The sequence below is a fragment of the Numenius arquata genome, chromosome 10 (genome assembly GCF_964106895.1).
Source record: "Numenius arquata chromosome 10, bNumArq3.hap1.1, whole genome shotgun sequence".
Lineage (NCBI taxonomy): Eukaryota > Metazoa > Chordata > Aves > Charadriiformes > Scolopacidae > Numenius > Numenius arquata.
The window spans coordinates 19,710,591-19,768,062 of record NC_133585.1 but is presented as its reverse complement, the minus strand read 5'-3'; the positions used below and the strand labels follow the sequence as shown (position 1 = coordinate 19,768,062).

The 57,472-nt window shown below is 42.9% G+C and overlaps 4 protein-coding genes across 4 annotated transcripts; 3 read left to right on the top strand and 1 right to left on the bottom strand.

The window, feature by feature from the left end:
* Window positions 1-6,366: 6,366 nt before the first annotated feature.
* Window positions 6,367-21,642, bottom strand: CISD1 (CDGSH iron sulfur domain 1). The gene is made up of 3 exons (XM_074154599.1): window positions 21,563-21,642; window positions 15,431-15,636; window positions 6,367-9,320 (listed from the first exon to the last, which is right to left on the bottom strand). Exons 1-3 carry the CDS (start codon window positions 21,630-21,632, stop codon window positions 9,231-9,233), a joined length of 366 nt encoding a protein of 121 aa, XP_074010700.1. The 5' UTR covers window positions 21,633-21,642; the 3' UTR covers window positions 6,367-9,230.
* Window positions 21,643-23,137: 1,495 nt separating this feature from the next.
* Window positions 23,138-42,622, top strand: UBE2D1 (ubiquitin conjugating enzyme E2 D1). Its single transcript, XM_074155251.1, has 7 exons — window positions 23,138-23,274; window positions 31,533-31,596; window positions 31,696-31,727; window positions 34,519-34,596; window positions 34,859-34,964; window positions 37,939-38,032; window positions 39,911-42,622. The coding sequence occupies exons 1-7, from the start codon at window positions 23,251-23,253 to the stop codon at window positions 39,954-39,956; spliced, it is 444 nt and encodes a 147-aa protein (XP_074011352.1). The 5' UTR covers window positions 23,138-23,250; the 3' UTR covers window positions 39,957-42,622.
* A 171-nt stretch (window positions 42,623-42,793) lies between these two features.
* Window positions 42,794-51,175, top strand: TFAM (transcription factor A, mitochondrial). The gene is made up of 7 exons (XM_074155250.1): window positions 42,794-42,879; window positions 42,985-43,115; window positions 44,161-44,231; window positions 45,569-45,718; window positions 46,352-46,447; window positions 48,052-48,108; window positions 50,261-51,175. Exons 1-7 carry the CDS (start codon window positions 42,812-42,814, stop codon window positions 50,465-50,467), a joined length of 780 nt encoding a protein of 259 aa, XP_074011351.1. The 5' UTR covers window positions 42,794-42,811; the 3' UTR covers window positions 50,468-51,175.
* Window positions 51,176-51,810: 635 nt separating this feature from the next.
* DNAJC9 (DnaJ heat shock protein family (Hsp40) member C9) lies at window positions 51,811-56,992 on the top strand. Its single transcript, XM_074154920.1, has 5 exons — window positions 51,811-52,060; window positions 52,570-52,710; window positions 52,929-53,183; window positions 53,836-53,919; window positions 54,650-56,992. Exons 1-5 carry the CDS (start codon window positions 51,881-51,883, stop codon window positions 54,767-54,769), a joined length of 780 nt encoding a protein of 259 aa, XP_074011021.1. The 5' UTR covers window positions 51,811-51,880; the 3' UTR covers window positions 54,770-56,992.
* Window positions 56,993-57,472: the final 480 nt, after the last annotated feature.

Sequence of the window (57,472 nt, the reverse complement as noted above, 5' to 3'; positions counted from 1 at the left end):
TTCCCCAATGCTGGATTTTCCCAGGGGGATGCTTACGCAGGAGAGAAAAGCCACAGATTGGTCAACCCTTGCACACCCACACAAAAAAAACCCAAAATTACTGAGGAGTACAGTGAAAAAAAAAAAAAAGCACAAGTGTGTGGCAGAGAGAAGGCTCCTGGTCTCTGCAGCAGCAGCTGCTGCAGGGTTCGGATGCCAGCCTGAGCCTTGCGGAAAGGTATTTCCCCCTGCAGAGATGTGAGACACTTTGTCTGATCCAGCTCTAAACGCAGAGAGAAAAACATAGATGCCATTTCAGGCTTGCATGAGTGCTTATCTAACACCGCAATCTACCTGAGCTTGAAATCTTAATGGGAAAAAAATGGAATTAAAAGGCAAAAAATTGGAATTTACAGGCTATTAAAGTACCTAGTCCTGAACTAGTATCTTGTAGATATCCTTGGAAGTGGACCTGGAGGGGATTAAAAGAAACACGAAAGCATGAGTAATTGGAATAAGTAAACACTGACTATTTCCTTTTCCCTGGTATTTGCTTTATTCAGATTTATGCATATAGCAATCTAAGTGATGCGAGACTCTGCCTTCCGCTCACTCATTCTACCCTCACGCTTCCGCACACACAGTTCACTAATCTTACCTGGGAACTTCTAAAATAAAACAAGTGAAACTGTGAGAGAATACCAGAAATGACAAATAATGTATTTCTCCACAGGGCGTGATACTGTAAAAGTTTGCACTGAAAGCTGAACCTACCAGTGAGATTCCCAAGGAAACTTCTCATCTCCGGGCTGAGCAATTGCACTCGAAGAGAAAGCGAAAGAGGCTGCAAACAGCTTCTAAAGACGGGGCAGGTGGGTAAGGAATCCCTCCCAGCAAAATGCATTTGGCAAAATTAGGCTTAATTCTGGGTTACTACTTCTTGCTGGAAAACAATCTTCCCTCATTTGGTCTGACAAAAACGTAATAATAGTAGTAAATATCACATACTCATTTATTTCGCACAAACCGCTTTGTGCTGCAAGAGGCAGATTGCAAAGCTCCCCCGAACTGAGCGAGGTTTGCAAAAGTGTCACTTTCTGCTGAAATAAAGCCCTTTTTTCAAACACAAGGGCTAGTTAATAACTAACTGCAAGACGCTGGGGAGTTTAGTACAGGAAATAAGCTCATACTTCAGTGGGAGTGCAGGGGGACATTAGGTAAACAGATTAGTGGGGCTGGGTCTTGGCCAAAATATTGGTCTTCTAGAGGTACGCTGACAGCAAGCACCACTGGATTTTTGACTGTCCTTTTGGACGGTTCGCAGCCACTTCTTCCCCATTTTGCCAAAAATAGCGCTCCTCTGCCGCAGCAGCCGTGTGTTCTGCAGAAGGTCTGTACCGGAGAGGAGGATCCAGCTGCCCGCAGAGCCACTTCCTGCAGCAGGCGGCCGCGCTTGCGTCGCTTCTGCCAGATGAGCAGATTGCAACGGAACCGACCTGGACCGTGTGCGTGCTCCTGATAAGAAACATCGATTGGTGAAACCAATAATTTGCTGGACGAGTGAAAGAGAGCACCTGCAGTTGGTGGTTCTGTGGGCAGGAGGGCCCGTCCTGCTCCTTCGGCGTACGGCAGGCATCGTCACAGGGGTGTGGAAGTTGTAGCCGTGCTGCAGTTCTTTTTTTTCTTGCTGTTTCACAGCAGAAGGGTTGCTGTATCACGCCCTCTTAACATAGCTCAGGGCTTTTAATCCTTTGATAGATCCACAAAAGTTCATAGAATGGTTAGAGTTGGAAGGGACCTTAAAGATCATCCAGTCCCAACCTGACACCTCCCACCAGACCAGGTTGCTCAAAGCCCCATCCAGCCTGGCCTTGAACCCCTCCAGGGATGGGGCAGCCACAGCTTCTCTGGGCAACCTGGGCCAGGGTCTCGCCACCCTCACAGCAAAGAATTTCTTTCTGGTATCTAATGTAAATCTCCCCTCTTTCAGTTTAAAACTGTTACCCCTCATCACTACACTCCCTGCTAAAGAGTCCCTCCCCATCTCTCCTGTAGCCCCCTTCAGGTACTGGAAGGCCATAATAAGGTCTTCCCAGAGCCTTCTCTTCTCCAGGCTGAACAACCCCAGCTCTTTCAGCCTGTCTTCATAGCAGAGGTGCTCCAGCCCTCGGATCATCTTCATGGCCTCCTCTGGACCTGTTCCAACAGGTCCATGTCCTTATGTTGGGGGCTCCAGAGCTGGATGCAGCACTGCAGGTGGGGTGTCACCAAGGCAGAGCAGAGGGGCAGAATCCCCTCACTCGCCCCGCTGGCCCCACTTCTTTTGATGCAGCCCAGGATGTGGTTGGGTTTCTGGGCTGCCAGTGCACATTGCCGGCTCATATTGAGCTTCTCATCCACCAACACCCCCAAGTCCTTCTCCCCAAGGCAGCTCTCAATCCATTCTCTGCCCAGCCTCAACTTGTGCTGTCTTTTTTGTTCTTGTGAAGTAAAGGAAAATCTAAACTTCTCTTGTAGCCGTAAAACTCACTGGTGCTGCTATCCCACCTTCTTTCCTAGCTACTGCCTTGTCACTGAGGCATTAGGTGCCACAATGATTAATATTTTACTTGGCTCTGACTGATGCAAACTCTTCTTTGACACTACTTCTCCTCCCTGGCAACCAGGTACATCTGGGGTTTTCCAGGATGAAAACAAAGGGATGGTGTCAAAAGCCAACCTATCTAGCTCTGGAGATAATACAGTACGTTTCGAAAATGACTGTGAGGCTAATTCACGGCAGTTGTGTATTTTCTGGATCACCTTTTCTACAAACAGAACCACAGCTGTAAATTTTGGGAAGTCTTTAGTATTAAAAAGCTACAAGGACTATAAAGGTGAGAAGTGCATTTCAATAGTTTCTTCCTCACAGTCCTTGGACTTTTTTTTTTTTTATCATTAAAGAAACTAAGCAAAGAATTTGGAGAAAAGGTTCGGGTTTGGCCTGAGAGGAGGTTAAGGGGTGGGAAGCAAATGGAAGGGGCTTTCAGGGCGGAGAGGAGGGAGGCAGCGGTGGGTGGGTGCTGAAACTGGTTTTATTCAACATCTTCACGACCTGCAGAAGGGACTCTGCGTGACGTCTCCAGGTCTGCGGATGGTCCTGACCTCCTTAGGGCAGTCAAACGCCACACCAATGGCAAAGATATCCTGCAGGACCTCACAAAGCTGAATGAAAGGCACAGCATTGGCACAGGAGCTTCCATCTGGATAAACATAAAGTTTATCCACATGTAGAGGAAACTAACTCGAACTAAAGCTCCTCAATTCTGATCCCGGAACTGGCTGTCACAGGCCGGGAAAGAGATCCTGAAGTCGCTATTGACGGTTGTCTGAGATCATCGGCCCCGTGTGTGTCTGCAGCCAAAAAAAGCCAACAAAATGTTGGGCAACACCAGGAAGGGCATTGAGAAGAAGACAAAAGGCATCGTTTTGCTACTACGTGTAGCCTCAGCGTGCCACGTATTGAGGCCAGCTTCCACGCCCCATCTCTCATGGAGAATAGGAACATACCATTAATTAATCGGTGCAGAAGATGGAATTAAACCGTGACTTGTGGAGGGCCTGAATAAATGAAATGTATTTTAGCTGCCTCCAGCCCTAAAAAAAGGGCAATGATACAATACACTGGTGTATCTGTATCGGGGGGCTGCTAAGGTTTTACAAACATATGATAGCATTTTACCAGTCACATCCTAATGCTTTAGGGTAACCCCAGTACTTGATTTAAGATGATTAACATGCCAAGAGGTTTATTTAAAATGCCTCTTTGTCGTTCCGTAGAGGCTCCTTACACTGCCTCTACCTGCAGTAAAATCAAACACCTATTTATTGACTTCACCCGCTGCCAACTGGCATTTTAAAAAGTCTCTTCTACTAAACAGCGTTCTACTCCCAGGCTTTGTCTGCAAAGCAACATAATTTCAACCCTTAAAAAGCAATTTAACCCATGCAGATGTTGGAGCCAAGAATGAGACTGAAAGAGCAAGATCACACTGTCTGAAAAGAGCAATGAATTTAGTAATTGCCAAAGTGAAAGCCTGTTCTGGCTGTTGTTTTGGTATCCGAGTCTCGAGCAAGAGTCCCGGCGGTGAACAGACAGTGCGTCTTGACCATGTCTTAGCCATGTATGGTGATATTTGCCAGCTGCAGAGAAGTATTTGAGAAAAGTTACGCACTCGGTGACCTCCTCATTCATTTTGCTGCCTGTCTGTTGCCAGCTGACTTGACTGAGCAGCACAAACATTCCAGCTACTGCGCAGATCCTTGCAGCGTGCTGAATTCCGAATGCTCCGCACATTAAAGCTATCATTTCTGGCACACTCGGGAAGCTCCTCTTTTCTGCACAGGCTTCTCCCAGAGAGCAGAAGGCACTGTTTTTTGTTTTTTTTTTGTATAAGTGTGCCACGCATTCAAAAGCACCGAAAGAAAACTGCAGTCCGATGGTAAAAAGGACGCAGAGCAGAGCAGATTAAGAGCAGTGCGATGTCGTATCAGAAAGCAGGGATGGTTCAGCTTTCAGCTAGAGGAAAAAAAAAAAACCACCAGAAACAATCTCTCTGTGCTTATTTGAGACATTTGCAACTGCTCGAGAACCCCAATAAATCCTTTCTTACCGGTCCAAACCACACATGAGAAAGGCAAACTGAATTCTGCTTTGCTACAGTCACATAAACCCACTGTGGTTTTCCTGACTTCGGGGAGGGCAGCAGTAAATACTCCCATTTATTACAAACTGCACATCTAATTAAACACTTCACAAAGGTGGGCATGGAGGCTGCTGACAGGGGACCTGTGGTATGGGCGTCTGTTGCTTTCTGTCCAGTACTGGGGGATCTCACCAAGCGTTCAGGAGAAAAAACACAGTAACAGATGTCTGCTCGAGGCACACAACCCCCTCGGCTGTAAAAGGGGTATGGTTTTGGCTAATAGAACTGCTTGGGCCCAGAAGCTAACGAACAGCTGCTTTGTACATCTTATGCTTTGCTCTATTAAGAGGGATAATGAAATGCAAGGCGTCATTTTCTGTACTTTGATTTATCCCTTTTGCTACCACCTAGCAGTGTTACACCATGCTAAATCTTCTCTTCTAGCTTTCGCTCTCCTCCCATCTGCCATTTTATTTCTTTTTTCCCCTTCCTGCTCTTTTCTGCACATTTGATTGATTTATTGATTTGATTGATTTGATTGATTTACTTTTATATTATTTAGTTTTTATTCAGCTCCTCTCTGCATTAGCCTCAGCATTAGGCAGCCTGGAAATCATCCTGCCTGAGAAACTCGCTATGCACCACAGGCAGAACGGCAACAACACTGCTATAGAATAAACCAAGCAGCAGAGAGCTTCAAGCAGCAGCCCTCAGTACCCATCCTAAATTAGGGATGGCTCTAGGAAAATTATCATTCTCCTGCCGCTGCAGAGAAGCCACTCATCGATACAGGAAAACCAGGGCAGCACAAGACTGGGTGCGCAAAGCAACTGGGAGAAGGGGGATTCGACACTGCCAGGCCTAATGTGCACCAGCGACAATGGAAAAGGCATTTGGTCTTCTCAACAGGTCCACATGAGATGTTCTGCCCGTGCTGAGCACTGATAAACTCAGCCCACTGGCAACATAGCGTTGGGGCACCCCTCTCTGCCCACATGCCACAGGGAGGTCGTGCTCTTCCACCTAACCCGGCCAGGGCCACAGGGTGAAACAGAAGCCAAATTTACTACAAGACTTCCAAGCTCAGGATGGCTAGAGAGGAGGTTTCTTTGCAACACCAATGTTTAGTTTCACACCCACGTTCTTATCCTTCCTGGTATTATAAAATGTTCTTCCGTTACTGGAGTGACCGACTGTGATACAGCAGTGACTCACATTTCCACATCCTTATCCAGCTGTATTACACTCAAAAGGAAAATCCCAGTCCCACTGCTGTGCAACTGTGTAAAATAAAATTTTACAGACCCCAGTGGCACCAGAACAAGGTCCAAACTGCAACAACATGGTGAAAATTTTAATAGGGGCTGCAGTCAGCTCCGCTGCTGGCTCTTGGGGAACTGGCGATACAATTCCTAGAAAAAAAAATATACATTAATACATGCACGTATAAAAAACACTCCTTAAAACCAGCATTGCTCACATCAAGGGGTACCCATTGCACAGCATTTGTTTCCTCCTAGTGGACCGGTATGTGATTGCAGTGCTGGCCTCCGGCATTTTAAAGTACCCATTAGGTTAACAGACTTAAATTAAATGTGCAGAAAATACCTGTAACTCACAGCTGTCTTGTCTTCAAGAATGCTGGTTCTAGAAGCACTCGAATATTTGACATTCAGACTATTTTGATGAGTCACACTCAATTACTGAAGAATCAGTACTTTAATTTGTTCACCTTCCTAATGAACACTTACATGTTGAAAAATAACGTACAACAGAAATACAGTTTTACTCTGGGACAGGAATCCTTCGCAGCTTTGATATGACGGATTCGTACCACATTTTCATGTAGGAGTTTCAATGTGATGTAAAAATTGCACATTTGCAGAAGAATTCCTTTATGGTCAAAACTTGGCAAAAAAATCTAACCATGAGATTACTTGAGGAAAGCACTAAAGAACAGAGATTTCAGAAAACACTGGTACAGGCAAGCACTCCGACTGTCGGAACATGATAACCTATTATGGTACTAAGGAAAAAAATAATGAAGTGCTCTCTGTGATGCTCATCAAGGCTGCTGGCAAGCTTCTTTACTCAAATTCAGGTATCTCTTTTCGTTACCACGTTCGAACAGCTCACATAGATGAGTATCAGCAACTTTTAGGTATGGTACAGAAAACTGTACGTACATCAAAATAAAAATTTAACCACTTTGTGTCAACACTCATAAATGTGACACTTCTCCAAAACAAACTCACCAGGATGTAAATCACCAAAGACTCTGCCTCCACATCTTTGCTTCCCAGGAACAAAAACTTCTCATGGAGCTCACTTCCCTGATGCCCAAACTCCAGGAAATAGTTTTATTACTCAGGAGACTCCTTTGAAACTTCACAACTTCCATCTCTCAGAACATTAACGCAGCTCTCAGTGAACTTTTATTCCTTCAAGAGCAGCCAGGCTTTGCTGCTAACAGGAAAAGAAGTCTCAGAAGGAAAACCCAACCCAAACACAGGTTTATGATTCCAGCAGCATTGGCACACAGCACTACTCGGAGCATAACTCTCCCCAGCAAGAAACAGCACAGCCAGGAGATAACACAGACGTTACAGCCTTGAGACTAAGGTGAGCTCAAATGTGTATTTGACAAAAATACAGAAATACCCAGTATGACATTCTAATAATACAGAAATAACTTTGTTTTGGATAAAAGCAATGTATTTGACAATTTAAGGTTAAAACAACTTTCCATACGCATCAGTACTCAGCCAAGTAAAAAACATCAAGTACCCTTATAGTCAAGACAGGAGGAAAAGATGGAAACTAAATGTATTTGACTGCAACTTCTTGCAAGCAGAGGTCTCTCTCAGACAATAGCACTCCGCCTGCAAACCCTCCTTCTCTGTGCCACCTTCTCTACTTTTTGTGCCTTCTGCCAAAGTTCAGACAAGGCAGCTAAGACCTGAGCCTCTGAAAGTCTCACATCAAGAATACACAAAACATTTTCTTCAATCTTAACCAGTCGTATCAACTACACCTTTAAAAAAAAAAAAAAATTAAAAAAAAAAAAAAAGCCTCTACTGCCCCGATCACCTGGAAGAATCCTTAAGGGTCCAGGTTAAAATGTCCACTTGCTGAAAAGGTCTTTCTTCTAGCTCTGAGGTAGTCTCTCTGTCCCAAGACATTGACAGCTCAACGTTACACAGGCTGCGATTACGCTGATGGATTGGGGTTTAATACAAAACTGTCCTCAGCCACCCCACTCTTTGGGTTTTGCTTTGTAGTCATTTGCATGTTAATAAATCAAAGCTATTTAATTTAAGGAAACCAACACGATAGCCATTAATGCAACCATGTCAGATAAGTGCCATATAAAAGGGGGGCAAGACCTCTCCTTGTCTCATCCTTCCTTTCCCCCTCGTTTCCAGCTGTCGCTAAAGTCTTTCCTTGTCCATGTCAGTTCTTTTGGTAAAATTAGCTGAACCACATTAATGGTCAGCCCAGGGAGGCAGGAGTTATTTAAGACACATAGAGCCTAAGGCCACTTAGTAACAAAGGTGTGATGCCTTCCTCCACAGTGGGAAGAGTCCTCTGGAACCAGCCAGAGCAGTGATGAAGCAGACAGTAATGATGAGTGGGGTTCTAGTTTTTATTTTAGCTCCTGGAATAAACGGGCATAGCCTCCCACACACAAATGTCCCCTGGTCTGGGGAAGTCAGCTTCGCTGCTAGAGACTGCAAGTGAAACTAAGGCTTTCTAGAAGCAAAGACAACCCTGCCACCCCCTGTCCATCACTCTTTGAGCACTTGGTATCATTCCACTTGTCTATTAAGAAAGTTCTTGCAGAGACCATCTTCCTAATTCTACTCTAAATACAGGTCTGCAATTCCAGTAGTACCTTCTTGATACCGTACGGTAGTAGGGTCAAGTTTCAACACTGCTGTAAAATCAAAGGTAAAGTTGCCCTTTAGTTCCATCTTGCTATAAAAGCCTCTTATGTTGTCTGTTCAGAGTTAGTAATTTTGAATTTGTTCTTCTACAGAAGCCACACGGAACAGTAGTGTAATAGGCCAAGGGTGACACCTGCAGAAAATGCAGCACAATCAGAGGTTAAGCTGCATTTTGGCACCGTGGTTTCTTTCCTGCCACTGCCTTTTACATAGAAATCTATCCAGATCTTAGACTTTAGAACCTCTCCTGGATTTTAGAATTTACCTTTTGAACACACGTTCTACTGAATAGCCTCAGAGTAGTACACATGTATTTCAAAATAATTTAATACCTATTTTCTGATGAAGTACATTCTGTGTGTCATTTTAGCTTCATACTCCATGAGAGGGTACACACACTTTACAGGACAAAAAATTTAAACCATGACTATTTAGTAAATTATGCATTGTAGTGATTAAAACAAGACAAGCATCAGAGAAAATACACATGCTGAAGCCTGATGTATATGCTACACTGGAAAGTCTTCAGTGACATGACAAAGAATTTGTGGTTTTTCCCCCCAATTACAAGCGAGCAGAGAATTTGTCAGACATTCATTTTGTAGCTTCTACTGTCCCTTTACGCCTCCTTCCTCTTGATGATCAGAGGCCCAACGTTGTCGCCAGTTTCCTCGTTGTGCTTTGTGTGAGAGCCATCACACAGCGGGAACTGAAAAAAGAAAGAATAAACACATCTAAAATACATCCAGAGTCACAATTAAGAACCTAGGTTGAAAGTTCATTAGAACGCCTTCTCATTACATCAGCTGTGACCACAGACCACTTTTGTGCTGGTGTCTCAGGTCTCCATGAGTTTTGCCTGAACACTCGTTTTGGCCATGTGAATACAGAGTGGGCAAGAGGCTTGTTGTGAAAAAGCAGCAACTCAGCTGCACTCTATTTTGTGTTCCTGCCTCAGGCCAGCACGAGGAAAACACAGCCAGAGCTGGCCTTCAACTGTAACCTACCTGGAGTATCTTGCTCTCAACCTTGCCCCACACTCTTGTTTTCCCAGGCAACAGCCAGAGTTGAGTCAAGTTACAGAAGGTAAGCGGGGTAAGGAAGAGAAACAGAAGGAGATCCTTAGCTGATTTTTTTTTTCCCCTGGTTTTCCATAGCACACGATGAGAAAAAGAGCAGTTTCCCTAGCTCATCTCTTATTTAAGAAGACACACGTACGTATTAGTCCTGCCTCTGGACAGGTAGAGTGGCAAATGGCCTTTGCTTCGTCCTGACACAGCGAGCTTATCTCATGGACACACAAGGTCTCTTTGCGCAAGCTAGCTTCCACATGAGGATTTTGACCTGTTAATGGAAATCAACTGCACTTCCAACTGACATGGCTATTTATCAAAGGCTCTTAAAGGTAGCACTGAGGAAGTAATTTGAATAAATGTTTGTTCCATAAAAAAAACCAACCAAACCCTAGAACAGCCTGGTCAGAGCAAGACCCACAGGGACTCCTTTAGCCAGCTGTAACCGCCCAGGTCCCAGACTACTCACAATCACTCTGCTCCTGAGCAGCTCTTTTCACATGCAAGAGCCAAAGGACTTTATGTGAAGCAACAAAAGCGAGGTTAGATCCCATCACTTTTCAAGCAGAAGCTGTGCCTCCTCTGCAGAGGAAACTGGAGATGATCACAGAAATAGCACATCAGTATTTTGTATTCAGTTACTATTTTGTTTGCTTAAAAGTAATGGGAATCAAAGTCAGGCATTACTTGGCTTTTGCCTTTGCAACAGCAATATTCCCTCCCAATACAGTCACAATCAAACAGTCTTTGACGCTCCACTGATCCCAACCATCATGCCTCAGTCATAGCCCTTGAAAAAAAATTAACACCCTATCACCCATGCTTAATTAGAATAGAAGATTTCAAAGCATTGCATGAAAACAATACAATGAAGACAATATACTTGCAAAAAAAAAAAAAAATCCCAGAGCTTTAAAAATAAAGCCACATGCCCTGCAAGGTAGTGTTGGGGGAGAATGAGGTGAGGTGGTTTTTTTTTTGTTTTTCACAGCTACAAAATGTCAAAACCCACACTATAAGTGGCAGGTGACGTTTCTGAATACAGAAATCCTGAATTCAGAGAATACTCATATAAGCTGATTCATGCAGGGACTTTATCATCATGTCAGCCATTTGTGACTCAACAAGTAGCTACTGACAGGCATTTGGAAAAAATCTGAGCAAATAAGAACATATGTTCATGGGACACTGACCAGCTTCCAGCCAGCTGTTGCTGGGCCAGTTGTTTTTCCATGCAACACTACAGTCCACTGGTCTTCACAGAAGCATCAACCCAGCTTCAGTCAGACATTAATATCTCGCACGCCCCTAAGGAGACAAGCCCACAGTCCAGCTACAGCAACATTATCACTTCAAGTTTGCAAGTGACAAAAACAGTGGTATTCATAGGCTTCAGATAGAATCTTTAAGAGATACCAACTCTTGACTGCTCTGAATTCATCCTCTGGGTCAGCTGGTCTCAGAACCAGTGGTTAGGGACACTAGACTCAAGCTTCTCAAAAGAACAGAAAAGAAAACCAAAAAAAACAACACCACTTTTCCAGAGCACCCACTTGGCCACCTTGGAGGCCAGATACTGAATAGATGGATCCTGGGCCTGAGACATGTTCATCATTGATAAAGATAAAGCAGGCTAGCAGTAGCGGCCAAAGCCCAAACCCTGAAGGAATTGTGAAGTGTCATGGACAGCTCAGTTTATTTCCCTTGACAATGAAGAAGTTTAGATTCCCTACCCCTATTCCACCCTTATTTCTTCTGATGTTCTGCAGCAGTATTCCTTGACCTGCAGCCTGAGGACTGGAATACTTCTCTGGAGGTATTCTCCCAACCCAGTTCACACACTTAAAAATGCAGAGGAGTAAGAAAACAACTGTTCTAACTTTAGACTAATTTCAGTTTGGTGTTAAGACAAAACTCTTGCCTCTACACTAGTAAATTTGTACACTCGGTTTTTCCGCAAAACTTGACGAGCAGTGCTATGAAGTGCCTGCAGAGCACAACACTGAATAGGACAGGGCCATTTAAAGAACTGCCTACCACCTACTTCAACAGATAATTACATGCCAAGACAGACTTATTTGAAGATATCATGTGGTTTGCGTGTTGTTTTTTTAAACACACGCACTCCACAAAGACTTTGGCCAGCACAAACAAAAAAAAGCCTTTGAAGTATACTATTTCAGGAAAAAAAGAACCAACTGAAAATAATAATGCCTTTTTTTTTTTTTAAGAGTTACTTCAATACACCCTGGTATTTTCCAACTGTTTTGTTCTTCCCCGTAGGGAGGAACACCATGAAGTCAGCTGTAGTGCCTGCACACCATCAGTGCACACAGAAATATCCTATGGTTCATAACGCTACTGGTTCCATTAACAGCTTCATGCCTGAGATGAGGCTCGATCTGATGAGAAGCACTCACACGATCATACAAGAGGACATTTCTTCTCATCTGTATATGGAATAGAGATCCCCATAGGCCATTTATTTTTTAAACAAAACCACAGTGGACACTAATTGTTTTTAAAATAATTGTAATTCCCTGCACTGGAAGCACACACATTCTACCATTTTTCCATCATATAAACATTTTCTTACAAATTTTAACAGGATCTGAGTTTGAGAACTGTAAGAAACAGATAATGCTAGCTAACTACTTCTACAGATGACAAGCATGTGAGAATGATGAAGAAATGTCTCTGTATTTTATTACTGCTTGGCAATGACTTGACACGAGAAGAAGCACGCACACCATCTTAAAGATCATGCTACCCACCATACAAGGCCAACTGATCGGGGCAAGCAGAAGGCAGCAAAACGGGAAACTGCAGTATTTGAAGCACAACATGCTGATTAAATCACTCATTATCAACCATCAGTGGAAGAAAACAAACGCCTTCAAAATTTTCCACTGCCCTCCTTAATGCCTTTACAAGATCTTTCAGGTCAGAGTTCTAATAATGGACTCATCATAAGGTAGCCCCATCTACTTCCTTTCAGTATGCGATTACAGAGCCCTAACTCAGTAGGACAGTATGTTCCTAAACTGACAACACCCCTTCAATATATGCCAGAACGTACATAAGATTTTTATTTCACACAAAAAAGATAGTATCAGACAATAGCTAGAATACTGCCAAGAGCTGCAACGCAACCCCGAAACCATCTTCCATCTCTGTACTTTCTGCTTCCTACTGTTTTCTAAACAAACACCACAGCTCAAGTTAGAAATCCCCCCCCCCCAAAAAAAAAAAAGAAGCACCGACGGAGGTGCCTACACACTTTCAACCTACGGTAAATCCAAATTCAGGTATTAAAACAAAAGCGCTGATACTTAAGTCCCTCTTCTCCCCCTTTTTCTTTTCTGAAGCTCCTGCCCTTGTGGCAGCTTCCAACACTGGATTCTGGCTCTCAGTTGAGACTTACCACAAAGATTTAGTGGCAATGCTGCTATACACGTGCCTGATACCTCCTGCATGCTGTGCAGCCATCAGCACTGCATGGAAGTGTACACACTTCCCTGGTGTATAATCATACGATACCTAACTTAGTCCAAAGAGCACAGTAGGGCAATGGTGGAGTGGGGAATTTTGGTTTTCAGTCCAGACTCCAGGCAGAGAAAAGACAACATACCCATCTCCATAGAACTACTTCAGAATTAACTCATCATGCTGTCTAATCCGCAATAGTGCTTTTGTGTTAAACCAAATACATCTACAAATGTGTAACTTCCCGAGTTATTTGTGTCCAGTTTTGGGCCCCTTACCACAAAAGACATGGAGGTGCTGGAGCGGGTCCAGAGAAGGGCAACGGAGCTGGTGAGGGGTCTGGAGAACAAGTCTTGTGAGGAGAGGCTGAGGGAGCTGGGGGTGTTCAGCCTGGAGAAAAGGAGGCTGAGGGGAGACCTTCCCGCTCTCTCCAACTCCCTCAAAGGAGGGTGTAGCCGGGGGGGGGTGTCGGTCTCTTCTCCCGAGTCACAGGCGATGGGACAAGAGGAAATGGCCTCAAGTTGTGCCAGGGGAGGTTCAGATTGGATAGCGGGAAAAATGTTGACATGGAAAGGGTTCTGAAGACTTGGAACAGGTTGCCCAGGGAAGTGGTTGAGGCACCATCCCTGGAGGGATTTAAAAGCTGGGTTGACCTAGTGCTTAGAGACATGGTTTAGTGATGGTTTTTATCAGAGTTAGGTTGATGGTTGGACTAGATGATCTGAAAGGTCCCTTCCAACCTGGACAATTCTGTGATTTTCACCTGCAATGTAATGAAGTCAGATCTGACAACAGCAAGAACTGAAAGTTATAACACCTGGAAAACAGTAGTGTGTGGCCCCAGTAGACCAGTGTCTAAGGCTTGAGAAGTCTAGTATTCAGTTCACTGATAGAGAGCAAGCTAGATTTCAAGGCTATTGGCCTCATTTATCTGGCTTTGAAGGTCTGTATTATTTTAGTCTCCACACATTAGCACCTTGACTTTTGAAACAGCTTTTAAATACGTCAGTGGTAAATGGACAGGACTACTCATGCAATCCGCTTTCTCTCATTACAGATCCCAGAACTACAACTACAGATAAATTATACAGACCTCAGCTACATCAAGTGCCATGCATCTCTACCTTAGATTTAAATCTGATCTTGGTGTTATTTAAAGGCTAGGTACCATGCTTACCATGTAATTTTAAGCAACTGAGGCAACCCAACTTCACATGCGAGTAACACGGACCAGTGTCCAGGCTAAACTTTTAATTGCTCAAAAATAGGGGCTTAGAGTATGCCATCATGATTTCACTGGCTTTACTTTAGGACTACCCACGTAAGTATTCTGAGTTGCTAAGGCATAAATACATTAAATCCATCTGTCTAGATTCTTCAAAAGCTTTTAACCACAATGATCTCTTTCTAGAGTACCTCCATCACCACTGGAAACAATTTGTCACTGTGCTCACATGGCAAAAGGTAGCTAGCTATCTACAGTACACAGCAGTGCCATGACAATAAATTCGGGACAAAACAGCGGTACCACTGTAACACCATCTACGCAAGTCAGGCTCTTCCCAAAACAATTCTGCATGCACTCTGTCTACAAGATTTAATGATGGACCCGGACATTGCAAGTGACAATTTGACACCAGCTCTGGTACACAAAGAGACTTCTTAATCAATGTGTTATTAACACCATGCACTAGTAGCAAGGTACTTTCTGACTGACAAAGTAAGCTTCCGACTTCCTCCCGCAGAGGGTGTTTAAGGTCCTCTCAGACTGTGGTTCCTGAGCTCCTACTGCCAACAGGTCAGTAATTTTGAATAAGCATCCATATTAGCACAGCCAGCACACAAAATGGTATCTGTCATTCATGGCTCTGCTCCACACAGCTGCTCTCCTTTCAAGGATCTGCTTCTTCAGAGCTACAGAAACATTTTGTTCACTATTAGCACTGATCTGCAGGCTTCACTGTCAGTGACAGCATAATTATACATAGTTTTAAGGATTAAAATACTGTTACATCTCACTGCAGAATAGTTTAGGTGAAAAGCAGTTAGTTTCCTCTAAATAAAGCAGTTTGAAAATAGTTTTGGTGGAAGATCATAGAATGGTTAGAGTTGGAAGGGACCTTAAACATCATCGAGTTCCAACCCCCCTGCCCTGGGCAGGGACACCTCCCTCTAGACCAGGTTGCTCAAAGCCCCATCCAGCCCAGTCTTGAAAGATGCATGCACACAAACGAAACTGGAACATTTATGCTTCTCTTACCTTCTTAGACCTCCAACAACGACAGTACACAGCCTTATCTCCCAGATCTTCCATATCAAATGCATGGACTACCTTGGGGTTATCCTTCTGGATATGGGGATTCACCACTGCTTTGCAGCATTTGTCTTTAGAGAGAAATTTTTTGTAAGCTAGATACCCAACAGCAGCTGCTCCAGCAGCTAAGGAGACGGCAGCAATCCATTCAACTAGAATAGAAGAAAAAAAAAAAAAAAGAGACCGTAAGTTTTTGACCACAACCTTCTATTAAAACTACTTGTGGCAACACCTTTATGTTCTGACACACCGTTTTGTTCTGCAGTAGTAACACACTAATTTAGAAGAGTATTTTCTTCTGACACTCACCTAGTTAATCTACTCCTTTCTACTGATCAGAGTTCTTCTTCAACCCAATCCCTTCCATGCAAGGGTGACGATTAACCTGGTAGCGTTTGGGGTTTTTTTTAACCTTTTATTTGGGAACCTCTGATAACAGCATCGGTAGTATAGCGTTTCCAAGTTCAGTACCTTAAACCAGCTATAAGTGCACCCTGTAGCAGGAAAAAAACCCCACCTGTTGCCTGTTTCAGTTGCAGGGAAGTCACTGAAGAAGAACATTCAGCACCAACAACCCAAGCAGGATCTCCCCAAGGCAGCTTTTAACAGAATGCATCTCCTAACTAAAAAAAACCAAACTTACAGGTGTTTGCCAATGGGGTAATTACTGAACATACTACCACCAGTAATAAAAGCCATCTTAGATTAAATCCCTACTATGGTGTACAGGAACAAAACAAGGATCCAAAAAGATTATATTTAAGAATAATAGCACGAGTTTATTTGAACTAGATTAGGTCCTGACTCTTTGACAACTTCCATGAAAAAGTCCTCTTGCCAACACCTCTCATCCTCACTTTTCTCCCTCTAGGTACCTCCAAAAGTCTTTGCAGTGTGGCCCAATTTAATTTCCTTTTCTGCAAGGAGTTTTCCTACTTTTTTGTGGCTTTATTGTTTTCTCTCTGCCTCGTGAAAATATGCTGGCCTTCAGCCCGAAGGTTCTGGTTGCAGCAAGAGCCCCGGCCATTTCTCTCAGAGCAGTAGGTGGTTGCTCCTTCTTTGCTTTTTATCCACCCCATCTACTCACACACGTACTCATAACATGTACATACGTAACTCAGCTGACTCTACAGATTAAAAAAAAAAAAAAATCAAACAGGAATTTAAGTTTTAGCATATTTACACAACTTAAGAAAACTAGAAATTCCCAATTGGAGACTGTTCCATCTTGACCTTCCAGGTTTGCGTTGGATTTGAAAGACGCCAAGCCAGATGGCATCTTTGCAGCAATAGACATTACTACATTAAAGGCTAAGAAGAAACAAAAAGCCTTGGTTAGTTCTTGCTATTTTCCAGAGCCAAGTGACTTGATATATTACCACTGTGAGCTTTCAGTAAAAGGATCCAGAAGGTTTTCTGTCCCTGTCCCACAGCCTTTTCTAAATTCCATACCAAGGCCTTTACTCGGCTAAAACGTCACTTTAGCTCATATGCACAATGCTGATCCGTGGGGGTGGATGTAGCAATATGTGCAATCAGACAAACATCTGTATGATGTCTGCAGCCTGGTAAGATCAGGGAAGGCAGGCACTCCTCTAGAGTCTCTTACTAAAGGAGTAAGAGATGCAGAAATCCTTTCGAGTTCATTTTCTTATTAAATGAAGCAGAAGAGACCGACATACACCGAGAGAGACATCCCTTGCAATGGAGTGACAAACCCTCCCTGTAACAACAGGCTGATACCGAGATACAGAAAAGCATCTTTAACATCAAAGAATTGGGGGCATGTTTCCCTGCTCCCAAACTCCTTAACAGCCCCAGAGAGCATATTGTGAATTCAGTGGTTTATATCCATCCAGTCAGTTCTCATCTCTTCATCTGCCCATTACAAACTAGCCAGAGTAATGCATTAATTTTCACAGGGTAAAGAGGAGGTGAAATTAAAGAAGGGATTCTATGAAAATCTGTTTTAACTTAGAAAACAGCCAAAAGCAATTCGAAGAACAGCCACAGCTTAAATCAGAAACAGCAGGTTCTCCCAAGGAAAGCTACCGCAGAGAGTCTGCAGCACCCTTTACCCTTCTCGCTTGAGCACGTTTCCCCAAGCAGAGCAGGTCTGCGGCAGGGAGGAGGTACCAGCCAGCTCAGGGACAAGCTGGGTCTGACAAGTTCAAAGTGATTTCTGATGAAATGTCAAGCGTAGCTACAACAGCAGCAGGCAGAACAGAGGGACTGCCCATACTGGGACCTTCAGGAAAGCAGCAGTTGCAAGGATTGCCCAAGGTGCTGGCTGATGCATTGCCAGCGCATCAAATCTTAACTAACGTTTTTAAATAACTGATGAGGGGAGGGCAATAGAGCGTATCCATTCCCTTAAGAAAACTAAGGGGAAAGAGTGACTTTAATAAAGACCAAGGATGACTCCTGTAACTGAACCACCCTTTAAGGTGCTGCACCTTAAGGAAGCTGGTCTTCTATTGTACCTATCCAGGTCCAGGTCATCTTAACAAACCAGCAGAGGACAAGATTCTGATGACAAAAATATTTCTACCACTCGCAGCGTGAGCAGGAAGGTCTGTACTAAAATTCAGCAGCCTTGCAGCACGTTCAGAAGAGCTGTCCTGCACATCTGCAGCTAACCCACATCCTTCTGACCATCCCTCACGGCCACCTACCAGATAGCCACACACAGCACATCCAGCTCAACAAGCAGAGGTCATTAATTTAAAGTAATTGTCATCTCCTATTTCGGTGACCCTCCACTTCTTCTCCCGAGGACTGGATTCAGCTACAACACACAGAGGCAGATTGTGCACATACAAACAGCTTAACATTTTTTTTTTTTCTTATAATAGATCATAGTGCCTATTTTACTGTATTAGCTTTTTTTCATCACTTCTCTGGAACTTTATCAGTGCGAAAAGTTGTATCAACCAATGATACATGAAATCCAAACATTTAAAGCAGTTTATTCCTTAAATTTCAGCATTGCCTTAATAAACATAATGGAAATTTATGAAGCAATTTGAATTTAACAAAGGGACTCTCTCTCTTCCAATGATATCATCCTGCAAGGTTTCAGAGAGAAAAAGTTTTGTTGTCAGCCGTTGTTTTTGTTTCACAAACAGATTTGAAATAGCTAGAATGCCCCTTTCATCTTTCAAACTAAGTTAACCATAAAACTGCACCTGGAAGGAAAAACATGTTTCAGAAGTTTTTAAATACTGTAAACTCTTTTTCAAGAGGCCTCTGGGTGCCAATTCAACAGTTCGGTGCCAAAATCTTAACGTCACGCACGTATTACTTGAAGAGGCATAACAGAGTGCCACTGATGTGGAATGTCAAGGCTGTTGTTTTGGGGTTTTTTTTCTCTTTAAAATAAAAACACTAAGAGCTACTGTTGAGTGATTATTAAACAAATCTCAATTCTGGAATAATACCAAAACATGGCCTTACAAGTCACCATAGGACAAGACACTACAGGCCCCTGTAACAGAGCTGAAAAATTGTTTCAATGTTGTAAGCACTATACAATGGAAAAGGTTTGGCTAAAACTCCAGAAAAATTAACATACAAAGGAGAGAAGAGAAGGGAATAAAGTTGGAAAGGAGAAAACAGAAGGCCAAAGAATGCAATCCCCAGAGAGCAGGCGGTGCACAGAAGTAAATAAATTATCAGATGATGAGAACAGCAACAAGCCAATGGTGGGAATTTATCATCTTCTATATTCTTAGGACAAATCCTAATGGACATGGGATTTGGATCACAATGTTTCTCTTCCCTTCTCTCCCTAAACGGCTAAAAAATTGGTCTGGATGTTTCCATATCTAGGCTACAAAGACACTTTGAGGATCTATCAGAAAGCTCAGATTTTATCTGCAAGAAGAACACACATTTACCATCTGCACTGACAAGCGCATGAAAAAACTGAGATGGTCTTGGCTCCACCAGGAGTACACAGTCCTCATTAGGAAACATATCAATTTACTTTCCAGGCACTGACAACAACATGGGGGATAGCTACACCCCTACAACATTAGTCCAAGACAGTCCAAAGAGACAATTTTCAAGTCACCTCTGCTGCTTAAGAAAATGCTCATGATATTTTTAAGTCAGCTACAGAGCAATAACTAGAGACATGAAAATCCGTATTTTTTTGTCTTCAGACGTGCTTATAACTTTGAAGCATCTTTCTCCCCCTTTGGTTGCCAATGAAGAGGCTATTATTGTCCAAGAGTTGTTTATGACAGGTCCACGACGAAAGGCCACCCTTCTGCAAGCCACGCTTGGAGAAACACGTGACACGCTCAGTGAGGAGTCATCCAGGATAACTGCCTGCACAGAAAATGCCTAATAGTAAAAGCCAACCAGTCAGGCAGATGAAGTCACTTCTGCCACTTCACAGCATCCACAAGAAACGGGATTGTGACTGACAGGTTTGACTTAACTGAAACCATAAGGTAAAGAGGCCACCTGAGGGAGAAAGATTGTTGGATCTGGCCGATAAGCAGCAAAAGACAAGTCACTGCGATAAGATCTATGGTCAGTGCAGGGTCACACCTGCAAACAACCACACTGCTTAGAACAAAAAAAAAAAAAAAAAAAGCAGCACTATTTGTGCTATTCAATACCTTCCAAAGGGTAACCTTTGAGCATATATGCACACTAATGTGCACAGAAGCAATTAACTCTCCAATTACTACCAGGAATTAAATCCTGCAAAAGTAGGGGAAATTTCTAGTGTCTAGTTTTCAGAAGGGAATAAGGCATTATTATGATTTCCAAAATTCATCAGCCTGAAATGCACAGAGCTGAAGATAGAGCTGGGACCTGCCACTCACTGACCAAGTTTAATCTTGACAGAAATCACATTAATCCTATGCCACCTCCTCCTAAACAAAGCACCCTCCAGACTGCTCTGATAGGCTGTTCCCCTGTTTTCCTGCAATAGGGAGGATATTTTCTGTTTGACTAGGAGCATGCTCTTCTCCCTCCCCCACAAACTAAGTTTTCTTCTCAATTTCTAGGGTATAGCAATTGTTCTAATTCTTGCAAGCTTATAAACGACAGTAAGCTGCCCTTGGGAGTCCAACCTGGCTGCAAGCTATTATTGAGTCATCCAGAGGACTTTGGTTTGATTATTTTAATAAGCACAGCCTTCCACCACACTAACCCATTTTAGACCATAGCAATGCCTTCACCAACATCCTCTGTACCAGAAGTGTATGCAACAAATACCTATTTGGATGGAGTCCCCTGACTTAAGGGCATAAATCACGAACAGCTTTGTGACTGGAAACCACAGCCAGGCAGGTAAAGCTTTTTTTTTTTTTTTTTTAGAGGACATCAGATAATTAATCTCTCCACTCTGCCCTCCATCCATCCCATCCTGCCTGGGTGCCCAACAGCATTTAAAACACACAACGCTATTTCAGACCCGGTTCAGGCCGATCGTTACACAGCACAAGAATCACCCTTATCCCTACTCTAAGGCATCAGGATTCAAGGACAAGTTAGAAATCCCAGAAATTTACATGTTTTCGTGAAATTCACGCCCGGCGGCTTCACATACAACACAAAGGCAAAGCCTGACAACCAGGCGGCAGAGCGAAGGCCCAAAATAAACCAGCAGTATTTTAATAAAACCACACCGAAACGGGCCGTCCCCCCGCCACCGGTAGAACCCGGCGGGTGGCCGGGGCCGTCTCACAGGGCCGAAGCGCACCTGAGGGCCTAGCGCGGAGCTCGGCGCTCTCACAGAGGGTTGGGCCGGGAGAAGGAAGGAGGTCCCTGGAGCGGGGAGAGGGGGGTCCCTGGAGCGGAGAGAGGGGGGTCCCTCGCCCTCCCCAGCCGGCTACCGGGAGTGATTTTACTTACGCTCGTCTCCAACCCGCCGCCTCCAGGCCGACCCCAGGGGGTCACCCGCCTCTCCGCCGCCATTTTGTCCCTGGGGGTCCGGCGGGGCGGGACCGCGCCCCCTCCTCTACCTACCTGCCCCCCCGCCCGCCCTCCTCCCCCCCCATCCTTCCCGCGCACCGGCACGCGGGGCGCACGCGACCACCCCCGCCCCGCGCCTACCCCGCACGGAGGAGTTCTGCCCCAGCCCCATGGCTCCCGCCGCGCAGAGGGCACGCGCAGCTCCGCGCATGCGCCGTCGCCTGACCGCCCGCCCGCCCACTCCTCCACCCGCAAGATGGCGGCCGGGCCCGCCCTTCAGAGGCCCAGCAGACCTGGAGCGAGTCTAGCGCTTTAAAGGAACGGTTTATGGGGAAAGTGTAGTAATAGGACGAGGGGTAACGGTTTTAAACCGAAAGAGGGGAGATTTAGATTAGATCTCAGGAAGAAATTCTTTATTGTGAGGGTGGTGAGACCCTGGCCCAGGTTGCCCAGAGAAGCTGTGGCTGCCCCATCCCTGGAGGGGTTCAAGGCCAGGCTGGATGGGGCTTTGAGCAACCTGGTCTGGTGGGAGGTGTCCCTGCCCAGGGCAGGGGGGTTGGAACTCCATGATCTTTAAGGTCCCTTCCGAGCTAAACCATTCCATGATTCTATGGTTCTGTGACTGGATAAGTGACTCAGAACATGGTGTTGTATGAGCCCTCTCCTCTGTGTTTGTGGAGAGTGAAATAAAGGGCCTTGTGATTATTAGTGAATCTTGCTAAAGTAGTTAATAATTTGCTTGTCTGTTGTAAGCTGTTGTGTGACTGTCAAGATTCTAACGTTGCCGTGTGATTGTTAGACAATGGAGTAACTAGTCTTGCTTATCATAAGAAGAACCGGAAAAGAAAGATAAAGGGAGCTCAGACAAGAGGACTGGAGAAAACCGGCTCGAAGCAAGGCCGGCTACCAAGTCAGCAAGAAAAGGGAGCGAAACAACCCAGGGTTCATCTAGGGGACAACTGATGAGGAGGAAGATACGACCACCAGATGAAGTAAACGGCCGCCAGAGCGACTGTGGTTCCTGAAAACGGTCAATAAATGGCAGCAAAGATCGTGCAGAAACCTCCTGAACGTGTAATTAGTTCTAAGAAAGGCTGACTTACGTTAATCACGTCGCAGAAAAATTATGATTATGCAAGGCTTCTGTAAATATAAGCCTGTTGAAGTCGTGGCTGAGCGGGAGCAGCTCGAGGAAAAATCCCGGTGCGACCCCAGCGCTGCAATAACGAATACGGCTTGATGGTCACCTTGGCTATTGAGTCCAGCTTCTTAGTTTCAAGAGGAAAACTCAAAGAGTGGTATTCCCCAAGCCACAACTGCCTTCAACCTCCCAGACTCGGCTGTTGGGGTGAGAATTACGGGTCTTTACTTAAAAACAAGCTACTCTGCAGTTCCACGGGGTTTGTTTCCTCACCTCCGTGTCCTGGCGTTGCCCACACGCCTTTTGTTCTCTTGGACACAAACAGTGTGTAAACAGTCCTTTATTTTCTACCGAATCTCCAGGGGGAAGGAAAAAAAAAAAAAAGAAAACCGCTGACAAAATACAGTAAATTTTACGGTATAAAGAAAGAAAACAGGTCAGAGTGGCAGCCCCGGGCTCTGAGGGCACCGCCAGCCCGCCAGGGGGCAGACTCCCGCCCCCCGCCCCGCGGACTACACTTCCCGGCGTGCCCCGCGCGCGACAACACCCTTCTCCCCGCCCCACCCACTGCGCAGGCGCAGGCGTACACAAAGGGCCCGCCGCCGCGGCGCGCGCCGATGCCGTTAACCGCCTGCTCCTCCCGCCCCCCCCCGGCCGCGCTCCCCGCTGCCGCCAGCTCCGCGCTCCCATGGCACTGAAGCGGATACAGAAAGTGAGTTTGATCGGTGTAGGGAGGGGGAGTGGGGGGAGAAGGAAAGGGTGGTGGAAAGCCGGGAGAGGGAGCCGTTGCTTGGTGTTGTCTCCGTCTGGTGCCTGCCGCTGCCCTCCCCCGAGCCGCTGAGTCGCCTGAGGGGGCGGAGGGGCCCAGGTCGGCTGTGCCGGTGGGAGCGGGCGTGAGGCGGGGAAAGGGCGGCTCTCGGCGGTCTCCGTGTCGTTTTGGGGACCCTTCGCCTTCTTGAAGGCCCTCCCACCCCCTCAGTGCCGTTAATAAACCACCTGAGGTGTTTCCCGAGGCCGTGTGACTGAAGTACCGGGTGAAAGGCTAAGTTGCCTTCGGGGGTTATCTTTAGCAGAGGTGTAAGTAGAATATCTCTGGCCAAAATGCTGTGCTCCTGTGGCGCATGGCTCGGTTTGCTCTGTGCTAACCAAGTTGTGGGGTGTTTTTTTCCCACATTAGGAAGTGCCGATAGCCCAGTACTCCCTGTGACCTTTGAATGTATCCCAGTTGTAGAGTTTTTGGATGATATCTGTAAATGGCCAGGCTTCCAGTGAGGGATAAATGTCTAAGTTTCTGGCATTTGGCAAGATTGAACTGGTGATTGTACAGTACAGACCAAAAAAGTGTTATGGATGGTAAACATAGAAGTTGAGTTAACGTTAGCGCATTGGCCTTGTTATAGAATACGTGGTGTTTTGTTGCTGTTGACGCACCATGTTTAGTCAGCGTTTGTGCTATCTTTGATTAGTGACTGGGCTGTAATTTCTGTTCTGAATGTTCTTTTTTGCTATTGGTAAACCCTGCTTTTATAGAAATAGAACTCTATCATGAGCAGTTAATCCTGCAGCAAACAGGTTTGGGATACCTCACAAAAGATATGACCTTATTTTTACCAGTTTCTACTAGAAGTTGGTAGTTAGGTCACGTGCCACAAGTCTGATTATGCCTTTACAGGTGAGTTTTTTGTTACCACCTCACGTATCTGTTATGAATAGTGCAATTTAACATTATATCAAACAATAATAAATGACTACAGCAATTTTTCTTTAGCAGTGAGTTCTTCTACATATTATGGGAATACTTTATGTTTTCTTAGCTTTTTAATTTCCTATGTTTTATTTGAGTATCTCCTTACTCTCATGTTTCTAAGGAAAGGATTGTTCTGAATACTTTTTTTCCCTCTTGTTCGATTTCATGCTGCTAAGTTGAACAGACAAAGTGGAAAGTCTGGTAGTCTTCTAGTGTTTCTGAGATGGAGTGGTAGTTTGTAGGCTTCCAAATGAGGTCTTGCTAGAACAGGATTGTTCTCCGTATTTTACTCTTCTTGCATTCCTTGGATAACTTTTCTTTCTGCTTCAGTGACTTCCATATATACTGGAAAGCCACAGTTTTTCTTTAGTGTGGTGTTTAAAAACTTTGTGTTCGATAGTTGTGAAATTACAGGTAGACTATTTATGAAAGAATGTATTTCCTCCCGTTAGCCTTATTAGATTCTGTTTCTACTCCTTAAAAATGAAGAAATGCTTACCAGGAGGCTGACTTCAAGGTAGTAGAAGATTTCCTGATTAATAACTTCTATCTGAAACATGAAGAGATATTGGGGAAGGACCTACCAGAAGAGTTAAGGTTAGATTCAGAAGTGGTTATGTCTTGTTTCTAGTTTGCTGCAGAAATGACTAATGACTTGCTTTGTTTTGCTAACTACCCTCATCACTATCTGCTGCCTTTCCAGGGTAAGAAAGAAATACTACTAGAGGGATTTGGCCAAGAGTCTGCCACTGCAGCAGGAGAAGAGAAAAGTGGCAAGGAAAATAGGATTATTTCAAGTGGAAAGTTAAAATGAAGTGGAAAGTTTGAAAAGACAAAGCAGCTTGTATCTTGATGTCACTGTAATACACGGAGCTTTCCTGAAAGCCATGAAATGTATAATTTCGGACTGGCTATAAAGGTTAATAGCTACGTTGTATCTCAAGGGTAGGAAGGGATGAGATCTGGAGTAGAGAAAATGCTGTAAGGATTGCAGTTTCGCAAAGCGCCTAGAGCAACAATTTGGAGAACAAAGTGCTGTCAGAAAACACAATGGTGTTACTTGGGAGCTTGTCAGTCCAGAGATACTGTCTCAAGTTAAGCTTGGGTGGTTCAGAATTGTACTTTAACACACAGCTAAGGGATTTTGATGGCAAGTTTGAGTGTTTGTTGACAATAATTTTGATAATATGCGTGTTCAGGATGAGAGTGCCTACAGAGGAAGCAAAGCCAAGATATGTAGAGATGTTAGTAAGCATTTTTTGCCTCTTGAAAATTGGAGTCCCAACCGGTAAATAGTATTGCCATTGTGATCTGTGTGGCTTCATCCCATCTTTCATGAATCTGCCTCGAGGGACTCCTCAAAGGAGGACAGCCTGCAGATTTCAAGACTACACACTAATAATGGAAAGATGTATTGTGCCTGGGAGCTTTCTTTAAATACAAGTAACCGAATACCGAACGAACAAGCTAAGGGTAGAAGAGCAGCGAGGGCACGAGCCCTGTGGTGCAAGCAGAGCTGTCAGTGCACCTCCATGAGAAATTAATCTCGGAGTTCTTGGAAGGATGGGGATTTCTTACTCATCTTAAGCTAAGGAGCCTGTATTAGTTTACCTTGTCAGCGCTTTACTCTGGCATAGTGTGAAAGAGAGACAGTATATTTCTATGCTGTAAAAACTTAAGGCTGCTCTCTGCATGAGAGGTAGAATAAACGCTCCTTGGGGCCAGACTTGCTTCTCCGTGGTCTGTGACGCACAGATGAAAGAATAACCCATGGTTTTGTGGGCACTGTAAATTCCAACTGTTGCACATTATGAAAACTAAGCAAATAGTGTAGGATTTCATCGGGAAGGGGTATTCTGCAAAGAAGGCTTTATTGTTGCCACCTCTGGAAATTGAGACACACTGGCTTTGGGGCAAAGCAGAAAATAATTCAGGCTGTCAGGTTGTGTAAATTAGCATGTAGGTCAGTTCTGCCCATCTGCCCTGTGCAGAACTGTTTTTCTGAGACTCCTGTTCCAAATCCTTTGTTTACACATCTGATTGCAAGTTTGCTGTCACATATCGTTCAGGAGACTGTTTTCGTCGTAAATCCTATACTTCTGGGTGCTTCTCTAGTGTTAATGAGGGGTTGATGTTATGCTTGTTAATAGCTCAGGCTATTTAGAGATATGTACAAAACCAGTATTTACTTTTGTTACAGGTGTAAAAAATGGATTTAGAAGAGATTTTTGAAACCAGTGACAAACTAGATTCTGACACGTTTGAAGACTGATTTAAAAATAGCTGTTGGTTTTTATCTTGTTGGTGCATAGTCCTTGATTGTTCTTCTCCCACAACTCAGAAAGAATGGAAGCATACAAACCTTTAGATATATCAATAAGCTATATGTCTGTTTCATATGTGTTTAGTATATGGGTAGACTAACAGGACATAAAGACTTGAATATTTATTTTGAAAATAGCTTTTGTTACTGTAAAGTCATTCAAGTAAATAAAATTTTGTCTATATTTGTGGTTTATGTTTTGACTTTAAACTGTTGAGTCACATGATGTGTTTGGATGGTAATAAACATAGTAAGGAAACTTCCTTTTTGAATCTGTAATATAAGATGTTTTAATTTGCTTTCAAAATACCAGCTGTGATATCACAGCAATACTTTTTTTGCATTAAAACAATGTATAAAATAGAATACATACTTTATTACCAAGACTTGATTTTATATTGAGAAATGTTATGATAAATATTTGCTTTACATTTACCAAATTATGAAGAACAGAGAATCCTTTAACTAGTTAAAGTATAATCACTGGCCGTTTTCTGACAGATGGTTCCAAAGATTTCTATAATAGCAGCAGTGTATGCGTGGGGTTGGTAGGAAGTGAGTCTGTGGTCTACAGTGCATTTTGTGCAAGGAATGAAGAACAACTGGCAAATATAAAAAACTGTATTTTAAATAATGGTGTGGAAAAGAGCTCTGCTTGTCAGATTGTCTCATTTAGAGAATTAAAATAGCTTTTAGTGATGCTGCCTGCAGTTTATTTTGGTCTTCTGATAGTCTGCAGTCTTTTTTCTGATTTTTTTTTTTTTCTTAATCTGGAAAAAAGCGGAGACATTTTTAGGGCCTTTTTTTCTGTCACTACTCATGCTCATAGCCATTGAGTGGCTATACTGAGAATATTTATCTCCTTGTTATCAAAGTATCCTTCACAACTTAGTTCCAGTTTTTTAGCAGAGAAGCTTGACCCACAATGAAGCATGTAACCGTTAAACTGGCCTTCCGGTCTTCACCAACTTCGTACTTTTATGAAATACATCCTGTGTTATATTTTGACACTGAGTACTAGCCTGCATGTTCAGAAGTATTTCCAGCATTTATAGCTTACCATAGTGTGTGTTTTACATCTTTTAAACCCAACTTTTACATTTTTGCCTTGTGCTCCCCACAGAGCTATTTCTTCTACAGTGTGTGTGGTGCAATGAAAGGTGATAATTTGGAGGCTTTGCTGTGTCTATCTGGGGTAATTGTCATTTAGCATTTGTAGCATTATGCTAATATTCCTTTATTAGCTACACCTGGTCATGGATCCTGCTTGCCTTTGTGCTGTGCTGCTGTTCTGTAGTTGAAAAAGGGAGAACTAGTTTGCTGTAGCACCCATTCATTGCAACCAGTTAGAGGTATAGAATTAACGGTATTCTATTACACTCTGTAATATTTCCTATGTTTGAGAGGATTAGAAGATTTATTCCTCCCACTGTCCTCAGCTTAGCTGTTTTCTCTGTACACGTTGATCGTGGCTGTGCTGGGATAGTGTGGCTTTTGATAGATGCTTTTATGTTGTGACATTCACCAGTGTTTGAAATAACTGATACTTCTGTTCGCATTGCTTGCAGACAGAATTTTGGCTTTGTATGTTCTTTAAAAAGACATTACACTGGTATACACTAATTTGTAGTATTGACTTTCTCTTTTGAAACTGAATCTGCTTTGAGTTAGAGATCCTGTTTGTTAGCCTACATCCATCAGTCTTGCACCAGCATTTTCTGTACCAGCAACTAAAAATATCAGTGTAGGAAAGGCCTTGAAGTAACCAGACCTGCACCTTGTGGTTACATAGTGATAATCCATAAAACGTGGACAAAACTGCTGGAACTAATTAACTTAAAATCACAGGGAAATCGTTAGTGTCAACTGTGTAATGCTTTACATGCAGTTCTCTTGCACTTCTCTGTGAGGTTTCTGCACATTGTCCTTTGTAATATTTCCTGACAGCAAAGTTTTGGGCTTCTTGCGAAGAGCATCTTTGCCACTTCGTGTAGAGAATTCTTGTATTCAACACATCATTCTTTTCTGACTATGTGAAGTCATGAAGTAGTTTTTCTACATCTAATTACTCTAGAGAATCATCACAACTGTTCTTTAATGTTCTGCTCTGGACATAGGCAAGTCAGTCTCATTCACGGGTGACATTCTGACTGTCTCCTTGGACCATTTCAAAAGACGTAGGAAAGTTTGAAGCCTAAATCTTACACTTCTCCAGATAATTTTGCTTTGAATATGAAGCTTAAACAGCGTAATTAACAGTATAAAGCTGAATAGTTCTTTGGTTTTTATTACACCTTGATCTGAGCTTCTATATGAAAAGGCTCAAAACATTAACACTGTCAAATTTAATTTACAAAGTTTGATCACGTTACCATTTGCATTTTTAAACCACGTTAGCTTCAATACATTATTTCTTAAGGTTGGAAAATAGGACTTGAATTTGCTCTATCAGGATTTTGAAGTTTGGTCTGGCTCTGTTTCCTAGCTGCAGAAGCTCTCTAAATATATCATTGCTCTCAGGTAGTGAAGTTGGTTGAAGAGAGCCTTTTCTTCATTGTTATTAGGGAAATATTAATAGCAGGAGTTGATAGTTCTGGGTCTCATCGAGGTATGACTGAAAACGTGGGGGTTTTGTCATGGACAAATTTCAGTACCTTTAACCTGAACAAATTGAAAGTGTATACCTGAGGAGCCTTTCCCAGTTCCTACCCATTCTGAACTGCATGTGTACATATGAATGAAACCCAATTTGTGTGGTTTTGGGGTATGTAAAGGTCTTGAGGAAAGCATCTAATAAATGAGCGTACTGTTATAGACTTGTGACTCCAAAATTACGTGCTTGCCTAGCAGTTCGTATATGCATAAAGGGATGTTTGCATGTATTTTGGAGACTTTCTGAAGAGTTAAGCTATGTTTTTTTCCTGTCTTTGCCTTTAATTTAGTAGTCAGCCATGACTGCTCTAAAAAGTGTGATTTCTAGGCTTTGAGTTCTCCGATTTGGCTAACAGTCTTGTGTAGCTGGCTCCTTTTTAGTGGGTGTACAAGACTTAATCTCGCTTTGTGTTAGATTTTGAGTTGCACATTACAGTAGGCAGTGACTGTAACTGCACTGCTCCTAGTAATGCTTGTTACAGCCCTCAGGACTCTTGGAAATTTGAGACTTGTTGATTCCCTTCATGTACTGGCAAGGACTTGGCTTTGCATAGATTACTGGTTCTCTGTATCACTCCCTTAGTGAAATTTGAATCCTCCGATTAAAAAGGGAACTGCACTTTTAAAGGGTTTTGCTGTTGCCTTTATTAGTTAAAGTCTAACCCAGTTTTGTTTCTGGACCAGCATACAATTTCACTAACAGAATGAAGTTGAGGGCAGACAAGTAACACTACTTGGCAACCTGAGATATTTCAATATATATCAAAGAACCGTCTCTTACTTTAAATTCCAAAGATTGTGAGGAGTGACTTCTGAGCAAGTCTACTACTTGCTCTAAGATACTACTCTTATTACCTGGCTGAAGATAGGTTGCAGTGCCTGTTTTTGAATTCAGGGCCAAGAGTGGATCTATAAGAAGTGTGCCTGAATTTAGGTGCCAGCTGTATGGTGAATTGGGTCCTTCAAAGAGAGAACTGAGTTGTTTACTGGATGTTGTAAATAGATAAATATATCACAGCAGTTGAGAAGTGCAGAGTTTTAACCCTTCAAATTGTACGTAAGGTCTGATTATGCTACATATACAAATTCTACATTGGAGTTAAATTTAGTTCCATTTTAAACTTTGATTTTAGAAGTAGTTGTCTTGACTAATGATCTTTGAGTAGAAATGTTTTCACTGTTACTCCTTTTGCTAAAATCAAGGAGATATTTGCAGACCTGCTTATGTCTATTGCTTACTTAAATGTTTATGTTTTAAGTAGTTGACTGACTTATGAACAGTGGCTTAGCACGTCTTTTAAGTTTATTTCAATTGAAGTATTTACACAAAATTGTTAAATGTCACAGCACAGTTCTTCTCAGTTTAGAGTTGGAAAAAGTGCAGTATTATTAGTGCAGTATTACTTATTAGTGCAGTAAAACTTCAGACCTCAAAAGTGGTATATTAAATTAAACAAGGAAAATGAGCCAACATTAATGTCTGACTTGTTTTGCATTTGATATAGTCATGATAAATCAGATGAAAAGCTGAGCTGGTTTGGGGTAATTAATTTAAATTATTTGGGACTGTGTGGACTTCTGTAAAAGAAATAAATCAGTTGACCTGCAAAAGCTTCTCTGAATGCTTCTCTTGAAACTTCAACTTCCTTGGGGTTTTTTAGTAGTCATTTTGGGGGAAAAAAATATGCAGGGATTTAAATCATGGTGTGTTAAGTAAGGTGTAGAGCTAATATTTTTCCGTTATTTTCTAGTTTATTTAGGAACTGTCGTGTTATCTTTATATATAATCTCTAGACAGACTGCAAGCATTTTATGAGCTAGTTTAACTCAGCTATTGTACATAGGTTAGGTCAATAGAAGAAACTTTTGTGAAATCAAAAGCTATAGGAGCAGTCAGATTGGCACATAAATTTCCAAACCAGTGAGTTTACAGAGAAATCAAGAAACTCCTAGTTTTCTTAATTTTTTTTTCTATCTCTACTTCACTATATCCAGCTTATTATGTACTTGGCTGTAACTCTTAAATACTTTCAGATATTAATTTATAGCGCAATGTTGTCTTTGGCTATACGCCTACCTGGCAAAGAAACCTTTTGAGTATCAATGGGCATTTCAAGTGATTTCTTTAAAAATACCACAGGTCTAATTAATAAAATCTGTTTGTGTTCTCATTTTTGAAGTGCTGCTGCTGCTGAGTGGTGCCTATTTCCATGTAGATGTCTTTCAAATATTTGTGTGTTTCTTACAGGAACTAAGTGATCTGCAGCGAGACCCACCAGCCCACTGTTCTGCTGGACCTGTTGGAGATGACTGTAAGCTCTTTTCTAGTACATTATCACAGTTGACCTTTTTTTTTTGGTTAACAAAGAGCTCAGAAAAATCTCTAATTGCTGTACCTTTTTGACTTTCAGTGTTTCATTGGCAAGCAACAATTATGGGACCTGTAAGTACATAATTCGTGCTGCTTAAAGTAGATCATATTTCCCTTTTTGTTATGGAAGGATTCATTTGGGTTTCTGTAAACGTGGCAGTCAAATTCGGCTGTGCTGTGTACAGATTAAACATTTAGGGTGGTATTGTTGTTCTTAGATGTCTGGTATTAGTTTCTTTCTGTAAGTGTTCAAAAATCTGTCCTCTTCATGAAGTTAAGGGTGCTTAATTGGTTAGCTGCAACGTTTGCATCAGCGATGTGGGCTGCAAAGTGAAAAGCTTGCTTTTCAAAGATGATTGTTTCAATTCTGAAAAACTGATTCACCTGAAAGGAAGAGTGGGGGTAATAACAGCCTTATAGTGGGTAACTGTAAACAAGATGGATGGCGTACAGGGTGATTTTGGGGCTTTTAGGTAGAGGTTAGTCGATGGCTGTGGTGTGGTTCTGGCAAAACCAGATGGCTTTTGCAAACTATAGATCAGCAATTGTGGGTATTTTTGGTTTCTGTGTGAGAAATGCCTGCTTTCCTTGGGTTGAGGGAGATCTTTAAAGACCCTGTTTATGACTCTTGTCAAGGAAATGACATAAGAAGGGACAATAAAGCTTAAGAACGGAAAATTTTAAAGGAAACCCGAAAAGGGTTTCAGCGTAAAGAATGAAGAACAACTCGACCTGAGGGAAGGGGTGTTTATTAATGTCATGGTAAGGAGTTTGTATTCCTAATGGTTTTGGTTTGGACTTACTAATTTGGAAAGAAGAGGTTTTGGTTCAGATAATGAGCTGAACCACTGTGTGAGCTGAAATTCTGAGACAACATTTAATCCATTAAGATGCAGCATCACATTGTGGAGAGAAGTGGAACTGTCACTGCTTTGAGACTATTTCTGCATTTTCAGCACTGCTGCTCTGAAGCAGTAAAAGATCACGTACTAATTTGCCAGTGGTGCGCTGGAGTCTGTTGTCCAGCTTGTCAACGGCCCAGTGGCAACTGAAATGACTGTGGCAGGTTTTTCTGTAAGATACTAATTTTTTTGCTATTTTTCTTCAACAACCGTGTTACTTCACGTACAAAGTCATTCTGACCCTTGCCTCTCTGCGCTGTTTAAAGGTGAATGGCAAACCAGCGAAGAAGTTAACAAAAGCTCAAGTGCTGATTGCCACCAATAATGTCTCTCTCCTGACTGGCTCTGAGACCTGAGGAATGGAAATACTGGCATATAAATCCCAATTTAAAGTCCTTTTCTTTTTTTTTTCCCCCCTTCGAGCTTGCAATTCACCTTCCATATTCTGTAGTGGAAAATATTCTTTTCTTCGCTTCATTCGCTTCAAGAATCTTCACATTTCTTGAGTTAAGAATGATCATCTCTTGCCAACCTTTCTCAGCTGTATCTGCCAATAAGGAAAGAACACAATCAGCATGTTAATCCTTTGTCTTGGTAATGTAAGGAAATAGAGATGCATATCCTGTATGTTTCCTGATGGCCTAAGGGAACCATTGGTCTGAAGCTTACCTTCAGAATTCACTTCCTATGTCTGGAAGTAGGGTAACCTCTTTTCCTGCCTATGGGCATCATCAATTCATTTTACGTATCTTACTCACAAAACATCACTTCACTTTGTGACTTCACTTTGCCTTCTGTCTGACACTGAACTTGTCGCATCTTCGACTTATTTTAACTTTGACGAATCCATTTAGTATGCATGCAGGCAGCCCTTCCAAACCTAATTGGAAGGACAGCAGCAGTCTCTTCTGATGTTACCTAATGCTGACATCTTAGCAATACTATATGTAAACTGCCTTACGTTGCAACACTGTCTGCATTTTGAGTGTGTAAGATGACATGTCTTAGTAGACCATTTGTAACTCTCTCTCTCAGATTCATCTCTAAAACTGTAATTTTTGCTCACTTCCAAGATAAACTTTTTATTAAAAAAAAGTCTGCCTTTGCTTCCATAAGAAAACCCAAAAACTTGATCTTCTGCAGCTTTGCTGGGATTGAGTTCCTGCGTTGCGCTTTTAAACTTAACATGTCATGAGAGAGTTTTTCTTCGTCCTTTAATGACAAATGGCAGCACTGCTCTCTATCATTTAGCCTTGAAACTTTTCCCCTCACTTTTCTAGTTAATAAAAATGAAAGATTTCCTCAACGGATGACTGCAACAAAGTTATTTCTATTAACTGTGTGCAACCTGGACGTAAACCTGTGCACATGTTCTCTAACAAAATGCATGTTCACAGATTTGTGCAGGTCACAAAGATGTTGTGTGTTTTAAAACTCCCTGATGTCACCATGATCAACTGAATTATCTTGGAAAATCCTACTCTTTGCATCTGCAAAGAGAAACCACTTCTTAAGGTAAGTATATTTGTAGCTTAAGGATGGAGGAGGATCAGAGCACCTGTGGTGTTGCACGGAGACAGGATTTGGAAGACCTTCTCTGGGTTTTGTATTCCCCTTGGTGCAGTGGAGCTGATGGATCAGCAGTTTTTGGTAGCTCCACCAGTCTAACGCTGCTCCCTTCCTTTCGCTCCCCAAGAAGGGTAGCGCTCAGTAGCTGTCTTGCGCTGCTGCAGTAGTAGCCATGGTTGGCTCTACTGTAGCTCTGCGGGCCAGTGCGAGGGTTCAGTTCCCTCTGCCTTCCCAGTACACAGCTCATAGTGGGCTGTGGCCCACAGCATGGGCTGTGTACTAGGGGAAAAAAATGGATTTTCAGCTTTGGGAGGCTTTCTGCGTTCAGAAGAGAAGCTCCAAAATAACTGAGATATATTGATATGTTTTGTTTGTTTTGTTTTTCTCCCCAGCCTGACAGTGCATATCAAGGGGGTGTATTTTTTCTCACAGTACACTTTCCAACAGACTATCCTTTCAAACCACCAAAGGTAAGTCCTTTCTCTCAAAATGTATGCAATTTTTTGGTCAAAGCTTTCTTTCTGTGTCTTAGTTCTTTGAGGCTTAATTTTGGAAGTTAAAACGAGAAAGGCCAGCAGTAGGATACATGTTTATAGTGGATGAACAGATGAGACTGTATGATAGCTTGTGTCAGCAGATGTAGTATGAGTAGAACTGAAGGGACAATGTTAAGGGTTCCAAAAGTAATAAGCAGATTTTGGTATTATTTGGTTTTTATTTATTTTATTCCAGATTGCTTTTACAACAAAAATATACCACCCAAACATAAACAGTAATGGGAGTATTTGTCTTGATATCCTGAGATCTCAATGGTCACCAGCTCTGACTGTATCGAAAGGTAAGCTCACAGATTTGCTAATGGCTTTATGAAACTGCATACACTGCTGTGGTGCTGTGTGTATTACTGCACTAAGGGTAGCAGTGGGAACTCATTTATCCTGCGTGTTACAGAAGTGGCACATTCCATTGGAATTCGTGGTACAATCCAAGATCTTGCTCAGTTTATTTGGAGTGTCACGTGACATTAAATATTATGTGCATGGTGAAGAAATGCTCTAAAACAAATTGAGGAAGATAATAAATGTCAAATTAACCTGATACACAACTTCTGTATTATAGCTAACTGCATGCAGAACTGAGGAGAAACTGGTGAAGAGAGCTGCAAAATCAAATTAATTTGGATATAAATGGAAAATCTGATACTGATGCTTGTGGGCTTACCTGATTGCTTATTGATGGTTCTTTGGGTTCCCTGAGCATCCTTGTGTGGGTTAAGGTCTTAACTACGCTTTATTTTAAAATGAGATAAATTCTTCTGGGTTGCATTCCTCTCTAAGATGAATATTTTAAAATGTAGCTGCTTTCAAAGTAATCAGTAAAAGATTTATTAAAATGTTCTAGTTCTGTACTGAAACTTTCTCACGTTGAACCCTGTAGATTTTTGGAACATTGAGTTTACAATTAAGCAGTCCTTCTGTTGTAGGCATTTTGTGTCACTTCAAAAGCAGCTTAAAATGTGGATGCTATCACTGTTTTTTCTCACCCATCTTCAAAATGCTTAGGCACACTTTTAGTAAAGTCCTGGCGTGACTCAAAAGGTTAAACAGTATCACGTCTTGTTTGTGTGCTTGAAAGCTCTCTAAACCGTGTGTCCTTTTTTAGAACAGTGTCATTGCCTTTGGTGTACAAGCAAGGAAAATATGTTAGTTTTTGTCCAGTGGAAATTGCTCTATGCAAGCGCAATTGCTGGACCTCCTTGGAAAAGCAACTTCCACTCATGCGTAACAACCCTGTGCAGTAATCTCACAAGCGAAATAAAATCTCAGTTTAAGTTTTAAATCTAAGTTTAAAAATGAAATCTGATGTAGTTGTTGAAGACATGAGTTACTACTGTGTGTAGTCAGTATTAACTTTCCACAGAAATTGGTTGATTATTTTGTTGCTGAGAAAAAATTGAATTGTTTCTAGTTATTTACAAAGTATTTAGCAAATGAGAGTTGGTACTTATATTTAACAGTTTACATTTACAAATGAAAATCCTTTAAGTTTTTACATCTTCAGCACTCTTCTGAGTCTTTACTTCTTCAGTGTTCCTTCAGTTATAAAGATGAGCAGTGCTGGTCTTAGGTGTTCTGATTTGATGTGCTTTTAAGGTGCTTGCACATTATATATTTCATAAACTGGAAGTTGGCTTAGTGGCTCATGGAAGTTTCCCCTAAAGTTCTTGTTTTATTGAATCAAAGGATTACGACCTACCGATAACGACTCTTGATTGGTGTGACCAAGTACTCTAATCTGATTTTTTTCTAATATTACTGGTGTATTTTGCACTTAATAAAATGAAATATGTCAGTATTAAGTGGTCAAACTTGCTACAGCTGAAAATAGATGTTAGTCTGGGTTCTTTTGTAAGAAGACAAAGCAAGGAAAAAAAATTCTATTCTACAGCAGATTCTCATTGTAGCATCAAATTCCCTTTCACTACATGTTTAGAATTGTTTAACTGTGTACTCTTGTCTTCATGTTAGTTCTGAGTATAAAAATATAAATTTCCTGGAAAGTATGGACAGAAAGTGTTGGAAAAATCAAATATCCCTGGTTCGATACCAGGAAATGAATCACAGAATGCTATGGGGTTGGAAGAGACCTCTGGAGATCATCTAGTCCAACCGCCCTGCCAAAGCAGGGTCACCCAGAGCAGGTTGCACAGGAACGTGTCCAGAGGGGGGGTTTGAATATCTCCAGAGGAGGAGACTCGACAACCTCTCTGGGCAGCCTGTTCCAGTGCTCAGTCACCCTCAAAGTAAAGAAGTTTTTCCTCATGTTGAGATGGAATTTCCTGTGTTCTAGCTTGTGCCCGTTGCCCCTTGTCCTGCCACTGAGAAGAGCCTGACCCCATCCTCTTGACACCCATCCTTTAGGTATTTATAAGCATTTATGAGATCCGCTGTCAGTCTTCTCTTCTCCAGGTTAAACAGACCCAGGTCTCTCAGCCTTTCCTCATAAGAGAGGTGCTTCATTCCCTTGATGATCTTCATAGCCCTCCACTGGTCTCTCTCAGCAGTTCCCTGTCCTTCTGGAACTGGGGAGCCCAGAACTGGACCCAGTGCTCCAGATGGGGCCTCCCCAGGGCAGAGCAGAGGGGCAGCATGACCTCCCTTGACCTGTTGGCCACACTCTTTTTAATGCACCCCAAGATGCCATTGGCCTTTTTGGCCACAGGGGCACACTGCTGGCTCATGGTCAACTTGTTGGGTATGGAATTCCAACTTGTTGGAATATGGAATTATAAATGAATACCTGCATATGATACTGATGAGGTATTTTCCCAAAATGGAAGTCAGACTTCTATCAAATTGAGTGAAATATTTGTATAAGGGAAAGAATAACTCTGAGCACAGAAATGGAGAAGAATATATACAAAAAGAATATTGCGTGACAGTGTAATATTAAAAATATTATCTTAATTGTAGATGGAGGGGCTTCGTTTGATCAAATATTCATAGGGAACTATGTACTCTGTAGTTTGTTTAATGTTCAGAGGTTAAAACATGGGAGATACCATGACAAAATGTACAGGTCCATGGGCTGCAAGTTCTCTAGGCTAGTGTCAGGTGGTGTTTACTTAGAACCTAGAAAAACGGTGCTGTATAATCCTTTCTAAGCAGAAGTACTATGTGAAAGCTTAATACTAATATGCATTCTCTTTCCAATCTCCCTTCTACTACCCTTCTTCACTGTACTGGAATATATTAAAGGATTATAGAAATAAAGTAACCTAACTTGCTTAATCTACTGTCTCTTTTATTTAGTTTTATTGTCCATATGCTCCTTACTTTGTGATCCTAATCCAGATGATCCATTAGTACCGGATATTGCACAGATCTACAAGTCAGACAAGGAAAAGTGAGTATGACATACATATTTTCGTGTTATCTGCTATGCACCTTCTATCTAAAGTCTTAAAGCTACTCTTTTCATAGATTTCTACAGGATGAGAGTTTTAAATCTGGAAAAATATTGATCAGTGGAATGGCAAGCAGGAAGCTATAGGCATATACAGCTGTTGGATACTTACTTTTTTTTTTAATTAATTGCAGAAAACTTTCACACTTTTGTGTTGTGTGTTTATATTCGTTGCATGAAAAATCATTTCCCAGATATGAATTATTTGTTGTTACTGTGATATTCTGGTTGTAAAATGTTACCTTTAGTAAGATGTTAGGTGTGAGCAACAAACTGTGTTTTGACACAATTTTATAACTGTAGAATAGACTAATATTCAGCTCTGTTTAGTGCTAAGAACCACTGTCACATTTACTGCAATTTGCAGAGTCTTAAAGAGAAAAAGAACCTCTCTTAGTTTCTGGAACTGCTGTAGACTTTGCAGGAAGTTTCTGATCTTGGGTAGGTAACACGGACAGCACGGAAGTGAAGCATTACATGCTGCTGGACCAAACCTGATTTTGATTTGAGGAGTTCTAATTCTAAAAGTACTATACTGATGGAAACACCTGTGTTGGGGTCTTTTATTTATAGTGCAGAGCGACCTGGATTTAGTGATGTAGAAGTTACATAGAAGCCTGTGGTCTAGTATTTCTCCCCCTAAAGTAAGAATTACTGAAATGGCCTTCTTCTGACGGTTGGATGTCCGATACAATCAAATTGGGTAACCCACTCGTGAAGTGCTTGAACTCTGGGGCTTGTGCTCAAATTGTGTTCAAATTGAGGATATTGTGCTTCAGCTTCTGCCCTTTTGTGTCTCAGCTTTTGTCCATCCACTTACCTAATAGTGATTTTGGCCATTGTGCCTCCGGTTTTTGAAGGTGGTGAACAAGGGCTATTTCTCTTATCTCCAAAACTTGAAATTTAATCATTGCTGGTGAAAGAGAGAGAATGTGTAGTCTTGACAATAGCTTTATCTTCTTATCAGGATCACCTCTTAAATTACTTTAATCTCAGTTTGGATTTAGGAAATGAAATATGCGGCTGGTTACCCCTGAGCATTTATCTATGAGTACTTTACTATAAGTAAAAATGCAAAGACTTGTATGGTAGCTTATTCTTAAGAACAAAACCAGTTAGTACAGGAGTTTCTAGACTGATCTTAAGAAATGTATTTAAAAAACGTGTCACCATTCTCTCGGGAGGACACAAGAGAAAGGGAATCTAGTCTGAAGAGTGAAATGTAATAAATGTGAGGACCAGAGGGAAAGTTATTGACTCTCTAGGGACACTTACCTTTGGGAGTGCTAGTCAGCTTCATATCCTAGGGAAAAGACCCAAGACTTAAAATGCTTTTCAGGAAACTTTCAGCTTCTGAAATGTAGAATGGAGAGTAATTAAAAAAAAAAAATATCACTGTGCCTTTTATCCTCACCCTTTTCAGAAACCAGTTAATTATAGTGAATTTTATGCAACTAAAATGTGTGAACTTTGACAGACTGTTAATAGTGTACACATTTAGGAATAATTGACAACAAATTCCTGTTAAGGTACAAATAAGGGAATTGGTTGTGAAACGCAGATTACGTCCAGTGATACGCGTTTTAATACAAACCTCTGAGACTGGTTTTAATTTTGAGTCTAAATAGCTTTGCCGGGTAGCCTTAGGAACTAAACATGCAGTTGGTGTGTTTCTTGGCTTTTAGACTATTTTAATGTTGTTGGAATCAATACTAAGAAGTGAAAAGCTCAGCGACATCTGTATTGAGTAAATATGTGGCCGTTGTCAGTGTATCACTAACAGCTCTTCACTGTTATGCCTTCTTTCTGCACGTACAGATACAACAGATATGCAAGAGAATGGACTCAGAAATATGCAATGTAGACTTACGAAGACTTTTTCATATACCACAGTGTACTGTAAATTCTAGGGGTCTTTTCAAAATTAGAAGGAAATGGAACACCGATTTCAATGTATCATGATGCCCCTTGAATTTTTTTCTACCCATGTAAGTGTGTTTCTGGAGCAAGGGAGAACAAACTTCCAAAAATAAACTTATGACTGTGATACGAATATTTATCCTCTTTGTATGCTTTGCAGAAGACATTTATTACGGTTTTTAAGAGTTGGACATCTGTATCTCCAGACTAAGAGATCCATAATGCAGTTGTAAAGCAACCAAATTATTTTTGCTGGAAAAAGTAGCTGGTTTTATGTGATGAATACTGTATGTGTGTCCTTAAAGTATGTTGTCTGTTCCATAAGTGTGTTCAAATTTCATTTTGTTAGTTCACTTATATAATTTGTTGGGTTTTTTTTTTACTTCTATAGACTAAATATTTTATTTACCACGTAAGTCAGTTCATTTTAGACTTACTTGCTTGTGCACAGTATTGACAAGATACAACTGCTAGTAATAAAAAATAATTGGAGTATCCCACCCGTTAGGATATTCTAAAGACTGACTGCAGATATCTGAAAACCTAAAATGATCTTTGCACTGTAATTCTTTGTATGTTGATTATGGAGAAACACTTGGTTTTGATTCTGTTGCATACTTGACTTAATTTTATTGCAATGTGAACTAATTGCACTGCTATGTAGAAAGATACATAACCGTTTTGTTGCTGTTCACAAATGAGTTTTGACATGCGGGCAACGTAACACTATCACAGACCTTTTACAAATCTAAATGTAGCCTTTTCCATATAAATAAAATGCGTTTTCTACTACTTGTCTTGGCTTTTTGGTTTTTTTTGGTTTTTTTTGTTTAAACCATGCATATCCTTAAAGTGCTTGTTCTAACACTAGAGAAACAAAATATTACGTGTGCATGTGTCTTGTAGACAAAAGAGATTATCGACCCATGTGAACTGTGTTGCAATTAATTTTTATGCTAGCTTCAGCCTAATTGACTTAGCATGCTGTGCCCGTGGTTTTATATAGGATTTCAACTAGTTTAACGACCCTTTGCATCTCCGGTAATTTCTGGAGGAAACTCCACGGGTGTTTGAAGGTCAGACACTCCAGCCAAGGGAGTGTATTTGCAATAGCAGAATTGTCACAGGAAAGTTCTCGCGCTTGCCGCTAACTTTTCCCTTACCTGGCGCTTCGGTTGCTTCAGACTATGCATGTGGAAAAACCAGGAGCGCCGGAGAGGGGCAGCCTTTTCCTAAAAGGTAGAAGAATTTCCATTTCCTACTGTACGCTCTTACAGAGTATCTGAAAACAAAAATGTGTGATTAATGTTTTCCTCTGTACCTTGCACATGAACGAAAAGGGACTTGGGAAATTTGTCATCACAGAATACACTTTTAAGACTATGAAAATATTCAGGTTTTTTTCGCTGTAATGAATGCCAGACTGGAATTTGAGTTGTGGGTGGGATGTATGTGCGGTAGGAGCTTATTCCTACACATGGAATATTGTTACCTTCATTCTTGGTGACGTAAATCGGTTGTGGATGGGGAAAAATGTCACTTCTGTCCTACCGCTTTTATCTATGATGTAGCCATGACTCTTTGAAACAACAGCTTGATGGAGAGCGGCTCTATCGATCTTAAAATATCCTTGTTGATATCCTTGTTGACTTTAGATTGTAAGCTGAGTAAATGCTGGGGGGGGGGGGATTGTTATTCAGAGGAGTGCTTCGTTATACTTGAGCTAGGCCAATGGAGCAAGGAAGGCAAAGCCATTGCGTGTTCTTACTGCTGACAGGGTGGTGGGAAACCATCAGAATGTGTCCCCAGAGCTTTTATATTTTTTTTTTCCTAGATGGGTAGTAATACCAATGTACTAGAAATTATTTCAATATTTGCAATATCTTTATTACTGAGCCGTGTGAAACTGGAACTTTGACGTGCATTTCAGAATAATACTCAATTTCTCGCCGTTTACTGACTTTTCAATTTATTTTTTTTTTTATTTGGGATCGTTTAAAAACACTTGTATATTTTTTTTCCTGCCACGTGCCACCATGACTTCCCATCAGAGTGCAAGACCAACAGCATGACAAGAAAAACGAAGACCAACGACAAGAAGTAAGGCCCTTCTGCCTACGGTGTATTTATAGATTTAACTAAGGAAAAAAATATACTTTTATGAAAACGCAAAGCCTTTGATTCTCGTGATTTGCCTTTCTACTGCTGAAGTGCTACCAGGGATAAATACATCGTTACTTAAACCTTCACTCTTTGAAAGAGTTGGTGCGATTTCACCCACGGAGAACATCTCTGCTTGTACTCATTCAGTGTTAATGCTATTTTATTATGTTAATGCTATTTTGAGATGGAAAAAAGCGATAGTAGTGAAGTTATTCCATCCCGGGCTGTTTACTGTAATGGGAAAAAATGGCGTTTTCTCTGCATCCTTTTTTTTTATCCCCCCTCCAGCCCTGCTCCTAGGGGCAGTGTCACCCCTGTCACCTTGCTGCTGAGAGGTGAAAGGGGTGAGATTACTTTGTGTTGCTGTTACCGTTTAATCAACTTCTCCTTCATTAACTTCCCATCTCTGTATTGTTTTCTCCCAATAAACGTTTAATCGCTCCTGTCCCTCTTTGTCCCTCTGTTTTTAACCCGGGGGGGGGGGGTTGCTGGCACAGGCGATGCCGCGGGGTCACCTTGGTCCGGCCTTTCGCGCCAGGAGGGGCGGGGCCTCCACCCTCGCCCCACCCCTCAGTGTGGCGTCATCGCGGCGGCGGCGTTCCCAGCCTGCCCCGCGGAGGCGGCGCGCTCGGAATCATGGCGGCGGCGCTGTCGCTGCTGGGGCGGGCGGCGGCCCTCCTCGGCGGCGGGCGACGGCTCCTCAGGTGCGGGAAGGACGGGAGCGGGGCTGCGGGGCCGGGGGGGGGGGGGGGGAAGAACCTTCCGGGGTTACCTTACCGGTCGGTAACCGGCGGTGCCGTTGTGTGCAGGGCCTGCGGCGCCTCGGCGGAGAGGGTCCTCGGCAGGGGGATCAGCTCGGAGGAGCGCCCGAAGCGGCCTCTGACGGCCTATTTCCGTTTCCTGAAGGAAAACCGTTCTGCTTTTAGGCAAAAGAACCCAGGTACGCCTCCTGAAGGAAAAATCCGCTTCCTGACAGAAAATCGTTTTGCGTTATAGGCAAAAAAAAATAACCACCAAAAACCCCCAAAATCCAGGTTTGCGGTCTGAAGGGAAAGGAGAGGCTGCCCCCTTGGCTTTGCTCTGCTTTTAGAAATACAAAGTCTTAGCGCCGGAGGTTCTGTCGTAAAGCGCCCGCCGCTTTAGCTGCCGACCGCCTTTTCCCTCCGGAACGCGTGAGGTAAAAATTAAACTGAAACAACTGCTTTGGTAAACTTAAGTTGTCGTAAAGCCCATCAGCCCGCTTTCGGGAGGCCAAACCCACCCTGCTACCTGAGGTAAACTCGGTGTCGCCACACACTCGCGGCCCGGGCGCCTGTCGGCATACTCTTCTACACTTCACAGCTCGAAAAAATTAAAGATTTCCACATAACTTTAAAAACGTTTGAGGGGAAAAACTCCCCTCGGCAATACATGTTTGTGGTTTCCGGTCATTTTTAAATTGGAGTGTATTTGAAGTATACTGCTGTTGGTATAGCGAGCGGTACGGGGTTTTACTTCCATGCTTAGTAATTTAAATTAGTAATTTAAAAACCACACCTACTGGATATAGGTTGTATATGGGAGAAAAAACTAAACGTATTGAGAAGAAAATGGTTTTCTGTGACTATGTTCAATTTACTGTCGGAAACTTCATTTGTAGGCAATGCTGTCACTCCTGCTGTCAGAGAGCAGCAAAACGGAAAGCTGTGCAGATTTAGAAAATACTGTTGAAATAAATGTTAAAACGTTTAAAGAACTGCGGTCATAGTGGGCAGGGAGGTGAATTTAAGTAGGGACAACCGTTGGATACCCGATTTTGCTCCGTAGTGCAAGAGTTTAACAGTCTGAAAGGTGAAGGACGGAACTTGCCAAGCTTATTGTAGTTACGGGCCGATGTATTTGTACAGGAAAAAGGTCCTAGTGACAGCCTTCCTTGAGGAAAAATTGAAGCAGCTTGCCAAAGATACAATATCCATTTGTTATTCTCTTGCTATTCCAATGTACAGAAATGAGCAACATGGACCTGGTTAAAAAAATAGCAGGTGCTTGGAAGGAGTTACCAGCATCCCAGAAGCAGGTAAGTTTGTATCTTTGCCCCCTGTGCTTTGAACCCTGCCGGAGCCCTTGCGGTTGTTTCACTTGATTTGGTGTCCTCTGTGCTTGTTGTGTTGCGCTGTGGGTTTTTATCTTCTCGGTTGTTCTTTTTAAACAACAATTAAAAAAGCACTTGCATACAAAGGTTCAGGCGTAAAAACAGTTCTGAAGAGAATCGAGAGCTTTTAAGCGCTCGGGGGAAGATACTTTGATACTTTTACACGTGACTGACCTTTTAGTGTTTTTAATCTGTTGCCAGAGAAACAAAATGAGACAGATCTCGCTCTGTGGGGCTGGGAACCAGTATCTCAGGTTTTTCTAAATGGTAATTGTGTGTGTGCGTTACCTGTAGAATAACATCACTATTGTAAAGCTGTTCTGCTTTCACGTGCACAGGTCAATTTTATTTTATTTGTTGAGGTTAATTAACCTCAGTTAATTTTGATAAAAGGACTAACTTTATTTTCGGTTGATTAGGTAGTAACTAGAGACCTAACTTACAGGTGACTTTCTTTAAATCTCATCTAATGAGATCTAAATCTCATCTAATCTTACTTTTTCTCATAAGTAGTAAAATTTCTTTTGAAGTGGCAGTTTCAAGGGCTGATGTAAGACAATTCTATGAGTTGCTAACTAATATTTATAGCAAAGTAACGATCGTTCTTCCTGGATTGCAGTTAGCAATTAGATTCAGTTAGGAACTAATTGTGGTCTTCTAGCAACTCTAGCAATTTCTATCTTTGTTGAATAGAATTGAAGTGGCTCTTCTATCCCTTCTGGCTCTGTGCCTTAGTTTAAAATAATGCTTTGTCATTTCTATGGTTGAAATGGAGAACAGGATGGGATTTTTGCAGGTCTGCCCGGGCGCTTGCTATCCTGGCTCGGCTCTTCTTGGCCTCCTGGGACCAAGGCCGTGATTTTATGATGCTCTTGTACCCGTTATCGGCCAGTGCAGGAATGTGTCCGGTGACTGGAGCATTTGCGTGCTGCAGGGGGTCTACACACTTTAAGTAATCATTTCAACCAACCTTTTTTCTTGTATGGAAGATGGTTAGTGCTTTGAGCTGCATCTGAAGATTTGTCTGATGTTATCGGATTAGCGGAGATAATTCATGGGAAGAGCCTGGGTTTTGAACCTCAGTTCTTCTGAATCCATTCTGCTAATCAAATGGATCTGAAATTGCTACTTTACTTTAAAAATGTTATGTTCCAGGGGTAGTCTGTAATTTTTTTTTTTTGTTAGAAGTGTTAGCTTGTTGAATGGTAAAATGCTTCTGACTGAAAGCGTCTGTTTAAGATCGGTGATCGTTTGCGCTGTAGGTTTATGAGGACGCTAGGAAGACAGACTGGCAAAAATACTTGGAGCAGTTGGCCGCGTACAAAGCCCAGCTGACTCCAGCCCAGGCTGCGACTCTGAGAGAAGAAAGGAGAAAACGACTGGCAAAAAGAAGATCGTTCAGGGCAAAAAGAGTAAGTATTTTGAAGTTCAAGTGTCTTTTCTTTCAAGGAACCCGAAGTCTGTTTGTCTAGTATACAGAGCAGAGTCGAGGCATGTTTAGAAATATAAAAGCCACTCTCGGAATATAGAAAAAAAACCCAACCAAACCACAAACGCACAACAGAACCCCATGGACTGTAATAATTGCTGGTGTTAGCAGTTATTTTATTTTATTATTTTATTTACCAGTTATTTGGCTTTCCTGTGCTTTAAGCCCAGAACTAGCACGTATCTTTGTGCTCACGGGGAGCTTCTCTATGTTTTTTCCTTCCTTTTCCTAAAGCTTTCTTGAGGAGCGATGGGTATTAAAAGACTTTTGAACGAGCAGCACTTTCTTTGGTTGGGAAGACATCCAGAAATAGCTTTTCACAAAGGCCTTCACTGTCCTCTACAAAGTAGAAGCTGCTTGAAGTAGCATTTTTGTCCTTCCTTTCTTTGGATTCTGCCCCTTTTCTACCTGTGTAGCTGCTGACATGTTGAATTAGGCCTGTGCAGAGGCGCATCTGGGTCTGATTTTTGTATGAAATACAAAGACAAATGGTAGGTCTAATTTTGGAAGAGTGCATGCATAGGAGATTGATTAACTTTTCTCGTTGTTTTTAAAGGAAATGACTGTGCTCGGAAAACCCAAAAGACCTCGTAGCGGCTTTAACATTTTTGTGTCAGAAAACTTTCAAGAAAGCGAGGGTGTTTCACCTGCGGTAAGTCAGGAAAGGTTGTTCTTTAAAATAGATCAATTGTATGCGGAAAATCTGGTTTAGATTCTGTGACTTTCAAAGAAACTTCATCAGTTCGGTATCTGGATTTTGCTTCGCTTAGGTTATTTTTTTTAGGCTGTGGTGAACTTCTGGCTGTGCTGCTGGTGGGATGTCCTATGTGAAGTGCTGTGTGGGATCCAGACTTAAAATATTTGCACTGGTTTTTGCACTTCAGCGTTATAGACTTCATCTGTGCCTTCTGTTAGGAGAGAATTCTACATTTCTGTGTTTTGGTGTAGAAATACATTAGTTTTTCAAATGGTTGTGGTGGTGTATTGTACCTCCTGTGTCATGGTCGATGTTGTGGGACACGCAAGGGCTCCTCAGCAAAGTCACACATTCTGCCCTACACTACACTTTGGGGCAATTTACGTTATGCTGGTGGATTGCTGCACTTAGAATCATAGAATTGTCTAGGTTGGAAGGGACCTTTAAGACCATGTAGTCCAACCATCAACCTAACTCTGATAAAACCCATCACTAACCCATGTCTCTAAGCACTAGGTCAACCCGGCTTTTAAATACCTCTAGGGATGGGGCCTCAACCCCTTCCCTGGGCAGCCCATTCCAAGGCTTAAGAACCCTTTCCCTGTCAACATTTTTCCTACTATCCAATCTGAACCTCCCCTGGTGCAACTTGAGGCCATTTCCTCTTGTCCCATCGCCTGTTCCTTGGGAGAAGAGACCGACCCCCCCTGGCTACACCCTCCTTTCAGGGAGCTGTAGAGAACGAGAAGGTCTCCCCTCAACCTCCTTTTCTCCAGGCTGAACACCCCCAGCTCCCTCAGCCTCTCCTCACAAGACTTGTTCTCCAGACCCCTCACCAGCTCCGTTGCCCTTCTCTGGACCCGCTCCAGCCCTTCAGTGTCTTTTTTGTGGGAAGGGGCCCAAAACTGGACACAGCACTCGAGGTGGGGCCTCATCAGTGCCCAGTACAGGGGGACCATCACCTCCCAAGTCCTACTCACTTGAAGCGCTGAAGACCTCCCCCGTCTGCCTAATTAGTATGTTCCTTACCCTCTGCATTTAGTCGGAACATCAGGATGGTGGAAATAAAAAGCCGAGGAGCAAACCCTGCAGAAGGCAGGCGTCTCCAGTCCGCTGAGGGCCCTTTGACACACAGGTAGCAAAACCCCCCTGAAGCAGTACAAAGCTTCCTGAGAACATGGTTAATGCTTTAGTGGGCTCTGCTGAAGTTAGGGCTTGGTTTAAAGGAAACCAATACAGGCAGTGAGACGTGGTTGTGTTGCTGTAAAGCCCATTAGCTGCTCCGTGTGTCTGCTTTCGCAGCAGGCTGAGTAACTTAAGCCCCTTTCTGTTTATTTTATCTGTAAACGTGGCTCAGGTGATTTCCAGCAACCGGGTGAACTCTGCCATTGATTATTTAGCAACGTTAAGAGGGTGAGGGTATTAAGCCCCTGTGACTTTATGCTTTTTTTTCATGGGTTTATACTTGGCTTTTACTATCGTGGCAATCGCCTGTAACCCTCTGTGGTCAGGCTGCTGTTAAAATCATCCTAATGTTTTGCGTATTCTGTATCCTGTAGGCAAAGCTGAAGCACTTGTTTGATACCTGGCGAAAACTGTCCAGTTCTCAGAAGCAGGTACGTCGGTGGATTTTGATGGGGCTCTGATCTAATCACAAAATGACCAAATTAGTCCAAATTAATACATTCATACAAAATCTTAAACTCGGTTGTTCAAAGTATAATACCGAGGAAAATACTCCAGGAGTTATATTTGCGTCTTGAGGAAGATTTGTCATTACTTTTATTCCAGGAGTGACCATTTCTTTCACAGTGAAATGTGGGTGCGTGGGATAGGACGGAAGTCCTGTGTGCCTGGAAATGAACACGGAGGGACATCTAGGGAGGAAGGTGGAATCATTTGCAAACATTGGATTTTTTTTCTAATAACATATAATATTTTTAAATGCCAGCACAGTAATTTGCTGCTCATGGAAAGGCTCTTGACAGCTAAAAGCAACAGAAATCTATCCTGGGGATAGCTTTCTGCCAGCTTTCTTGCTGTGTTGAAATATGAGCCTACAGCAGTGTACCTGAAAATATCTACTGAAATAGAATAAACCTCCAAACTTGCAAGTGTTTTCTGCTTTTCTGTCCTTCCTCCTCAATGCTCTTCTAGATTGGTTTTGAAGGTGTACTTAGAATACACACTGGGTTCACCTTCTTCCTGCAGGGAAAAAAAAGGTTGAAGTAGTTGTGGAGAAATACCTGTTCCGCATACCTAGATATATATAGGCGTGTATATATATATAAAAAAAATATATATATTTATATATATAAAAATACCTATTCCTTACATAAGCCAGCTCTCTCAAGCTAGTACTCCAAAAGCCTTAGCTGTTAGTAATAGTATTGAATAAACTTCCTTTTCAGGAATGACTTTTGAGTCGACACAACCATAATTCAATGCTAAGGTTTTTCTATTTTTGTATGATTTTGATGTGTTTATTTTTGTTAATTTGGTGGAGGTGAAAGTGAACGCCTGGGATGCTGTTATCGTTTGAGGAACCCACAATTTATTGTCGTTTAGATAATTATTTTATCACCTGATGACCCCTCTCCACCCAGGAAGGGGAATCGGGAAAAAACAAAGAAACCCAAGGTTTGAAATATAAACAGATTTAATAGAATAAGACTAAATAATTAACATGAATAATGCTAAGGGAACAGTATTGATCCTGGTACCAAAATAAAATATAAAAGGATTATACTCGGCCAATTCTATCAGGAAGAAGCCGTGCACTCCCAGCAGGGACAGCAAATGAAGAGAGAATTTGTCAGCAAACTTTCTAATTTATATTAAATGTGAGGTTCATGGTATGAAATAATCTTGTTGGCCAGCCTGGATCAAGTGCCTGGGTCTCGCTCCTCCTCATCCCCGCACCTGGGGAGCTCGAAAACACTGAGACCTTGAAACCTGCATAGCGTGGCTGGCTATAAAGTAAATATTTTCAGAAATACACTAGAGTCTTCTGAAAGTGCATTTTCCCAGGCATTTTTCTGGGGTGCATCAAGAAGAGTGTGACCAGCAGGTGGAGGGAGGTCATCCTGCCCCTCTGCTCTGCCCTGGGGAGGCCCCATCTGGAGCACTGGGTCCAGTTCTGGGCTCCCCAGTTCCAGAAGGACAGGGAACTGCTGGAGAGGGGACAGCAGAGGGCTACAAAGATGATGAGGGGCCTGGAGCATCTCTCTTAGAAGGAAAGGCTGAGGGACTTGGGTCTGTTTAGTCTGGAGAAGAGAAGACTGAGGGGGGATCTGATCAACGCCTATAAATACTTGCAGGGTGGGTGTCAGGAGGATGGGGCCAGTCTTTTTTCAGTGGTGCCCAGGGACAGGACAAGATGGAACGGGCAGAAAGTTGAATATAAGAAGTTCCACCTAGACATGAGGAGGAACTTCTTTCCTGTGAGGGTGGCAGAGCCCTGGAAGAGGCTGCCCAGAGAGGTGGTGGAGTCTCCTTCTCTGGAGACATTCCAAACCCGCCTAGACACATTCCCGTGGGACCTGCTGTGGGTGGACCTGCTTTGGCAGGGGGTTGGCCTGGATGATCTCCAGAGGTCCCTTCCAACCCCATACCATTTTGTGATTCTGTGACAGGGGTCCTGTGTCGCTCAAAACAGGACAGATACGCACTGCACAGGTCTTCATCTGAGTGGCCTTTGTATGAAGGGGGAGGATGTGACATGACAGTTATCCTCACAAAGCCCATTCCCTAACTGTTATCTTCCAGCCATACCTGCAGCTTGCCGAAGACGATAAGGTCCGGTACGAGAATGAAATGAAGTCCTGGGAAGTGAAAATGATCGAACTGGGACGTGAAGACCTGATACGTTCCACAAAGCAAAGGCCAAAAAAGAATCCTGCTGAAACCGGAACGGCCAAAGCTTCCTCACATGAAAGCAAGGCAAAATCAAAGTTGAAAAAATCAGAAGAATAAAATGGTTAAGTATTTTGTATTGACTCCCCTTTGGTTGTCACGTCTTTATCCTGCGGTGTTAATGCTGCAGTCAGCATTAGCACTGAAACGTGGAAACCCCAAAAAGGGGCCCGCCGGAGAAGTAAATAAAGGTGATCAGGTAAGAGAGAGTTCAGCGTCTCTCAGAACCGGCGGCAGCCATCGCTGCGGGGGTGGCCTCGACTCTCCAACAAGAACCGGTTAATCAAGCTGTGAATTAGTGATACTGACATCAGCAGAGCTGTCCAATAACGGTAGATAACAGCTAGCTTTTTTAAGATATTTTTTATGAAAGTGAGAATATTCCACAATGTTACCATCTAAATTCTGTAAATAAGAGCTGAAATCCGAGTTAATGCTGCTGTGTTTTATTCCCTCCGTGGTATCAGTTGAGAGGAGAAATGTTCTACATTTCAACACGAGGCACAAGAAATGGAACACGCTAACTCTTTATTTTATGCATCTGTCTCTTTTGTATGTGTCAGTTTGTGTGTACCACTTATATTGCGTTGAATTAAAGACCATATGAGTTTTGTAAAAACATATCTTTATTGGACTTTTATTCCGTGGTTTTGTTTGGATGCACGCAAACACTTTTTGCCTTCCCGCTGTCACACCGGGGACAGCCTGGAAGGAAAACGTGTGAACTGTCAGAGCTTTGGTTTTAATGTAATAAATATAGATATTTTGAAGAGCTGCTTGATTTTTATTTTTTTTTATCTGAGGTCTATGTGTCTTAACGAAAGTCTCGGAGGTATTTTGGAGAACCTGTATTTTTAGAAAGCAGGCGAGCGGTGCATTTCATCCATCCCTGAATGGCCCACGGCTTGTTTACCCATGGGAAGAGGAAAGCCAAATAGGGAGCCCTTTGCATTTTTTTCCTTTTTTTTTTATTTTACTGATTGTAACTATATCTGAGCGCTCCTGGCTTTCCTCCTTGGCAGAAAATGTACTGAGTTCGCAGGCGGGAGGTTCTTGCTCAGCAGAAGCTTCCCTGAGGGACTGATGCGAATAAAGCCACCGAGACTTACCCGGGCGTAGGGGGGACACCAGGCGGACACAGCCCCGCTGCAGGCCTCTTGCCCACCTCCCGCCTTCTTCCCCTTCTCCTCCCCGCGGGAGCCCTCCCCTACTGCCGGGGTCGCGGGTCGCGCAGGTTTATGAAGGATAAACCCGAAAACTTCCCTCAGGTGGCTGCCCCAAAGCCCGCCGCCGCCGCCTCCGCCTCCCCCTCAGCGGCCCGCCCGTCCCGCGCGTACGCGGCGCCGCCGCCTCCCGCCCAACCAAATCTCGCGAGAGTTGGTTGGGCGGGAGGCGGCGGCGTGGCGCGCGCACGCGCGGGGCGGGCGGGCCGCTGAGGGGGGAGGCGGCGGTTGGCGGCCTCAGGGTGGCGGGATGGGGCTGCTGGAGCAGTGCGAGGCCGCCTTCGGCTCCCCCGACCTCTACCGCGTCCTGGGCGTTCGCCGGGAGGCCTCCCCCGAGGAGATCCGCCGCGGCTACCATCGCGCCTCGCTCCGCGTACACCCCGACCGCGCCGAGCCCGAGGACAAGGAGGAGGCGACGCGGCGCTTTCAGGTGAGCGCGGGAGGGGAGAGGAGGAGGAGGGGGGTGGCGGCGGTGGTGGCGGTGGCGGCGGCCGACCGTGGCTGGGCTGGACGGACGGACAGACAGACGGACGTTCTGACTGACTAGGCTGGACGGACGGGCTGGACTGATTGGCTGGGCTGGAGGGACTGACTGACTGGGCTGGCTGGCTGGGCTGGACGGACGGACAGGTTGACTGGGCTGGAGGGACTGACTGACTGGGCTGGACGGATGGACAGGTTGACTGGGCTGGACGGACGGACTGACTGACTAGGCTGGACGGACGGACGGACAGGTTGACTGGGCTGGACGGACTGACTAGGCTGGATGGATGGGCTGGACGGATGGACTGGGCTGGACGGACGGACAGACATTCTGACTGACTAGGCTGGACTGGCTGGCTGGGCTGGAGAGACTGACTGACTGGGCTGGGCTGGACAGACAGGTTGACTGGGCTGGAAGATGGACTGGCTGGGCTGACTGTCCCCGTGTCCCCGCAGATCCTGGGCAAGGCGTACGCTATCCTGAGCGATGCGGAGCAGCGCGCTGTGTACGATGAGCAGGGCACGGTGGACGAGGAGGGCGAGGCGCTGCGGGGCGAGCGGGACTGGCAGGAGTACTGGCGGCTGCTCTTCAAGAAGGTGAGAGCCGGGCCGGGGTCTGGGCAGCGGGTGCGGGGCCCTGCAGGGCTCACTTCCACGGGAGGGCAAGCCCCCCGGGACGGGGAAACCCACTGCTTCAGAGCTGTAGCTGTGTCTCCCTCACAGGCTTCGTGTAAAACACGGGGTTTTCTTATGCTGTCTCTTAAATCCTGGTGAATACATCCTGTAACTCAAGGAGTTACATCTCTCTGCTTCAGATCACCATAAAAGACATCAAAGACTTCGAAAAGAGCTACAGAGATTCAGAAGAAGAGCTAGCTGATATTAAAGCGGCATACCTGGATTTTGAGGGTGACATGGACAGAATAATGGAGTCCGTGTTGTGTGCGGACTACACAGATGAACCAAGAATCCGGAAAATCATAGAAGAAGCCATTGACTCTGGAGAAGTCCCGTCCTACAAAGGTTTTGTAAAAGAGTCCAAGCAGAAAATGATGGCAAGAAAAAGGCGGGTAGGTTATATCAATCAATCAGGGACCAAAGGGAAACATTATTTATAATAAGCTTTTAATGTCTCTTGGTAGAAATAAATGAAACTGTTTTTAAAACAAACGTTTGCCACAGAATTGCTGGGTTACAGATCTTGACTTTCACATTTAGTCACCTGTGTTCTCCATCTCCACCCCACGAAATTGCTGTTTGGAGTGGCTTTGGAGTTGCCATTTGCTGTTGCCTATTATTACTTTATTTTATTTCGTTATTATATACAATGGCTTAGTACAGTTTAGCATGTCCGTGCGATGATTTACAACGGATAATGAGTTACTGGAGTGAAGAAGTGTTCGTGGGGTGGAAATACATTGTGCTTGCCTTTTGGCAAGTATGAAACAACATTCTGGACTAAATGGAACCTGGGTTCTCCAACCTGGCTTTTTTTAGACACTTTATAGAATGTGTTACGTGCACATCACAGTAACCTTTCTCTAAGTTAAAGAAAAGGTAATAGCTGCTAGGACAAAAAAAGTATGGGTGGGGGGAACAGGGATGGACATCCTGTTCAGCGTTGTCAAACAACATGGATGCAAAAACCCAACCAAACAAAACTATACAACTTTGTCAAATAACGTGCAAAATGCTTTTTAACAAACTAGTTTGCTATTTTAGGCAGAAAAAGAAGCTAGAGAGGCAGAAAAGGCTAAAGACGAACTGGGCCTTGGTGGAGAAGATGACTTGAAAGCGCTGATTCAAGTAAGGCTTTTTGCATCTGTTGAAGATAATTACGTTACTGGCTTATAATTGTGTTTTCCCTGAGCATCTTTGTATTTTGGATCCTTGCAACTCTTCTGAGTTCCTGAGGTTAAAACCTGACATTAACATTAATTATCTATGCGCTTTAATTAGTCGGAGTATGGTATGGGCTTTATTATCTGCATCTTTTTAAAAATTAACAACATTATTCTAATACCCTTACTGCATACACAATGAAAATACTTCTAGTTTTAGGGTTTGTTAATGGTTCGTTCTTTCTGAGGGATTCCACGAGGATGTAGAAGTTGATAGGTCTTACTATTTGGGGGTTTTTATCTTGGGGATCGAGGGAAGAAACATACTGTTTACGTTACGGTTTTTGGAATGTTTTCTGTTTCCTCTTTCTTGTTGTCCAGTGGGCGGTGTTCATACCTCAAATTGTAGTAGAGTTTTGGGTCTAAACTAAAAATTGCTTTGCTTTTTCTAGTTTTATGTCATGATTATTTTTTTTATAGTCACTCTTTACCTCTGTCTGGATACGTCTGGTAGTTAGCTATAGAGCTTAGAGTATACAAGTAGGTTTTTGCTTGACAGTAAAACATCTCCTGTATCTTGTATTCCCTGCTTAATATATTCCAAGATTTTATGTAGCTTTCTAACTTCAATAGAATAATCTGTATTGGGAAGTAGTAGAAGTTCTGAGGTTGTGGTGTTGGTTTTTCTTCCCCAGAGCAGAAACAAAGATCGAAAAAAAGAAATGGATGACTTTTTGGCCCAACTGGAAGCAAAATACGGGAATAATGCTAAAAAAGGAGGAAAGAAGACCACGGCCAAGAAAGGAAAGAAATAAAGAACTTTGTAGGCTGAAATGTCAGGTATCACTTTGTCTGGGAACATGTGGATTTGGGAGAACTTCAGAGTTTTTCTGGACTGCTGTTTCGGACTGTGTGTGCATCAACTTGCTGTGACAGGGGGGTATGACACAGAACGCATCATGAACGAGAAAGACAAAGCATTCTGGTGCTACTCTTCAAAATCCTTTGGCTGCTCTTCAGTTAAGATCAAACAGATTCTTGACTAAAAGTTTTGTTACAGTAAGGAAGCGGTGTCATGTTTGGGATGCCAGGGTATTCATTAAACTTGTGTTAAAGCACCTTCCCTCCAAACAGCTAATGGGTCTCAGTACAGCCAATGGGTAAAACGACGTCATCCCACACCTTTGAGAAGCTTCAGTGCTGGCTCCTGCAGCTTCCGAGTTGGAAACCGTATCTTTTTGCTAGTCACACATTTCTTTTATATAACAAACCTTCTGCTGTTTTTGAAGGTCTTTGCACTTCAGCTCGACAACTGTTTGTCAGAGATCCCAGTGGTTTTATAAAGATACTTTGGAAAAATTGCAGATTTAATAAATGAGAAGTTTTTTTGCAGTATTCTGTGCTGTGTTGCTTCCCCCAGGTCTCTCTGCGCTTCCTAAGTAGCTGTTCAAAACAACCTGATCGTGTTGACTCCTCTGACTGATTTCAGTCAAGTAAATACTACACGCTCCAATAACAGCTGAAAATATGGCTCTATTGCTAACTGAGGCATCGGTGCTGGTGATGCTGTGTTAGATGAAACAGCCACCTAGTGTTTGGTCTTGGATTGCCCGTGGCAGATGCCTTAGGAAGAAAATGAGACTGAAGTAGATAACTGACCATGCAGAAATTCTCTAAGTGCTGAGGTGAGGTACGAAACTGAAACATCCACGGAACAGAGTCAGTTCTGTGTATTCCTGGGGTTCGTGATGTCCCCTAACGAGGGGTTCCAAAGCTTAGAAATGTATCGCGTGTCATTTCAATAGCATCACAGTCAAGTCTGCTGTAGGATGGGAGCGATCAGCTACTTCACTGTAGGTTAACAGGTCTGTTATCGCAAAAGAATTACTTCTCTAAGATGTGCAAATACTTTGAAGGCTTTTGCTTCAGCTGGCTTTAAACAACTTGACGTAGCGTGCAGGGTATGAATTTCAAGGGTAACTAGTTTTCAACTTAGTCTAGCTCAAAGGAACGAGGCTGGCTTTATTTTGTGGATCATTTTTCAAAGGCTTACGAGCCACAAGGTGACACTTTTGAGTTGAAGGTCCTTATTGCATCACTGATGCCATTCAGGACCTGACAATTTAATAAAGCTTCCTGGGGGGAAGCCAGAGGTAGATGGTAACTCTGTTCCCTTTTACTTGGCTGCTTTCAAAAGTTATCCTGACTCTGAACGAGTACAGCATATTGGTATGTTGCATAACACGACCTGAACGTTACTTTTACTACAAAAAATAGATCTCTAACAGCCCAGGAGAAGTCTCTCGTGTCAACGATCTGTACAGAAACCAAAACTTACCCAATGGTGAGACTGCTTTCACTTTTTTAACACACTGACTCCTCTGGGCTATAAAATACTACATTACATATACTAGAAGTCTGTTCATTTGTGTATTTTTCTAACTCTTCTGCATTAGAGCTTTAGAAAAATAGCTTGGTCCCTGAGGAATGGCACGGGATGCTTATCTCCAGTCAGTTTGAGATAACTGAATGACACACTGTGCAACGTTCCAGTAGTCTTAGCTCTTAAGAGAAATTGGACTTTTGAAAGAATTTAGCGAATAAAGGCCTCTCTTTAGCATCAGTTTATCTCTGTGCAAACCTTAGAGGTTTAGATTGAGCCAAGAACTCTTTCTTTTCCCCTCTAGAGATGCAAAGGAAAGTTAGCCCAGTTACATTTGCACAGTTCTGCTTTGCTTTCTTTTCCCTTCTTTTTGATTAGAGCATGCGTGGATCAACTGGACTCAAGAACTTCAACATTGATTAAAAATTATTAGCTGTTCTGTAAGTACCACTAACGTTTGATAGCTTGCGTAACTGAGAGTGGGGGGAATAAGGGAGACACTTCATAAAGAATCCTGACAAGTTATTATGAATTGTAATTTGGAAAATATTAATAAGGAAATTTAGAAAAAAGTGCTCTTTAACTGGATTATAAAGGAACAACCATTTTTGTGCAGTGCTCTAACTTTGCTAAAATACAGTACGTGCTTATCCTCATGTTGTCTTTACGCTTCCTTGTAATCTGGCGTTTACTGCTTGGGAGTAAGACCTTCAACTAATCATTTGTTTTGAGAAGCTTGTGTTTCATGCGTTTATCTTATTTGGAGCCACAAGGGCAACTGCAGCGAATACCTCCAGTAGGTCTGTCCCACGGTGCAGAACACATCTACTAAAAGTAGGTATTTTTAGGAAGGGAGACTGACCTATTCTGTGAAATCACCATAACATCTCTCACCGGGAAGACAATGTACATTCCTTGAGTGCTGTCTGGAACTACTTGTAGGAAGAGACTCCTTTTTGCCTCTTAGACCTTTTTCAGTCACTTGAGGAAGAGGTATGGGTGTATGACACAGGACGAGTCAGTGGTGTGCTACCCTTGACGTTGTCAGTTCTGTTCATCTAGTTTGCTGCCTTATTTTTACACAACTCTATTAATAGACGCTGCAATTACTACAGGATTCGTAACTTGCCTAAGC

Bases quoted from the DNA above. Each gene is read 5' to 3' on its own strand.
- CISD1 (XM_074154599.1), bottom strand. From the start codon at position 21,632: ATGCGCGGAGCTGCGCGTGCCCTCTGCGCGGCGGGAGCCATGGGGCTG. The intron at 15,637-21,562 runs GTAGGCGCGGGG...CTTCTATTCTAG, and splicing joins GCAGAACTCCTCCGTGCGGG to TTGAATGGATTGCTGCCGTC. The intron at 9,321-15,430 runs GTAAGAGAAGCA...TTCTTTTTTCAG, and splicing joins GTTGTTGGAGGTCTAAGAAG to TTCCCGCTGTGTGATGGCTC.
- UBE2D1 (XM_074155251.1), top strand. From the start codon at position 23,251: ATGGCACTGAAGCGGATACAGAAA. The intron at 31,728-34,518 runs GTAAGTACATAA...TTTTCTCCCCAG, and splicing joins AAGCAACAATTATGGGACCT to CCTGACAGTGCATATCAAGG. The intron at 34,597-34,858 runs GTAAGTCCTTTC...ATTTTATTCCAG, and splicing joins ATCCTTTCAAACCACCAAAG to ATTGCTTTTACAACAAAAAT.
- TFAM (XM_074155250.1), top strand. From the start codon at position 42,812: ATGGCGGCGGCGCTGTCGCTGCTGGGGCGGGCGGCGGCCCTCCTCGGC. The intron at 43,116-44,160 runs GTACGCCTCCTG...TCCAATGTACAG, and splicing joins TTTTAGGCAAAAGAACCCAG to AAATGAGCAACATGGACCTG. The intron at 45,719-46,351 runs GTAAGTATTTTG...TTGTTTTTAAAG, and splicing joins GATCGTTCAGGGCAAAAAGA to GAAATGACTGTGCTCGGAAA.
- DNAJC9 (XM_074154920.1), top strand. From the start codon at position 51,881: ATGGGGCTGCTGGAGCAGTGCGAGGCCGCCTTCGGCTCCCCCGACCTC. The intron at 52,061-52,569 runs GTGAGCGCGGGA...GTGTCCCCGCAG, and splicing joins AGGCGACGCGGCGCTTTCAG to ATCCTGGGCAAGGCGTACGC. The intron at 52,711-52,928 runs GTGAGAGCCGGG...TCTCTGCTTCAG, and splicing joins GGCGGCTGCTCTTCAAGAAG to ATCACCATAAAAGACATCAA.